Below are 72,089 nucleotides of genomic sequence, written 5' to 3'. Positions count from 1 at the left end.
AGCAAACCTGTTCCTTAGGGGCAGCTCCTCCTGCCTGCTTGTGTCTATACAAGTGTCCTTTATTCTTCTGTCCCTTTCTCTAATAAGCCAGTTCTTTAAATATAACTAACATATCTGTCTGATGGAGAAACTCACCTGAGAAACTCGCTGTGTGTCACTGAAACGGGAGCTCTGGTGAAACCCTTCCCAGAGTGAACCCAAGAACCCTGTAGTAACTCCAAAAACCTCATCAATATTACAAAGGTTTGGGCCTCCCTGGTGGCGCAAGGGGTTAACACGCAACCTATGAAGCTATCCACAGCCACTGAAGCACGAGTTCGATCCCCGGCCAGGAAGCTACCCCATGGCGCAGCAGACCTCTCCTGACTCACCTGGCGCTCCCCTCAGCAGTGTATGTCAGTAGATCTGCTGCCTAAAAAATTTTTTGATATCAAGTTTAATTATATATATTTAAAATAAATACCTCTACAAATGTGCGTTATGCTATACCCACCACCAAAGTACTAATAATCCTTCCCCATAGTACATTGCCCCTTCACTAGCCCCAGGAGGACTCTGAAGTTAAGAGATATGTGATGGGGAGAAGATCAAGGGGATAAGGGATGGTGGTAAGGGAAAAAAATAAAAAAGATTAGATATAAGAAAAACATATAAAATTTATAAATCTTGAATTAGTTTAATTAAAGTTTATTAAACCCATTTGTACTGCATTATTATATTTTTATAATCTGGTTTACTGCCAAAGATGAAATTTTTATCAGCACAAAATAGTATTTCAGAGATAGCCTTTCATCTTTTGCTGGAAAACATAACAATAGATTTAAAAGGCATTGATCTGTTCTCTGTCTTTAAATGAATAGTTCTAAAATTTGAGCATACTGAATGGATTCTAGTACTTTTTCATTGCTGAGAAAAAAAGGACTCCTCACTTTATTTCTGTTGAAAAATGTATTTCAGTATCCTCTATTAATAAGTAGTTCTTTATTCTTTGGGAAATTTGAGCCAATTTGTCAGAAGTAAAAGAGGGGAATTTTTTGGTGTATGGAACTGAAATGTCCAAAGGCAGAGCTGCCTTCAGACACAGCCTGATATACAAGCATAAATGCTTTTTTTAACATCTGTGTTTTCCCACCATTTGGTTTACCTGACTCGTGATGTTACAGGGCAGGGATGAGGCAGCCCAGACCCTGCAAATCTGCCTGCTCTAAATAGGTTCTGCCATCCGCCGCATCAACACAAAACGTATGAGACTTTAATGGGAAGGAACTTTAATACAACTAGGAAACAATACAAGAAAGGCAAAGAATATAGTTTCTAAATCAAGCACCCAAAGTTACCCATCCCCTTGTGGGTAAAACTCCATCCAAATGGGATTAGCCCAGAGCAAGGCCCCAAAGCCTGCCATAGTCTAAAGCATCGTCCAGTGGGGACCCACAGAAAAGAATCAGAAACAACCAGACAAGTCTGAAAGAAAAGAGCAAAATCAAAATCACGACAAAAACTGCCATTGTCACCTCCCCACGGGTCTCTCACCCACATCTCTGTCAACCAATCCACGACCAAAAGGCAAGTGCAGTTTCTTCACGTGTCTCTCAGCCCATGTGCCTCCTCCAGGTCTCCTTCTGGCTCTCCATCCTGCTTCCTTCCTTTCTCAGCCTCCTCTGTAGCTTCTCTCTCCACTCAGCTCCACCCTCCCTTGCGTGGGGCAGGAATCCTGGAAACTCACCCTTTCCTGGGGACCACCCTGTTACACTGATGCTTTGGGTCTGCTCTCTTATAGGCTCAGAATAACTAGCTATAGATCAAGACTTTACATTCTCTTATCTTCATTTTTCTTGGCAAGAAGTAATGTTCTGTCCTATAATCTTTCCAGGGAAATCTCATGTTTCTCATAGGTTTAAAGTAGATACTATATACACATAAACCTATAAACACAAACCTATGGCAGGAGATGAATTGCCAGTTTGGTTTAGGGCCTGATCATAAATCCAACTCTGTCTTAGGTACCCCAGAAGCTGGCCCTGAAACAATGATCTCTGTATAGGTTAACAGGCAGTATCCCTAGGAGAAACTTAAACCATACAAAGACAGGGGCCAAATATCATATTGGTGGGTCCTCACTCTTGGCCAATTAATTTTCTCTCTTCTCTATTCTCCCTCTTCTAACTCCCCCTTGTAAATAAACCAATTTTTTATTTCTATGTGTCTGCTTTTGGGTCTTGTCCCAGGTTAATTTTGTTTTCTTTGTGATTTTTTAATTAATTATTAATTTTAATTGTGATAATATTAGTAAGTCCTAGGGCAAGTTAGGAATAATTAGGCAGCCTCAAGGGCAGTGCAAGGATTTCAGGAGAATTAAGGAAGTCTCCAGGGATAATGGCAACAAATTCCAAAGGGGACTAATTAAGCACCCCAGAACTAAGATCAACAGGACATTCCAAATTGAGGACAATGAAGATAAAAGATAATGGCCAGGACACAGAGACTTAGTTCTGGGCACAGAGACCTTTAGGCAGTGGGTGAGACCACTGAGAACTAACTAATCACAAAAAGACCGGTGGAGCTTTAGACTAATTAGGGTAAGAATGTATATATTCCCCGAGATACGACTCCACTTCAGTTTCCTTGCCCCTCCCTGGCCTGGTTCCACCACTTTATTTCTGTTCTTTTTCTCCTCGATAAACATTTTCTTTCTCTAAGCAAATCTGCCTCTTCTTGCTTGCTTGCCTGAGCATCTCCGAAGTTTCAGCTGCGGCATCATGGGACACCAACCCGTGGTGTTCTAGCGGCTGAGACTCGGCACTGCCACTGCAGCCTGGGATCTGTTCCTGGCTGGGAGAGTAGGCCTGAAAAACTGCAATTTTGGTATCTTTAGGATACCCCCATCATGTATTGGCAATGTAATGCACCTACCAAATCATCCGTAGTCCACCCCATAAGTCCATTGTGCTTCCTTCCCTGTTTTTTCCTATTTTTAAGCCTGTAGGTGAGGAACAAACAGGAGCATCCCCTTTTTTAATCTTGGTGATAACCTGCTACCATTACACTTTTCAGTTATTGGAAATGAATACACATAAACTCCAAACCTCCTTTGTGTGAGGACAGAGTGGGTCTTCTGGCTACTTCTGAAGCAGTATTCAATTCAGGCCACTGGAGTCAAGTGCACCTGGAAGCTGCACTGGGAAACAGAGAAATTGGAATAGGATTAGTGCAAAGTGTTTGCTATAAATCCTAAAGTCAAGGGATAGCTAGGAATTGCCCTTGTGAAAACCAAGACGTAGCTAGCAGAATATCAGGGAAATGACAGCTGTGTAGCACAAGACAAAAGATGTCCAGTACATTCTCCAAATTAAAATTTGCAAATGAATCAAAATACTTTTTTGTAAATTATTGACTAATTGGTCAGTATTAGAATTCTTGATTTTACATTTTAAAGGGCAGTATTAATAAATTAAACAGCTGTGGGGTGGAATGAGCATCCAATTTAGAAAGAATTTCCGGTTTCAGTCTCTCATTTAGTGAAAACTGGACAAATTAATTAATCTTTCTGAGCCTCAATTCCCTTACTGGCAAAGTGAAAATTTAAATAAGAACTCATCACTAATTGCAGTGAAGATCAAAAGAAATAATGAATACAAAAGATGTCTGGTTACTCTTTGGTATGTTAATGGTTCCACCCTGCCCTTTAGTGAGTAAATTTCTAAAGACCTTGTCTTTTGCACCCAGCTCCAGGCTAAAGCCTACAGTTAATTTACAGTCCTCAGAGATTTACAAGGAAACAAACATTTGGCAGGCACAATTTTTGCCTGAGTAGTTATATATTCACAATCATGATAATTTTATGCAAAAAAATTCACCTTGATAAAAAAATCAATGAATTATATCATATATTTTTGAGGTCACCCTATATACCTTGTAATGAGAAAAAAAAAAAGATAATAAGATACACTCTCTTTTTAGTCTTTTCTGTCTTAAAACTTTGTAAATTTTTGTTTTATTGCCTCCCCTGGTGGCGCAGCGCTTGAGTGCTGGGCTGAGAAGCTGCCCGCAGCCTCTGCAGGCTGGTTCGATCCCGGGCCACCAGCTAGGTCCCACATGATGCGCAGACCTCTCCTGCTGCGCTCATTGCTCCCCTCAGCAGTGTATTTCATCAGCCTGCCTGTTCTGTTCCCCGCTCTGGCTCTGGTGAATTATCTCACCCTCCCGTGCTTCTGACTGTACCCAGTGCTTGTATAAATAAACAAATAAATAAATCTTTAAAACTAAATAAATTAATTAAAAATAATTTTAGCCTTAAATCTTATACCCGTGCCTGACACTTAGCACAATAGATACTCAGTTATTATTTGTTGAATTAATGAACAGGTATTATATGCAGAGCTATTCACTCTTCTTTCACTGATTGATTTGCTTGCATATTTAAGATCTTATTCTCTTCTAGGGGTCCAATGGTCACTACTTCACAATTAATAAATAATCATAGTAGCTGATGATGATCTCTAGCTTTCCATGCCTGTGCTGATTTGCCCAATTAATGAAGACAGGCAGATATAGATGTGGTTCCATTCTGCCCCCAGACTAATGAAAATGACTGATTGCATACTGGAAGCATTCCAATACAATGGATGGAATTAGCACTTTGTTCTTTGTTTTAGGTCCATTATCCAAAATAGATAAGTGAGGCCCTAGACCTGAAATGAGCAGCTCCCCATCCCCTCCTCTCTGCCAAGTGTAGAAAGTATGACAAATTTTCTGCATTCAGATTTTGGTTATATCCTCATTTCATCCCTGAACTTGTCAGTAGCTACAGCAAGTGAATGAGCTTCATCAGTCTCTTTATGATTGGGAGAATTCTACCCTAAATGTCTTCAGTGCCCCCATCTGTGCATAAAAACTCTTATGGAGACTGCCACCTCCCTTAGGTAGTTACTAGGCATGAATGAGATCAAAGCTGATTCATTCCGCATCTGGGGACACAACATTCTGGGTGCTTATTCTGCCAGTTTTTCAAATCTGGACCACATTTAAGCTCCTATTCTCATCCTACCTGTGTGATTTGCATACTGACTTGTGACTGTCTGTGGGCTGACATGATCAATTCTCTGTGCAAACATGTTTGCTAGAGTTTTCTTTTCAGTTATCAAAGACTAGAAACTTCAACAGAACTTACCTATTAATTAAAATAGAACTTATGTTAATTAATACATTTATGTCTAGATTTATAAGCATAAAAAAACAGCATTTTCCCCTAATTGGAGTGATTACTATTCCCAGTATATGAAGGAGATAAACCTTTGGAGATTCTTCCCAGGAAAAGTCATTCCAGTAACATAACAAAATGTTTGTACTATACAAAATATGCCAACATTAATATTCCAATTATGTCCTCTTGTTTTTCCTATATATTTATATGAGATTTCAACAGGCCAAAAACTAGTTACATTTTACCCAAGTCAGGTCTGGTGAACTTAATAGCAATTCTTTTGTTCAGAACTGATCATCTGATAAAAGATCCTTACTCTTCAACAGTTATTTGGATGGTTGCAGATACCTGAATTCTTAGCAAATACATATGGTATTTTAGACTAATTCTGAGCCCAGAACTAGAAATTAATCTACTAATGTGTAACAGGGTGGTCCCCAGGAAAGGTCCTATAACAAATGTACAGCAATCTAAATTGTATGCATAAATATATAAATCTTTAAAAAAATAGTACATATAAATAAAAGGCTGAAAGACACCAAAATGTAACTAAATGTTATTTTTAGAAAATGATTTGCATATCATTTATATCTTTCTAAATATTTTGCAAATTGAGCATTTATTATTTAACTGCAAGCTATTTGGGAAGAAAAAATAATAAATTATACATATTTAAATTACTTTAAGGTTAAATAATCATTCATAAACAGATATATTACTAAAAGGAACTTTGAAAATAATTCAATTCTATGAAATATTCAGATCACATTTTAATCTGCTTATTATTTATAATCAATATTGATATCAGAATACCCCATCACTGATTAAAAAATACTTCATTTTCTTAATGGATTCAATGCAAATATTTTCATCTTAAGCTTCATTTATTTATTTATTTATTTATTTAAAACTCATTCCTGATAATAAAGTTGAAGTTTAAAATGGTAACGTTATTTGTCTCAATTAATTCAATCTATAAATGGTAAATCTGGAATCCTAGGGCATAATGACATTTAATATAGATGTCTTGCTTTGTATTATATAGGTTGACTATCTTTTTTTATTTGCAGGATTGAAGGTATCAAAAACAAATAAAAATATCATACCAGTTTTGTTATCTATTCAACAACGATTTATTGAATATAATTTGTATTAGGTTATGTTATAAATACAACATTAAAAAGTAAGTCATAATTCCTTAATCTATGAATTTGAAAGTTATTAGGATGATAAAGATACCAAATATAGAAAATGCCAAGTGGGAAATATTTTTGAAATGTTTAAGAAAAGTTATCTTGGATATGTTTGCCTAATACCATGAAACTACAGTGGAAACACAAGAATGTCAACCTAGGGAGTCAGGAAATGCTTTCAAGTGTAGTGTCAATGAACATGATTTCATCAGATTGAAGAGGAAGTAGAACAAAGTCACAAATTAGGTGGCAGGGACCTCCCTGGTGGAGCAAGGAGTTAATAACAGCACTATAAAGCTATCCGCAGCCTCTGCAGCATGATTTCAATCCCCAGCTGGCCAGAGAGGTGACTCACATGGCACAGCAGACCTATCCTGTCTCACCTGCTGCTCCCTTAACAGTGTATTTCAGCCGGTCTGCCTGTTCTGTTCCCCACTCTGTCTCTGGTGAGTCCTTTCACCCCCTGAACCTCTGGCCCTTATCCCAGTTCTTTTATGCATAAATTAATAAATCTTAAAAAAAAACAAATTAGGTGACATTTTCAAAGAAGAGTAGGTAACCCTATAGTATAGAAACACTGTGCGAAGAGGTGGTAAATGAATCTGAGCACATAAATATGTTCACACTATCTTTATATAGTTATAGGTGATTCAAGAGAAATTAAAATATATGGTCTAGAAGAAAGAGAATTAGCCTGAAAAGGAGGAAAATTAATTTCTGGTTTGATTTTGTTTTATAGGCAGATATTGTGTGTCCTTTATGTGCTAGATACTGTGCAGAGCTCAATGCAATTAGCAAGAACGCCTAAAACCCTGGCCAAATGGAGTGCAAAGTCCAGTGGATTAACATACTTTTAAAAAACATTACTGTATGTGTTAGAATTGCAAACTGGCATGTGACTGTACACAGGGAACTGTTTGGGCAGTATCCATGGAGTATTAGTGGGTTCTGATCTGTAGTTTGTAGGAATTAAGGGGAAGATAGACATGAACATGGAAACATCAGCTCCTACAAAGCTCAGAATGTGCTGAAGTCAGTCTGGCAGAGGAAAGCCCTTGAAAATGAGAGGTGAGAAGAGCTGAAGTTGGAAATTAGAATGGCCAGATCACAGTCACAAGTTTGACAGAAATGAAAGCATATTGCCTTATATTAAGGCAATGGGAAGCGTTAGAAGTTTTATGGTGTGAAGACTGCATTTTTGATGAATACTTATTTATAGATATGGAAAGTGAGTAGTAAAATGCCAATCTAAAGGCCTTGATACTATATAGGTAGGTGTTCTAGTAAATAAGGGAAACGAGAGTGATTGTCTTAAGTTGCTTGGTTATTAGTATAGAGAAGTCATTTTTATTTAACTTCTCTGAGCTTCAGGTTCATCTTCTAGTAAATGAAAATGCTGGGCTTTGTGGACTAAAGTCACCTTTCCAATGGAAAAATTTACCCAGACTGTTTAGCTTATGCACTACAACAAAAGCCGCATCCCATCCCTACCAAGGGAGCAAGGCGCCAATTTGCCTTAATACATAACTATAAGGGACTAGGCTGTGTGAGCCTGAAAGAGGAAGATAAAAAGCAGCCACAAGAGAAAGAAAGGAAAACTAATAAAATGAAATGTCTACTGGGAACTGCTTCCACAGGTTCATTTGTGAAGATTCCTAGGGGAAAAGAACAAGCTAGAACAGTGTGAAATTTTCATTAGAAAACCCCAAACTACATGACAATTGCTTCCTTCTAAAGGTTTAGGCATAAATTTTACCAAAAGAATTTCACTCAGATTTGTGGAATGTTTTCCCTTAGCTCAGGAACCTTACATCAAAGCAAAAGAGGACTTAGGTCTTGTGTAGAGAGAGTGCCTTCCTCGAAGATGATTGTTTAGCTCTTTGCTCAGTATGTTTGCACTTAAAAAGTGGATATAGAAGTGCAGATATTTGGATTTCCTGCATTACTGAATGGAAAATCAGTTCAACAATTTTTTTTTAATAATACCTCAAAATATATTCATGTTCTCTTTTCAGTGATAATGGAGAAAAGGACTGAGTAGAGTCCTCATCCACCTTCTCATTCTTTCATGCCACACCCCTAACTTTGCTGGCCTCTGTCACTTACATTCTTACTTTGCAAGGGGCCAACACATTGTTAGAATTTCTTCAGTCCAGTAATCTGCTGGGCCACCTTTTTGTGTCCTGCTCAGTCTTAATGTAGTGAGGGTTGGATATATAATATAATAAATTTCAAAGATCAACATCTTCATCTTATCCCTAAAGCAACTGAGTTGGAAGTATAAGGCTTCCTATGCTTCCTCCACCCTGTCCCAAACCAGGAATAAATGAATAGGAAATGGATGCTACATACCAATCATCACAGTTTTGAATAAGTTCCTTCCAGTGCATCTGTCCTTCCATTACCATGATGTTGTTATCTTTACCACCATTTTGAATTTAATGTAAGAAAATGCAATGTTCTTTTTGGTTATGAAACTTTCTGGTTTACATGTCAGTACTTCTCCTGATTTTTATAGTATAAAATGTCCTTATTTTTGTGGAATTTTAGTCTGTGTGCCTAAGGTGAAATTATTGATGAAAATTAATTCAGAAAAATAATCATTTTTACAAACATTGTAGATAATATGGATGTCTTCATTCACTGGGCCACACAATGCTTCATTTATTATTTTTTTATGGTGCCTCTAGCATTGACCACTCAGATATCTCATTACACGCCTGTCTTCATTTTATATTCTAAGCATCTTGATGGCAAGACCCATGTAGTCATTTTTGCATTCCAAACCTTTGTATTGAGTAAACAGAAAGGACTGAGAAATATTTGTAGAGTGAATACTTTTTTAAACTGAAGTGCTAGTGTTACCCATATTAAAGAAAGTAAAAAATCATGCAAAGAACCCTGGTGGTGCAAGCAGTTAAGACGCAGCCTATGAAGCAATCTGAAGTCACGAGTTTGACCCCGGGCCCGGGAGCTACCCACATAGAGCAGCAGACCTCTCCTGACTCATCCACTGCTCCCCTCAGCAGTGTATTTCAGTCAGTCTGCCTGTCTCTGAGGAATCCTCTCACCCCCCACCCCAACACCTCTGGCCTGTACCCCATTTCTTGTATGCATAAATAAATAAATCTTTTAAAAAAGAAAGAACATATCTAGCTAAGTAGCTGTAGGGTAAGATAAAAATATCCGGCTCTTCTGCCCTCCCGCCATTAGGTTAGATGAGGGAACCCTGTGGTCCTGAATGCATGCCTGATGGCGGGCACCTGAAGCGGGTACACCTGGACTGAGAGACTGAGTTTATAAGGGTGGTGTCATGGGGATGCCAGCAGAAGCCAAGAAAGAGCAGAAGCTGAGAGAAGAAGAAGAGAAGCAGAGAGAACACCAGAGAGCCCAGAGAGAGTGAGGATTGGCTGGGGGCTGGGAGGACTCCCAGCCTCCCGGCCCCCCAGCACGCCTGCCTGCCATGTGCCTGGTAAATCTAAACAAAAGACCTGCAAAAGCCACTGAGGACTCTGACTCCTCCTTTACCCGGTCTGCTGGATCAGAAAACCTGGTCAGTGGTCCTTCCTGCCCATACAGTAGCTTTCTTTCGAGATGTCTTAACTTTAGAGCTTTCGCAAATAGAAAGCTGGAAGTGTAACCAGATCCCTCCCTTTTACAATGGAAAACACTGCTAGAATAAAAATTAGGAATAAGTGGAATTCAACTGTAACCACCCTTTTGCATTCCCTAAGATTAACTTAACTCACTGAAGAGCACCCTCTCTTCCCACCTATGATTAACTGTTAACTGGTTCTACCTGCATTCTCCTTGAAATTGGAAAAGGGTTTCTTTTATAGTTACTTATCCCTAATAAAATTCCCTGTGTCTCTCTGAGTTCATAGTGACATCAGAAACAACATCTACTGATTGCTGAGAAAACACCCTGCTGGGAAAGTTAAACACCTTTTCACCTAGACTGGCAGACACCTCTGACCTAGAAATGTGAAGGCCTGCACTTCCTTCACATATCCTCACTCCTTAAAAAATCCCAACACCCATTCCCACCATCCAGGGAGCTTGTTGTTTGGAGTGCCTTTCTAGTCCACTCCCTCTATGGCCCTCTTGAATAAAAGTCCTTGTAGGGTCAGGAATGGCCACGGAACAGATTTTCTAATATCCAGCAGACTGGGTAAAGGATGAGTCAGAGTCCTCAGTGGTTTTTGCAGCTCTTTTATTGGGATTTACCCAGTACACAGCAGTCAGGGGTGCTGGGGGGCCGGGAGGCTGGCAGTCCTCTACCCCCAGCAAATCCTCACTCTATCTGGGCTCTCCGGTGATCTCTGCTTCTGCTTCTTTGCTTCTCTCTCAGCTTCTCTTTCACCTTCTGCTGGTGTCCCCATGATGCCGCCCTTAAAAGCCCAGTCTCTTCCAAGGTGAATCCCATCTACCTATGCCCACACCCTACTCCAGGGGCCCGCCATCAGGCATGCATTCAGGACCGCAGATCCGTCATCTATCCTGATGGCAGGAGGGCAGAAAAGCCTGATACTTTTTACCTTACCCTACACTCCTCCATATCAAGATAATTCTCATGATTCAGAGTTTGGCTTTCTGGGTGCATGGTTTGGTCAGTTATAAAAGTTAAAAGAAAGATTTATAAAGCTTTTAACATGTTCCCAATTTATGTAAAATCAGAACATAAGAAAAATAGTGAGAGTCTAGATCACTTAAATTGTTCAATCAGTCACTTATTAAAGGTATTATGCATGTTTAAGAAGTATTGGCTTGAAGTGGTCCCACTTATATGTCTATCTTGCATATGCTAAGATTTCTACTAGTTTTAACTGATAAGACAATAGTGAGCATAGCATTTAGTAATAATTATATTACTAATAATAACTCTGTGTCTACATTTCCATCTATTCTTTATTCATCAAGGATGAAATAAAGTTTTCAACTGCAGAGGTAGATGCACAGTGAATTCAGATCTTAGACATAAAATATATAACATTTGTCATATTATAATTCCAAGTCTTCCTACACTAAAATTTTGTTGTTACTTAAGGAAAGAAAAATTCTTCAGGACTCAGGAGGCTGCAATTTATTTGTCTCCTGGATTTTATGCTAAAAGGGGATTTGAATAAATATGACTATTAAGCCACTCACTGGGACTGACTAACACATATTGAACCATTACCCACAAGCTGTTAACTGGAGGCAGTAAAGAGCCCCATCAGCATACCTGGCTGAAATATCCTTTGGATTATTCCAGAAAAATTTACCCTTGGATAACCCTATATTAAAGGTACAAAGAATCCTTATGTACAGTTTGCACATATGAAAAGAATATGTTCTCTCTAGCTTTGCTCCCTCTGCTTAAGGTACATATTGACAACTTGAGCCCATATTTTTGTAGAAATGATCTAAATGAGCAGTCATCAAAATCTATTTTGTATAATACCAGTTTGATTGGATTTTCTCTTTTCAAAAGGGAAAAGGATCTGGAGATTAAATAGTTTAGGGAAACTGGCTAGACTGTCTACTTTGTTATCAGACTTCCTCAGAATTTATTTTTTTAAAGATTTATTTATTTATGCATACAAGAACTGGGGTACAGGCCAGAAGTGTGGGGGGGGGGACAGTGAGAGTATTCTCCAGAGACAGTGGGAAGCAGAACAGACAGTATGACTGAATACTGCTGAGGGGAGCAGAGGACAAGACAGGAGAAGTCTGTTGTGCCATGTGGGTAGCTCCCAGGCCTGCAGGGATAGAACTCATGCTGCAGAAGCTACAAATAGCTTCACATTGCTGTAGAGGCTACAGATATCTTCACAGTGCTGTGCTCAACCCCTTGCACCACCAGGGAGGCCCATTCTTAGGAGTTTTGAATGCCATTGTGCATTTATTTCTGGAAGGGAGAGAGAACACAATATTTTTCAAGCTTAATAACTAAAATATCTTGATTCAATCATAAATAATCTTGTGGGAAGGGTCTTCTTTAAAAAAAAAAAAAACACTTGTAAAAATGTCATTCCCATTAATGAGCACAGCAGTGAAAAGAACAACTGTCTATTAATTGAGAAAATTGGGATGTTCAAAAGGTAAACATTTTCTTAGAGAAAAAGATAAATGCAAATGTCAAAAAGTTCTGATTTTTTACTAATATTGCTAATGGCAACTAAATACAATACAATGTTGCCTTTTCCCATTCTATATTTATTTGAGTTTTGTCCCATGGAAGAACTTGGCTCCCAACAATATCATTGTGCTAATTCATTTGCTCAGTTCTACATAATCTCTGCTTCTATGTTCTCAAAGAACATAGAAGCAATGACACAACTCACAATGACACACCTCACAACTGTATCTTGTGTTCTTAGTGCTATTCATCATTGAAAGCCAAACAAGGACAATTTAGAAAAGTGACTAATTCCAGGGAAGGTATAAGAAGACTCTAGAATATTCTTATTTTGCTATAAAATTCACAGTCACTATAAAATGAAGGGTCATGTGCAAATGACTAAAGAACCAGCCTGACAAATCAGCTACAGACAAACCTGTGAAAGTACATCTTCAAAACCAATAATAAGTTATGAATTAAAGCACAGTAAATATTTAAAAAAGACTGTTGCAAAGAGCAGAGATGTACAAGAGGATGGGATATATGGGCTGGGGAGAAGCAAGATGATACAGGGAGAGTATTTTTGCGTAAAAATAAAAGTAATTGGGAAAAATTAGATTTATTGAGTTATGATCAGTATGCTAAATATTTTAAGAGCATATGTATCCCACTTCATTATATTTTTCTAAAAGATTATTTTTCTGATACCCAAGGGTGCTGTGAAAATTAATGAGACAAGATCTTGTCAATTAAAAAAAAAACACAAACATAAAAAATGCATGCAACATATCTAAAAACCGAGCAAACAAAAACTCAAGGAGAAAGTAAAGTACTTTCTTTCAGTAAAATCACCAGTAATAATTGTGGAAAGAATGAGTTAGTTAGAAAAATCAGTGTTCATAATCAACATAGTAAGAACAAATTCAGGCAAGAATGATCTTTTATAAAGTGCTTTTCTGTATTACCCTTGGCTTGTCTCTTTTGTAAGTGAAAATATGAGAACAATTGTAATGTGTAACACACACACATATAAAATAATAAGGTTGTAAGGAAAAGTTCCCTTAAATGCTTTTCTTTTCCCACAAAATTATTTTGAATGTAATGGTGTGACTTAGAAATTTAAGCAACATTTTGACCAATTGTCTAAATTGGATGCTTTTTCTCTACTTCTGTCTCTAAACTTCAGAGTCATTAACTTTTTTCTTGATAAATTCTGATGCACCATATGTTCTTTTCCATTTTCATTTTTGTATCATTTCAGCAAACTATAGCTAACACAAAAGCAAAAATTAACATTTTACCTTTATTCTCTATTTTATAGCCTTTTCTATCACTGTTTTGTTTACTCCATTGTCAAATATTGATGTGCAGTACTTTATTTGTATTTTAATTATTTAAAAATAGTTTATTATATGTTATAACACTAGTACCATAACCTGTCAGACCTCATTTTAAAATAACTACCTCATAAGGCGACTGAAGGAATTAAATGTAATAATTGCCATTTATTTTCATGTTGACAGTAAGTTTTCTTGCCTGACATGACTCCATTTCCTACTTTTGCCTTATTTCTTAGGAAATTTTTCAAATAGTATAATTAAAGCATTCAGATAATCATTTGATAAGCTTTTAAGCTGACTGTGAATAAAATGTACTACATCAAATTTTATTGTGGGAAAGATAATTAAAGAGGACTGGTGTATAAACTTAGAATACTTCATGTGGAATTTATTTTTATTAATTGCAAAATAATATTTATGAAAACCCCTTAGTATGTAGTCATTCATTATATTATTTAGTTTGAAAGTTCTTCAGTAATTGTGAAATTACCTGAAAGAAATAATCCATAAAACTTTTTTTCCCAAACTGTTATATTTCAAAATATTAAAAGATATATTTATATATGAAACATTTATTACTATAAGTTCTTGAGCTAGCAATAATATTTTCACTTTTCATGTGTGTGAGGTATCACACAAAATATTCAGCTTGTGTAAACAGAAACTTATTTATGAAATCCTTCTATGAAGCTACATCTCCTGGTCTCTCTGATGTGTTACTGATCACATACCTCTTAGATTATTTTGGAAAAACTTGCAATATGTAACCAGTAATATTTTCTGTCACTCATGGAAGCATGATCACTGAATTTTATTTGCTAGAATTTTCTATAGGAAGGTATTGCCTATAACATTAATGCAACAGGTCTATATTTTTCATAGTTCAGCCTTTTTTTCAGATTTAAAGCAATTTTTTCCTAACTCAAGTCATTCTTTCTCAAATTATTAGAATAGAATAACTTGAGTTAATAACTTGTTAATAACTTGAAATGTTAAATAATTCCTTTTATTTTAATCTGGCAATAGAACCTTTTCTCCTTGATTCACATGGTTGTTGTACTTGATATTTTCATGTCACTCTTGGCTATGCCACATGCCTTGTTATTGCTGTTAATTGTGCAAACTGTTCTAAGATGTCTCAAGTCTTTCTCTGATGTTTAATTTCCTTACATTCCTAACTTTGGCCATTTGAGTTACCTTTCTTTATTATTGTTGCTTCACCACTGATTTTTTATCTTTTTCTTTTGTAATGGTTTGCATATGTTTATTAGTTTAATTCATATCATGTTCATTGATTTATAAGTTTCTGTCTTTATTATTTATCTCCTTTCTAGTTTTTCTTGTGTTTTCTGTATGATTTGATTGGATTTTTATTCTAGCCATTTTCTCTCCTTCTATTTGGAAATAATACCATTAAATATTGCCCACTTACTTGGGTAAATATTCTATACTTTTTTTGAACAATAATTTCTTAAGTTTGTATTGTGATCAAGGTATAATCATGACTATATTTCCCCTTGAACCATTATTTCAATGATTATTTCAAATAATAGTTATTAATTTCCTACTATGTGGTAGTTATTTTGACCCAACTTTTTTAATTTTGCAACATAAAGGAAAATCAATTAATCAATAATTAAAGCCTTTGTGTACATATTTATAGAAGTCCCTGCTTACAATAAATGCTACAGTGATAAATGGGACTCAGGTGAGTCAGATACAAAGGAGAGAGTATAACTGCAGCTGCCCATATTTTAGTAACAGAGGATGACTCCTGCAGATTACAATTAAGTTTAGATCTAAAAGATAAGGAAGAGCCTACAAAGCAATTGTAGGGAAAATAATAGAAAACTACAGTCTTATTTGTAAACACGCTACGGTCTTTGTAATGGCAACAGACAAACATGTAGGCATCGACACGACCACAAATTGTAGGATGTTCTTGGAAATAATTAACCAAATTAAAATGTATTTAAAACAAACAAACATCAAACTGTTTGTGGGAATAAATTGCAGAGAATGAAGACAGAAGGGTAATAACCAGAGTATTGGGCTAATTTAGGAGTTTAGGAGAAAGTGAACACGTTGTTCACAAGATCACAGCAGAGCCACGGAGAAATAAATTATGAAGGTAGAAATAATGCACATGTAGTACCTATGTATGTATTTCCCCAGAATATTGAAATAAATATTAATTTAAATGCCTTACTCAGGACATATACTTTTTAGTTTGCTACCTTGCCTACCAATCCACCAGTCTTGGATCTACCAATCCACTGTTTCAGAAATTTTTCATTTAAACAAACTACTTGGCCTAGAAGACCTTCAAATTATGGACTTAAATTTTTAAACATTTATCCATGAAATGCACCTGTACTCGGAATAATTAGAGGGATGATGTTGTATAAATACACAGGTGATAATTACTATCACTAAGGAATTCTGGGCTCCACTGAAAACAAGCAATCTGTCACTTCACCCACTAGTTCGTGGCTTCCCCAGACAGTGGAAGGGTGGGGGGAAGAGGGTAGTGGACGTGTTGAAAGCAGAAGACAGTGGCATAGGCACAGCAAAAGTTAGTTTGGAGCAAGGCAAACCAAAAAAATGATTTGAAGTGAAAGCAACAAAGCAGCCCAGCAACTGTTGCCAGGAGGGGACACGAATGAGTTGCCATTGGTGGATTCTGGAAGATGCTTTTTTATCATTTGGGGTTTGTTAGGGGGCAGTTTTACATTTTGTTTCTTTAAAAAAAAAAAGATTTATTTATTTATTTAAGCATACAAGAACTGGGGTATAAGTCAGAGGTGCGGGGGGTGAGAGGATTCACCAGAGACAGAGAGGGGAACAGAACAGGCAGACTGACTGAAATACACTGCTGAGGGGAGCAGTGGGGGAGACAGGAGAGGTCTGCTGTGCCATGTGAGTAGCTCCATGGCAGGCTAGGGATCTTGGGTATCGATAGTGCTGTAGAGACTGCAGATAGCTTCACAGTGCTGTGCTTAACTCCTTGCGCCACAAGGAAGGCCCCAGCATTTTGATTCTTTGGGGCTTCTGTCCACTGGAATTGGCCTGTTGCTGCCTGGACATTGGCACCACTCTCTCCTCTGTCCCCACTTTCCTAGCTCCCCCTGCAGCTGTCTTCTGACCTTGGTCATTCCCTTGCTTACCACCAACCACTCAGAGGTCCTTAACATCTAAGGAATAAAATTTGTAGCAGTTACTCTTACTACTTAAAAATAAACTGCATGAAACAACCATGCCAATATGCCCACAGTTTTGTTTAGTTTTTAATTGAGGTAGCATTGATTTACAACATTGTATATGATTTAGAGGTGTAGGATCTCCTTCTTCATGTGTATATGATTAGAGGTGTAGGATCTCCCCACACCATACACACCACGAGGCACCCAGCTTCCATGAATGTCCACTGGAAACTTCTTCCCACTTCTCTCTCTCCCTCATGTGTATCCCAATCTACAATCTGATCTAGGACTTATTACTGGTTTGGCTTTATTTAACCCTTTGTTTTTTTTCTCTATATTCCACATATGAGTAGCACTATCTAGTATTTGCCTTTTTCCTTCTGCCTTATTTCACTTAACATAATTCCCTCCAGTTCCATCTATGTTTTCACAAGAGTTTATCCTTTTTTCTATAACTGAGTAGTGTCCCATTGTGTGTATATGCCACACTTCCCTAAAATAAAGCAAGAAATGCTCACAAATTTTATAGATTAAAAATTCAAATATGATAAAATTGGAATGGCTTTTCTTTATAATCTCTGGGATCTCAACAGAAAACATGAGAAGACTAGAGGTGATCAGCTGAGAGGATGGGGATTTTCTGGGGGCATTTCAATCACATGTAATTAGTTTGATACTGGTTATTAGCTGGAACCTTACCTGGCTTAGTGACTAGAATACTTCCATATTATTTCTCCATCTGGTTTGTCTGTGTAGGCTTTTGTGCGTTTTCTCACTGCATACAAGCATGATAGCGGAACCAAGTTTCCCAAGGATATCGGCAAAAAATGATGTTACTTTTTATTAACTAATTTTGGAGTGCTTGTAACATCACTTCTACTAAAGAGCAAATCAATACAGATTATCAATACAGAATTAATATAAGACCTACCTTTAATTGGAGGAAGGTCAAATTTACATTGTAGGAAGAACACGTGAATTGGGAAATTTTGCAACCATTTCTAGAAAACATAATCTACCATGTAACTCATTCAGTAAATAACAGAGCTCTGAAACTATGACTTGATTATAGATCTTTCAATGAGTTAGTTACATCTTTACTTCCTGAATATATCATTTTAGCTTAAATGTTATCTTAATTTTCATCTTGGTAGTTTAAGGAAAGCAAGTCATGGTTGAAAACTACACCATTTAAAGGCCATTAGGAAACATACATCTTGGATAGTAGAATATGAATTTCAATTTCTTATTAGCTTTTTCTATGATGAATCACAAAATGAATCAGCTTTACACTAGGAAGTCAACATGGCTCAATAAACTAATCAATGAACTAAGACTTGAACATATGGTGTACATACTCTAATCTCCCCAAGATATTTTAAACTCATCAACATAGTATAAGCCAGATGCATGTCCAATATTTTAAATTCAACATTGAAATGGGAAGCAAGAAATGATTTTTTCAAAACCCATTGAAGTTTTATAAAATATTCACGTGCATTCTTGAACGTCTACTTTCCTCACTGTTGAACTAATCAGTTAGACTATATTGGGCACTAGCTCTGTGAAAATTGAAGAAACCTGTAATATAATTGACTCTATAATTATGTATTTATTGGTAAAGGTGTTAGGGGAGTTAGGAGAGGAGGTTAAGAGCTAGAATATATTAAATGATAAGTTATCGGTGGATTGATATCACTGTATTCTTTTCTAGCATACGCTCAGCATCGTGGACTATGAACTAGAAGGATGAACATACAGGTCTGTCAATAATAATTTCCTGCAAACAAGTCACGGTGCTAAGCACTTTCCTCCATTTGCTTCCTTCAATGCTTATAATATGCCTATACAGAGTCTTACAGAAGGGATTTCTATTTTTATCTATAAAGTCAAAGCATCCTGAGATAAGCAGTCTAGGTTTTATAGAACAACTCAGCCTTAGAATGATGATGCATATGCTTTCCACACATCAACTTTTGTATCTTCAGGGCTTGTGTCTGAATTCCAGAGATGAAGAAGGGAAAAGCCAAAAGCTGGCAGGTCTAAGGACTGATACACAAACCAGCCTAGAATTTTTCTCATGAAGGAAAAAAAGTTTTCCAGAGAGAACATTCAGTCATATCATTACATTTAATTAACGAGAATTGGATCACATGGTCACCCTTCAGTTATGAGGAAGTATAGGAAGGCAAATATTTATTTTCTTCTTTTGTTTTCATAGCTTTGAAAGCCTGAGGGATTCGGGATATAGGAGCTGTGAATATTTTTTTAGTGTTCACTTCACAGTGTCTGCTGCACACAATCAATTAAATTATTGGCAGACATGTTTTACAGTTGAAATGAATGTAGTTTGAGCGTTAGTTATTTCCCCATGCCATATACATATAGTCAGTAATTAATGGGACTAGTCTACAAAATGAGCATCTGAATTTAGAGTCATATTTTCAACTTCTATACAATGTTGCCTCTTATTACCTATCCTAAATCCAAGAGTTATCATTTCAAGCATTCACCTTTTCATACCCTTCCCCTTACATAAACTTTGGAGGGGGGGGAGGAGTTATTAACAACAATTTCAGAGCAACTGCAAAATGCCAATTGTTTCCATAAAAGGCATCTTTATTGAATCCCCTTGAGTATGTATTAGGCCAAGTTTTTAGTCCTCATAGAAAAACACAGTTCTTGTTCTACTATAGGTAATTCTGTGCATCACCTGCAATTTCCTGTATTATAGTTCTTTATTAAGGGTAATCACATTAAAATTGCACTACTGTGGACTCATGCTGAATCATGAGAGTGCAATTGTGGACGAGTCAATACTGTCAAAATGTTTATAAGTGTCACCTTCATACTTGATTTATTTATTTTGTGAAATATTCTGGGGAAAAGACTTGGCAAATGCTATTTTGCTCTATCATAGTTATCTAAATCAGAAACTATATAATATTCATTGCAATTCTAGTAAGAAAGGAAGAATTAAAAAGACCCACAGCTTGTCTTTCCTGCAGTATCTCTTTCTTCATTCAAATACCAAGAAAAATATACAATGGAGACAAAAGAGGAAGAGACATTTATATTCATTTGGAGTCTAGCAACAAATGTCAATTCTTTAAATATCTGGTAAGTTTGCTGTGACTTTTAAAACACAAACAGAGAAATTTAATGCAACAATGTGTCAAACATTTTATCTGCCAGGATCAAAGAAAATGGAACTACAGAAACAAAGAAGGAACTTTTTTGATGATGCATCAAGTTTGCCAGGTCATCTTGGCCCAGCCATGACTATAGCCCCTAATTGAGAAGCACTTAGCTCAGAATTACTAGGACTGGTGCTAGTTCTTTTCCAGGTATGAAAAAGTAAATAATGGAACCGCAAAATGCATTAGTTGTAATCAGTTCTTTATTTTTTTTTTAAAGATTTATTTATTTATTTACACAAGCACTGGGTACAGTCAGAAGCGCGGGAGGGTGAGAGAATTCACCAGAGCCAGAGCAGGGAGCAGAACAGGCAGACTGATGAAGTATACTGCTGAGGGGGGCAGTGGGCAGCAGGAGAGGTCTGCCGGCCATGTGGGACCCTCGCCGGGTGGCTGGGGATCACAGCCAGGGATCAAACCTGCGCTGCAGAGGCTGCAGAGGCTGCGGAGACTGAGGGCAGCTTCGCAACCCAGTGCTCAACCGCTGCGCCACCGGGGAGGCCCTGTAATCAGTTTTTTATTTTCAAGTGGTGCCCTCAAACATTGTTTTGGGCAGTTTTCTTTTTCCCTCTAATTCTTCTCCTATGTCAATTGTCTTCTGTGTTGAGACCCAGAAATCTGACCGGTGTGGGTTTTCAAAGGCTTTCTTGACCTTTTCTATCTTTAGGGTTCACCAGTGGGAGTAGTAGCAGAAGACAGGAGGGAACAGGGAAGTGACATCACTGTGGTGTTTATCATCTTAAAGATTCTCTGCTATTTTATTCAGATTGAACACTTTTTAACAAACTACTTTTTGTGACTATTTGAAATGTAACTTTTAATAATTGAAGTGCACATCTTAAAACACAGAGGAAAAGCGCATGAGTAATGTGCAAAATGAATTAAATATTTATCCCAGTGAAATTATTCAGAAAAGGCTGCTTGGATTTTAGTACTGTGAAAAATATTATAAGCAAGATTTTATATTGACACAAACAAATTTTAATGAGGAAATATCCTTTATGCTGTCTCAAGGGGAAAATATTAAAATTATTTTAATGTGTTAATATTTGCATTTATCACTTTTATTTTACTTAAGGCATCTTGTGTCAATGTTGGTGATAAAACAGTAATCTCTCCAGATTAATCTACTCAAAAAATAACATTGAAATAAAGAATCATGTATTTTCAGTAATAAAATAGATTCACAATTTTTTTACTGAGTATAAGAAAGCAAACATAGCTTTGCTTAATGTCTTTTGAGAGAAATTGAGCCTATAAATACAGTGGAGAATAATTAATTGCATTATTTCACATAGAGCTCTCTTCAATCATCATTTTATTTTAAAACTAAAATTAAAAAAAGAAAATATATTCGAAATAATATGTCTTTTTAAATGGTACCATTTAAGTTACTCCAAAACAGGAGTTGGGAAACTTTTTATAGTGTCAGAGTAAATATTTATTCTTTATGAGCCACTTGATTTCTGTTGCACCTACTCAACTCTGCAAAAGCGTCCAAAAATAATAGATAAATGAATGGAGGTAAGTGTGTCCCACTGTTCACTGTTTGCCTCATAGTTTGCTGACCCTTTTCTAAAATGTCAGTAATTTGTATTATGCTTGATTGGATAGCAGAAGTAATTTTTAATCATACTTTAAGTATGCATTTAAAAATGTTTCAGCTGAATTTAAATCCTTATTGGAACAAGCAAGCAAAAAGATAACTAAGATAATTTTCTGGCTGAATAATATGGTGTTTCATGCTTTAAACAGAATTGAACAGGTTTTTTCTTCAAGTCTGAACTTCTCTTTTGTGTAACGAAGCTGTTCTAGTGTTAGACTATGAGCATTTGCTTTACCATCAGCATTGTTTAGTTTAATTAGAAGATAGGCAACTCTATAACTAATTTGTTTACTAAAATTTAAACTTAAGTTCAGTTGAACTAAGAGAATGTATCTAATATACTGAGCCTTGTTTTTCCCATCTGTTACACAAAAGCTTTGCTTGGAAGACTAAATTATTAATAACGTAATACATTTACAGTTCCAGACATGGTAAGTGCTCAAGAAACAATAAATCTTCTCCCATATTCTTCAGCTTTTATTACATCTAAAGGAAGACTCACAAACTTTTTTTTTTTTTTAAATATTGCACTGTGGTGGCAGGGCAGAGAGAACTGGGATGGTGGGGCAGAAGACATCTTCTTTCATGATTCCTGCATATGTTTTTAATTTTTCTTTCTTTTTTTTTAAAGATTGATTGATTGATTCAAGCACTGGGTACAGTCAGAAGTGTGGGAGGGTGAGGGAATTCACCAGAGCCAGAGCGGAGAGTCCAACAGGCAAGAGTGCAGAAGTACACTGCTGAGGGGAGCAGCGGGCGGCAGGAGAGGTCTGCGCTCCATGTGGGACCCTGGCCCGGCAGCTGGGGATCGAACCGGCGCTACAGAGGCTGCAGGCAACTTCGCAGCCCAGGGCTCAAGCACTGCGCCACTGGGGAGGCCCCTAATTTTTCTTTATTAATTGTTTCTTCAAATGAACTAAGACTTTTACATAAAGCAGGATATATGAAATAACCTGAGTATTAATCCTGGTTAGTATATATTGCTCGCTTTACTCAACTGGGGAAGAGCTTCAGGCAGTTCATATTAGGATGAAATGACAGTTATTAGTATAATCCAGAAATTCAGGCTTTGTAGCAAAAAGTATGTATAAACATGAACTAGCTTTACTTAGCATTTTATAATTCAATTCATTTTCATAACTCTGTCAAATAGAAACTCTTAAATTTATTTTTTAATTGGACAACACATTATTTTTTAAATGAAATAATAATGACCACAAATTAACTTCAGTTTTAAAGTCATGATTACATGGTCTAAAAACAAAGGGCAATATCTACATGAAAATTACCAAAAGACACATTTTCAGAGAATGTAACCATTTATTTCATAACAAGTCACTCAGTTTATTTTGTACTTAGACTCTTGAAAGTCACAATACTTTTAAAAATTGAGACAACTTTGTCACACAGTCACAAAATATTCTCCAAATAAGGCAGAAGTAGACAGCATATGACATTACAATCACAGCCATAAAACTTTATTACACAAAGTGACTACATACACTTAATGATGGAAATAACTGTTCTCACAGTAATTTATTGAGGTTCAAGCTATTTTCATTTAGCCATGTCATTTTCATTTACCATGTCTTAAATGTCCCTTACTTAGCCCTTTCTCTTTACCTCTGTTATAGTTATCACAGGCTCACTTTAATTATTCACAAATTCAAAGGACCCAGGTAGATTTTTTTTTTTTTGTCCAACAATAACAATAACTAAAGTATTGTGAGACAAATAGTTCAGAATTTCTTTAAGAATCAAAAATCAACTTCCTGGACTTGTCTGGTTCTGACCAGCTATTTCAATTCACAATTCTCCATTCTTCTCTCTATTCACTCAAATATACTCTATTTTTTTTCCTCAGAGAGAAAACTATTTGAAGAGAAAGCCCTTTTAATGAAGAGCTGATTTTTTTTAAAAAAAATGATAATCTGGACAGATATGCCTTATGATTTGTACTTTATAGGATTATTCCTTTTCTTCATCGCGAATATGAAAAAATAGATCAACAGGAAAAGGAAACCATTTCATTAAAATGTTCATTCTAAGAGCAAATAAGATCGTAATACATTCCTAATCTCTTTAGAGTGTTTTAGGATCTATTTATACACAAATACAAACGGTTCAATACTGTACTTCCTCCTTATACACACTCAGTCATTCAGGTAACTTTGCCTATAAATCACAGCTCAAAGTCTGCCACTTTTTGTTATTCAGGGATTATTTTCCCCCATACTCCATTGAAGTATTTTCAGAGTTAATTCTCTCTTACCTCATGTGTTATAGTAGCTTTTTTTAAAGGATTTATTTATTTATACAAGAACTGGGGTATAGACCAGAGGTGCAGGAGCGTGAGAGAATTCACCAAAGACAGAGCAGGGAGCAGAACAGGCAGACAGACCAGAGACACTGCTGAGGGGAGCAGTGGGTGAGCAGGAGAGGTCTGCCACACCATGTGGGTTTCTCCCTGGTCAGCCGGGAATCAAACCAGCACTGCAGAGGCTGCGGACAGCTTCGCAGCGTAGCGCTCAACCCGCTGTGCCACTGGGGAGGTTCCTGTTATAGTAGCTTTCTAATTGACTTTTCTTATTCCAAACATCACACACCAATAAGATGAAAACTCTGCATTCTAATAATGACTCTCTTGTACTCAAGTATCTCTGTGAACTTCCCAAGAATTTATAACATGACCCAGTCTCCTGAAATTCGATTTCCTGCTTCTCCACCACAGGGATTGACTAATCTTTCAAGTTTCATCTTTGATTGTCTCTTTATGAATCTTAACTTTCAATTAAAATGGATTTCTTATTTGTGCTTAAGCTTCTGTTTCTTTATTTAAGCTGTTTACTCAACAAGAAAGGGTGATATCTGTTAACCCTACCTATTGACATATCGAATTCTCAGGCTCCCATCTCTAAACACATAACCTGCTCCAAGAAACCTTCCCAGTGTTAATCTCCTTCCATTAAACTGTACAATCTTCTGATTATATTACATGTCCTTGACAGTTTGCTTTTATATATTCCCAATTGTATTTAAATCTGTCCTTTATACATGGAAGTGGTGCATAAATATTTGTATTACATTATGTCACGTCCAAAATTCAAACACAAAAAAAGGCAGAGCAATGTTGTCAACAGCATTTAGGAACTCCATTTTGGAACATCTTTGATACAAACTTGGTAATGATTTCTGTGTCTTTACAATGGCCTCTCTGAGGCTTCTGAACAGTGAAAAGCAACAATGATCAATAGAAACATAATACCAAGCATGCCTGGTCTTTATAAGGTACAGCATTGAGGGGTTAAATACAACGATGTAAGAAACACAGCTTGTTCAGAAATTATCTTCAAGATGCACTTAGTAGGACAACACAAAATCATTAAGTGTTTATTGAATAACTGCACAGCCAGTACTAAGATCAATGAAATAAATGCAGTGTGCTATCTTAGCAGAGGAAATTTTTTCAGAGTGAAAATAGGCACTGGTATAGTAATTTGATAATTTTATATATTCATTTATTCATTTTATGTGTTTATTCAATAATTAGTTATTAACTTATTTCAGTTTTACTCAAATAAGTCATCCTATCTAAAGCTCATCTCTTGCATAACTAAAACACAAGGTTCACTTAATCACAGCATATTGACTTGGAATACAATTTTGTATTTTATAATCATGGTTTCCTTGATTTGAAAGAACAATTAGTTTTTATTTTTCATGTGAATCTTTTTATTTTAAAGATTTTACTTATTTATGCATACAAGAACTGGGGTGTAGGCCAGAGGTGTGGGGGGTGAGAGGATTCACCCGAGACAGAGTGGGGAGCAGAACAGGCAGATTGACTGAAATACACTGCTGAGGGTAGTAGCGGGTGAGACAGGAAATGTCTACAGAGCCATATGGGTAAGCCCCCTGGCCAGGGATCAAACTCATACCGTAGTGGCTGGCAATGGCTTAATAGTGCTGAGACTTAACCCCTGTGCCACCAGAGAGGCCCTTTCATGCTAAATTTTTGTGGAGAATGCATTCCTCTATTTTGTCATTGTTGTTAAGTAAAAGTAAAGTATATTTCATGATTAAGTGTTGATGTCACAATCGAGAAACACAATGAAGATAAAATCCCTGGTTATTGTATATTACACATATTTACTGTGGTTAACCTAAAATAGTTTTAGGAACTCCTTTATGAAATAGCTTTAATTTAAATAAAATGTATTCAGTGAATTATCTTGTTCCTATTTACACTGAAACTTTAGTTAGATTTACAAAGGAATTTTATCCTTTCCTATTGAATTCTCAGCTAAGTTTTTTTTTTTTTCAGAAATTACTTGGGATTTAAGAATTAATTTCAAGTAAATCTACATTTATTTGTATAATTTCAGAATAAAAATGTGCCGGTAACATTTCCCCTCATTGGAACTTTTAGGTTCTGGTCACATATATAGAAGATTGGTCTATATGAATTAACAATTTCCCCAAATAGCTCTAATCCTCTAATTGGATGATTCTAATTCTCCAATTATCCTTTCGATCCTCTCTATCAACTTATGTGTTTTATGTGACTGTTAAAAACATTTAAAACCATCAAAAAAACACAAGTTCCAGTGAATTCGATAAATCAAGATAAAACTCACCTGGAGAAAGGGAATAATTATTTTAAAAACAATTTCTAAAGATGACAAAACTAATAAAAAGGAAGAGGAATCATACCGCATTTCCTTTAAGTATCAATTCTATTTGATTTCTTGTAAAAAGAGTATAACTGTCTTTCCATCTTTTCATATGCATTTTTAAAATAAGATTTGTATACCTCTCTTTCTAGTATTATATTTTAGTACAACTACTCAAAATACCACTGGCTTTGAAAACAAGCTATTATTTTGATGGTATATATAATGAACATATGTAAAAAAGCATCATTCATATTTTATTAAATTTATTTCTACTTGTAAATATTGTCAACACTTAATGTCAATTTAATGAAAAAACAATAAAAAACCAAAAATATTTGTATTAAGCTTTTTTAAGTATTTCAGAATATAGCACACTCAGATTGACTTGAACGAATCACAGAATTTAAATTGCCCTTGTGGTAACAAGCAGAGTATAGCTTAAAACATGGAAATAGTCCTAACACATTTTAGTGAAGTGTTTCACTCTTCATAGGTACTTCATTTTCCATTTACCCATCAATGAATGTTCACCTTACTTATTCCCATCAATATTCATTCTTAAAAAAGTAAATACATGAATAATTTTAAGTGAATATATACATGCCAAATTCAATTTGGCTCACCATTCAAAAAAAGCAGTGTCGGTGGATATTAGGGAATTATCTCTTAAATTCATACTTAATTTTTTCAGAGGTTTGTAAGCAAAGTGAAAAAAAAAAAACAGATTTTGTGAGGGAACATATCCTGAAACATCTTTTAAATTAAAAAATATCTGAAAAACATGAGTATAGCTACACCAGATTATTTGGGACACATTCAAATAACTCATATATTCACTACTCACAAGGGGAAATTAATGTATTAAAAACAAAAGTTCAAATGCACAGTAGATCGTTTTGTTCACATTCCTTAAGATAGATCTAGATCAAAGTATTAGGTATAGTTGCTCTTGACAATGGAAATGGTTTTTAAAGTTTATCTCCAAGTTCATTCTGATAATTTTTCAGAAAATTAGATGATGATGAATTACATGGAATTGTTATAAACAATTGATATACCAAAATAGAGCTTAAATTTAACTCTCTTCTTAGCAGGAGAGACATTTTAGAAACTGTTAGCCAAGAGATTCATATTAGCAGTACCTCTAACAAAGCTCCATCTTTAACAAGATTTTTGAACCTGTTCCACATCCTAGAAAGAGAATATCATAATGTATCAATGAGGTTGTAAAACTGACCAGGTCCAAACCTAGGAGCTAAAAATGTAATGTACAACAAAAATGTAAAAACAAACTGTTTTTCCAGAATGTTTTCTGATCTGAAAAATGTTAACAGTACATATTTAAGAAGATCTCCTCAATAAAAACTTTAATATACTAAATAATAATTCTTTAGCTACAATGCACAAATACAAGCACTGTTCTTCAATAAATATGTAACTCAGGGAATATAATACTTTTGTAAAGCATCAAGGAAAAATCAGTTCTTTTTATATTTAATGTCAGTGTTGGTATAGTCAAGCATTTCAGTGTCATCAGTCTTATCATACTTCCAAATATTATGAGGTGAAGAATAAAATGTTAGCATTATTCTATTTACTGTTGAGTGAAGAATTGAACTGGATAAAAACAGGTAAAGTTGGCCTCTTCTTCTTTAATTAATAAAGAATTTAAAATTTAATTCCTTCTTGGGAGTAAAATCTCTAGGAAGTAAGTCCAAGGAAATCATGGCTTTATGTTTTTATCTTGCTCTGGTTCAAATAGAGCAGAGAAATAAAAACCAAGAACAAAAATCAGATTAAAATATCAGCTATGCAAAATATTACTACATAAGTATTATGCTTCCATTAAAAATAATATATAATATTTAAATAAAATATGTATTAGTCTATCTAAGAATATGAATCACAGAAATGATAAATTTAAAACCCTAACAGCATATAAGAAAATAAAGAAAAATTAAATTAAAAATATATAATTGTATTTTAATATACTGAATTTTGCAACTAGTCTGTTTTACATAAATTTAGGTAAATTAATCTAAAAGCTGTTTACCTATGAAACTCTTAAAATAATTAAAATACTATTCACATTTTATCCATTTGTTCTTTTACATTTTAAATTTAAACTTCATGTACTTAAGTACAGAAGATTATTTTGGATTTAGTCAGGCTTCTTATGATTTTTGGCTAGTAAATAGAATTTATAAGTAAAGATAACCAACCCAATAAACCAGATTGAACAGAGCAAAAGCTGTTGGGAAAAATATTCTAGAATAGGAATCAATTTTGGCAATGCGTATGTGTATCCTTCCTTCCCTCCAAGATCCTGTTCTGCAGTCCTCAAAGCAACAGAAGAAACTGGCACAATCTTTGCCCTCCAAACACTGATATCCATAATCATCTTCTCCCTGCGGCATAGAAATGCTGTTCATTGGAATCAGAGTAGATCCAGGTTGGACTCCAGGGGATACCTGAGTAAAATAATAAATGAGTTTTTCAGCAAAAAATAGTATAAAGATTGATCAATTTGTCCTCCCAAGGCAAACTAAGAGACTGCTCTGCAACAAAAATAATGTTGCTTCCCATAAACCAAATAGGCATTTTATTCTAACATGTTTTTAGATCAATTTATAATAAGTAACATATTATTTTACATTCCATAAGTTATGCTGAAAATCACCCCTCAAAAATGAAATATACCTTATGCCTTTAGAAAACTGAAGTTCACTTACCAAACTATTGTTAACCATGAATCCAATTCTGGTAAGAATAAACCTTGTACTTGTATGTTATTTTACTTAAAGAAAATGCACAATGCTATAAATATGTTTGCTACTATGTTATATAATTTGTTTATTCTAATAGTGAGAACAAATAGAGATGACATTTTGATGATACAGGCATTTGGGGAGCTGTGAATGAATATAAAAGATGTTGGGTTTGTAGCAATGGATAAGCACAAGGTATCATACATATTTGGAAGAGACAATGTACAGGAATTAAAAACTCAGGTCTGGGATCTGGTGTTCAAAATTCTGCTTACTCTACCAATGCAGTTATCTTTATAAGTAAATTTATATTAGCATTCAAACTTTGTGATAGCTACAATGAGTAGATTTCATCATTTTTATGAAGCTAGTATTTTATTTTGCTCAGTAATAATAGCTGTTGTTATATCAGGATTATTTGGGAAACACTTTTTATGGTATTGATTCTGAATAAACTTAAATACTGAAAACAGTTTTGAAAAATATAAAATATCAAGCAAGTCCATGATATTACAAAACATTAAAGCAAACATTTTGAGTCAGACATGCTTGAACTGAAACTCCAGCTCTGCCCAGTGGATTTGTGCAAATTTGAACAAGAAACTCAACTACCATTTGTCTCTATGTCTTCGATAGTACAAAAGTCACAATAACAACACAGACCTCTATTTGATGACTAAATGAGAGGTTCACATAAACATCAAGCAAAATTTTTGAAAAATAAGTGTGTGTTCAACTGCCAAGAGGTAATATTATTGTTATTGTCATTGCTAGTATTGATTTCTGAAGAGAATAAATCATAATTAGCTCTAGTATGTACTAAAGCAAGCATAAGCAACAGCAAAAACTTGGGCCTCATCACAATATATTACCTGAAAAAGATCCATGAATGACCCCCTTGAATAAAATGGCAAGTAAAGTATGAATGGAAAGTGCAGTTCTGGTAATTCTTCATCCTTCTGAATGTTTGCATATGAATCATACAAGTATTATAATATCAGTTTATTATCTAAACACTAAAAAGGATGCTGGGATTATAAAAATTGTTTTAACCTATTCTTAATTACAAACAAAAGTGTTTATAAATGATTTTACTCTTAAATGTTTAAAATACATCTCAAAGTCATAAAATTAAATATTGTATGAAAAATATTTTAAAATTAAACACATAAATGAAAATTTCTTAAAACAGACATGTTCAACTCATTTTCTTAAAAGAAACAGAATGTGATCTACCAAATATTAAAAATTCAGTAGATGCAGAGCAAAACAAATAATCACATTTAGTGATATTTTTAAGAGATAAATGCATCACACAAATCATAATAACCATACTAGAAACAAAATGTGCAGCCTAAAGATAAGGAGCAATGCCCTAAGTACAAATAAATTCATGACTCTGCTTGCCTTGATGTATTATAAAAAGCAGAGGCAGTATATTATTATAAATGTTAATGACAGATCTTTTGAGGTTGACACTTGGAGAAACTTGTCTAGACTCCTAAATTTTAGTGGATCAATAAAATTATGTAAAAAAATGGGACAAGTTGTATTCATTTCCTTGTCACATAATATTTAAATAGCATATGCTCAAATGCTATTGAGTAAAAAAGTGATTAAAGTACAAGTTTGTTATTTGGCAATTTCAAGGTTACCTGGAATAAAATACATTCCATTTATCACTCAGCATTTTCATAAATAGAAAAATGGTATGTATGTTGGCAGACATCAAATGTGTATTAGAGGGTTGATTAAATATAAAATTGCTCAAACATGGAGAACTGTAGTGTTTCATTAAAAAATGTCCAAATTTCTGGTGGTCAAAATCATGGAGAACGTCTATTGGACACTCTAAATTGACAATTTGCCAGTTTCCTGCTGCCCCCATGAAACATTATAATTCATAAATTGAAAGAAACTACACTTCAATGAATGAGGGATGTGAAAAGAAAGACTTTATATGTGCTGATAAACATATTGAAAGAATGGACACCATATCAATAAATAACATATTTTGACACATGGATTTGTGACCTGAAAACCACTGAAAGATTAAATGGAATGATATACACAACCCCAGCCTTTTATATGTGAAATGCAATCACTTAACTCACAATTTCTCAAGTAAAGGTCCTGATGCTCCCTAAATAGTAATCACTGGGGGGAAAATCAGCTTAAGTTATATAAAAAGAAAACATAATTGAATAAAATTTATTTTTACTTTAAATGACACAGTTTTGAGAATATGCCATTTTTTTATTTTAAAAATTCACTAAGAATAGAGCTGAACTTAACATTTTGAGAAATGAAATCTATTCATTATTAAAGATATATATGTGCCTGGTTAAATGTTAAGTATTACATTCCCTACATATTAATAATATAGTTAACTATACAGCATATATTTTCAGTATAAAATATACTAATATCAAATATTAAGAAAAAATAATATTTTGGCACAGATTGTATTTTGAATATTTAATTTATAATTATTATTTATAATTGTATATGTATTACCAATGCTATTAAATACTAGCAAAATGAATAATTAATATTATTAGGTGATTAGACAGACTGTTAAGAGACAGTCACATTAAGGTAGGTGGAATGGCAGTGATAAACAGTATGGAAACACTGCATTAGATAAATGTCCATCTCCAGAATAGCTGCACCAGTTTGAGCTACAGCTTATGTACTGTGTACACAGAGAGTCAGAGCAGCTAACAGGCTGGAGTTCGCTCATAGTTAGAACTCTATAATTCCTGAAATATGAATAACCTTGTGCTTCCAGAGGGAGGATTAGGACTGCTGAAATGAGTATTGAATTTCATTATTAGCTCTCATCATCATGTAGAGTGTAAATGTGGAAGCTATCAGATGCCATGCTACACACACACACACACACATACACACACACAGAGGAAAGTGAAATATAGCAATTACAAACACAACACCTAAAAGCTAAGCTTACAAGGTCAATTAGAAAGAAATTGCCATGAACTCTTGAGATGTACCAACAATAGAGAGGAAGAAAGTGAAGAAGAACAGCTTGAATTACTAACTAGAATAATTCTGGAAACAGGAGAATATTAAACCTTCTAGTTTGTTAACTCAGAAATTCTTGAAGAGATATTGTGTCAATATAGCATCCATGTAAGGGAAAAAGGATGAATAGTGAAAAAGAGCTCTCAGATATTCAAGAAGTTATTGTAAATTTAAAAAAATTAAACGATATCACACAAAATCTTGAGGAAGCAAACATAGGAAATATGTCAGAAAGAAAATCTGGAATACATGAATAGTTTACCTAACACATCTAGAATCACTTTAGTAGTTATAGAGTAGAAAAATAAATCAATTAGAATAAGGAATCAAGAAAATTTCCAGGAATATAACTTGGGAATATTAACTAACTTGGGAATATTAACTAATGAGAAAATAAGTGAGGTTAAGAATTAGAATGTCGGGCCTTCTTGGTGGTGCAGAGGTTAAGTCTCAGCACTATCAAGCTGGCAGTAGCCACAGGGGCATGAATTCAATCCCTGGCCAGGGAGCTGACCCACATGGGGCAGCAGACCTCTCCTGTCTCTCCCACTGCTCCACTAGCAGTGTATTTCAGTAGATTTGCCTGCTCTGCTCCCCACTCTGTTTCTGGTGAATCCTCTCAACCTCTGCACCATTAGCCTATACCCCAGTTCTTGAATGCATAAATAAATAAATTAAACTTTAAAAAAAAGAAACAGAATGTGTATTTATCCTTAAGAAATTTTTTTTTTTTAAGATTTATTTACTTTTATACAAGAGCTGGGTGGGGTACAGGCCAGAGGCACAGGAGGGTGAGAGGATTCACCAGAGACAGAGCGGGGAGCAGAACAGGCAGCTGACCAAAATACACTGCTAAGGGGAGCAGCGGGCACAACATGAGAGGTCTGCTGCACCATGTGGGACTCTCCCTAGCTGGCCTGGAATCTGATGCTGCAGAGGCTGTGGCACAGCGCTGGGCTCAACCCACTATGCCACCGGGGAGGACCAAGAAATATGTTTTTATATCATGGGAAAATGATGAAAATTTTCAAGCAAGAAAAAAATGCTTTACTGAAAAAATACTAACTAGATGGACATTAAAATGAGCCACAGTGATGAATTAGAAATAGGGATTTAAGTGTATAATTTACCTTTTTAGAATTAACCTATAATAATTATTTGTGGTAAGATAAAATATAAAAGAAAGGAAAAGGAAAGTAAAAAAGAATAGGTTGGAGAGCTAGTTACTTTTTTTATTCAAAAGAATTATAACTAGAAACTATAGTCAATCATCCATGTTTAATTATCTCAGAAGTAAAAGAAATAAATCAACTTGATTTGATATGCTATGTAGATATGACTGGGAAGTGGGAGTAAGAGTACAGCTGTACAAAAACCAAAAAAAAAAAAAAAGAATTTTAGAGCTATAATTTTCAAACACAGATGAAAATTAACAGTAAAGATCTTTACCTCCAAAAAAGACGTTAATTTTGTAGCTCACCCATTGTTAGAAGTGCAAATCGTCACATAAAAATAGAATCAGTGAAAGATGTACTTACAACTGTTTTTTAAGTAATATTAAGAATCTTAGGTACAAAGAATTTACCACTTGTTGGAAATTTCACAGCATAATAAAACCCCTCTTCACAAAGATGATCCATGTGAGTTTTCTAAGAAGAGCTATGAATACACTTTGCTTGGTGGGCAATGTAAGAATTTTATTATAGTATCTTTTCTGGTGGTTTCTGAAACATCCATGTTAGTGTAAACAAATATAAATGAATATTCAAAAACAACACCACTAATAATAAGTTACTGCTTATAAAATGCAGATTTTTAACATACCGAGGCCTTGTTTTTTAGCTTTTTTTCTCTAGGAGCATTTTCTTTTTTGTTGCTGGTAAAATAATGCAATGCACCATATTCCATCAAGGCTGCAAATACAAAAATGAAACAAACAGAAACAAACAGATCCATTGCAGTCACGTAAGAAACCTTAGGTAAGGACTTCCTGGCAATTGTACTCAGAGTCGTCATGGTGAGAACAGTGGTAATACCTACAGAGAAAAGGAAAAATCAGAAAATGAAATGTAGCAGACTATTTTTATTCTTCCATGTGATTTGGTAATTTTTTGAGTGGAAATAAACAATGGAAACCAAAGGATATGATTACTTGTGAGTTACTAAAAGATTACTGGTAACCATAGCTACTTTATATTCAATGCGTTCTTGGTGACTGTGCAAGTTCTAATCATCTAATATGTGTGCCCCAGGATCCCACAGCACTTCCTGCATTTATAAGCTATCCTTGGTGGTGTCAGAGTTAAGTCTCAGCACTATCACCCCAACAGTCTGAGTTCCATACTGGCCAGGGAGCTAACCCACATATGGCACAACAGATTTCTCCTGTCTCACCTGCTGCTCCCCTTAGCAGTGTATTTCAGTAGATCGATCTGTTCTGCTCCCCAATTTTTCTCTGGTGAATCCTCTCACCCCACAATCTCTGGCTTGCACCCCATTTCTTCTATGCATAAATAATTTTGTTTAAAGGACAACATTCTTTGCCACTTTATCACAGCTATGTGAGGACATAGACTGAAATATAACTCAGGAGAACTAAGACAAGAATGCAAGCAATGTCCAAAAGTTAGCATGACAGAGACAAGAAATGTCTTCATTTTTCCTCATAGCTCTCTGCTGGAAGACAACAGCCAGATTGTCAGCTGCCATCTTGGACTATTACATAATCCTGTGAATTAAAATCTCACACAATACAGAAAAAAGTTAGGAGCTGAGTTTCTGGTATTGCAATGCAACATATCACCCTTTGACACCTACCTCTGGACTTTTACGTGAAAAACAAATACACTCTTATCTAATTTAAATCACTATGACTTGTTAAACTAGAACAGTGTTTTCATATATCCACCAGGCTAGCTGTCATACTCCTTTGGATCTTTGTTACCTCCTCAGAAAAGTTTGCACTCATTCTATGAGATAAAATACCAAACATCATATGTACCGACCTCCCCTACCATCATCTAAACATTTATTTTGCCTTCTCTTTGTAGCTTTTATTACTCCATAATATTATATGATGTTTCATATTTGTATATTACCTGCATCTTACTAAAACATAAATGCCACAAACATGAAGATTTTATAAGATTTATATAAATGCAGATGTATATATATGAATATATATTTATGAAAAAAACATAATATACTGTCTCAGAGCAAATACATATAATGTCATCATAGAGAAGATAGAGAAATTTGTTTTTATAACCTAAGAATTTAAAAGAATGGTATGAAAACTCAGGAATAGTGTGTCTTGCCCATTAGCTATGAGCATGCCTGCTCTGACCTACAAGGGAACTGCCTTTCCGGGTGTAGTTAGGTGACGTGGATTTAGCATCCCACTTTATGTGATATGCATTTTACTCTATTAAATAGAGTTATTCACCAGCTATTATAAAAGCCACATACAAATCTCTTAATTATTGAAAACAGAAACTGTCCCAACTTTTCTTATGATTTAAGGCCCAATTATTAGCAATGTGATTCATGCCTTATAAAGATCTTGAGAATGAATAAATCGATCAACAAGATTTCTTTGCATTATCCATACATGAATATAGGTTGTCATTTTCTTTTAAGCAGATGTAGAGCAATTAGACACTTTTTTATATGATTTTAGTTACTGCAATAAATTGCTAAGGAAATGTTAAAGTCTATTTTCTGAAGTATGAAATACAAATTACCCTTTTAATCAACATTATTGTACAGGCAACTCTCAAAATATCCACAGACTAATTTCACATTTTTTAGATATCAGAAGCCTGGAAGCTCCTTGTCTTCTTCAGCGACCTGCTCTTTGGGATGGTTGACTGTTCATTAGCACCATTGTAAGAGTAGGGAATTTCAAAGTTTTCTAAACACATACCAATCAATACATGCTGGCTGTTAGTAATTCAGCCAAAAAATAAAACCTTGATGAAGAGTGAATAGGCCAAAGTAAGATTCAGGGATTATGTATGATTTTCCTGTATTAATTATTGCTGTGTATTTATCCTTCCTTTGATCTCTATTAATAGAAAAAAATTAACTATCAGGAACTTTCAAATACTTTGTAATACTATTTCTTACGTGTTTTCATATTATTTCCACACCATATTGCATGAGAATATCCATCAATTTCTGCCTAGTTTTAATGTAGATAAATATTTTTAAATACTAGAATACCAACTTTTATTACAACATTTTTTTAATGTCTTATGACACTATAGCATAATGTTACCCAGTGATGGCATACCAAGTGATGTTCTTGCAGGTACTGCATCTTTATTGATCCAAAAAGATACCCAAGAAAGGACAACCGTAAGAATGCATGGAATGTAGGTCTGAATAGTGAAATATCCCATTCTTCTGCTCAGGTCAAAAAAAATTGTCATGATAACGTAATCCCCTGGAATGACAAGTAAGTTTTATTTTGAGTATAAAATACAGAAATATAGAATCCAATCCATACATTTCAAGAGAAATGCCATTTTATGCTAACAGCAATCATTGACTTGTGTTTCTTTCTTACCAGAGATGGTGTGAGAGATCTCAGTTGAGTTCCGTAAACCTACAAATGCAAACTGATATAATCTCCAGTATTTAGGATCAGCCACTTCTACAGAAGGCTTTTTCCACTTATACTGAATTTCATTTTTAGGGTATCCATCTAGATAAAGAATAAAATACATATGTGCGCATTATAGCAACTCAAATCTGTTCCTCCTGCAATACCAACTTTATCCAAAGACAATTTTTTTAACTCTTCTTCACTTTTTATTACAACAAATATAGAACATAATGCATAAGCTATATGTATGTAGCTTAAAGAAAAAGTATACAATGATCAAATAATGATAAACCATGTAGCTACACTTAAACGTAGAAATCAAACCTTGCTAAAATACAAGAAAACCCATATGCACACCCAAATATAGTATTCTACAACTAGAGGGAACCACTAACATGATTTCTGTGATAATTCTTCCCTTGTCTGTTTGTCACAGATTCTTTGACATGCATTTTTTAAAATGTAGTTTATTTTGGTCCGTTTAAACTCTATTTGATTTTTGTTCTATGTCATTTTCTAATTTATTTTAATATCATTATTTGTAATAGTGTCTCATGTTGCTATATGTAACTCTAGTGACTTTGTTCCACTATAAAGATGTATCAAACTTTATTCATCCTTTTTTCTGTTTTTCTAATGTATAGACATTTATAGTGTATTCTGTTGGCTGTTAACATCATTGTACATGCCTCAAAAACCTATATATGCAAAGGTTTCTCTGGGATATAGATCTAGATCTTGAAAATGTGTCATAGGTTATATTCAATTTGCACTTTATGAAATAGTGCCAATCTTTTTTCCATAAATAGTATTCCACTCTATTTTCTAACCAGCTAGAGTGTGACAGTACATGTGGATCCATATTGTCATTAAATTTGATGTAGACAGTCTACTTACTTCCTTTTTTACCAATGAATAGAGTGTATTTTATTTCACATTCTTCTGAATTATGAATGACAGCATTTTTTTCATATGTTTATTAGAATATTGGGTTTTCTTTGGTGACTGCATTAAATTTCCAATTATTTATTTGGTATTCTTTTTTCTTTATTTCTGTCTGAATATTTATATATTCTAAATACTAGCACTTATTAGTTATTTGTATTGAAAATGTCTTTGCCTTCTCTCTAGCTTTCTAGAACTGAGGTGCATTCTTTCAAAGAGGATTTTTTATGTTTCTGCTATGTATAGGGAAACCCACAAGGGCTTTTTGGACCAATTAAGTGAAGGAACTTTGGACTGCAGATCCAAATGGGAGGCAGATTATGATTACCTCTTGTCAAGGAATTATATCACTTTGTTATGCTGATTGCAGTAGCAACTTTCCTTTTAGCTCTTAGTTGTGTGATTGTGTGCGGAACACTTCTTCATGTTACTTTAAATGTCTAGTCATTAACACTCAGATGCAAGTTGAGATTATTTTCTATTAGATTTCTAGTCCATAAGACTGTCAAAATCAAAGCTCAAACTTACCTCATTTGGTAAATGTTCTCTGGTCAAAATTGTGTACAAAACTTGTTATCTTTCTCACTTCAAATTTTATGTCTATTTTTGCGGATGACAATTCCTTCCCAGTGATCTATCTTTTTTTGAGAAGATTTTAGTAAAATAAAGTTTTTAATTCTCTTCAACAGAAGGGTTTATTTGTCATTATACAAGAATATAATTTACTCTCAACTTTAAAGACTTGCTCAACATTACATCATTAGCACCAGGATCTCATCAGCCTTGCAATGAAATAGCTGCCATCACTGATTTGTTTTCTTTCCTTTCTTCTACTTCTCTCTCTTCTTCTCTAGATCTTTAGCCATGTTTCATCTCCATATTTTCTATTCTTTGTTATTATTCTTATAGAGGCAACAGAGTACAGTCATAGTTTATAAGAGTGTGGGCACTAATAACAACAGTGAGTTCATTGTTTAACCACTCTAAATATCATAATTTTGACTTGAATGGGAACTGCAGTGAAATCTTCTAAGATATTTGTTGTGAAATAATAGATGTACACTCTTGATTTTAATTCTCTACAGGACCCAGTGAGAGTGTGAAAAAGTTAGCTATGATTTTTATTCTTATGTCAATGATACCAAAATACTTTCACTGGGCTAGATTATTAATTACCAATAGTGACATTCAAAGTCCAAGAGATATTGCTTTAAGAATTTAAGGCATAGTAGCTAGAGAAGAGTACAATAATTGATACATCTTCATATTTTTAAATATCAACTATTCCATGAATGTGTCTATTAATCAAATCTTTGTTGTGATTTGATAGTCTTATTCATTGAAAAATCAAGGTTAGAAAAACAAGGCAGTGAGATATGAGGCTATAAATTAAAAAAAGTCATATTAATGGAAAATAATCACTAAGAAGAATCAAGAAAATAACTAATAAAAAGGCAACAAGAGATATTTGAGGATTTTGTAAGTGAAGAAGCATGGTAATTGTTATGATTACATATAATGTACTTTAAATAGATTTTAGAATATGATATATAACAATATTAAATCTGAAATGGAGGAAAGTAGCATTCGACAATTTGTGGATATAAGCAATATCATTTTTAAGTCGTTTTATATGTTTTCAAGACTTGCTCAACTGTGAGTTAACTAGAAAAATATCTTTATACATTATATGTGAGTATAAATGTTAGAAAATATGAAATAAAATTAATATTGATATGGAAATATAATTATTACCTTGTAACAAAATATTAGGTTTTTATATTCAAATTATCTAGTCCTAATAATTTCTATTTCAGATAAACAATACTATCTTTGTTTTTCAAACTCTATAAAGCTTTTTAAAATATTTGATATTCAGGTAATAATAATTTTCATGAAACCAATCCTTAAAAACATATTTTAAAGTCCAATGTAATAAAGTTAAATCTTGTCTCCAAGAAGAGGAATAAAATTTAAATTCACATGTTATTCTTGGTAGTATAAAAACATTTGAAGAGAAACCTATCTTCAATATTCCTCTAATAATTAAAATAGGAAAAGGACACTTGAATAAAATGTAAATTTTGTAAAGAATGATGTAATAAAATATATAGATCATTATTCAGTTTAGTCACTTTTTAATTCAAAAGCAAGAAACAAATAGATTATTTGTAATTATTTTATATAAGGTAACTGAATATTATCCATACTCTAAAAATTGTATAAACTGTATTTTATCTCATTTTATTTTTCATTGTAATCTAAACAGAGTATTATACAAAAATTCTATGAAATTATTAAATATTTCATCACTTACAGCTTGAAAATTCCAATGGACAGGAATGTTCATCCATAGGAAAGTTATGAAGTTGAAGGTAACATTCTGCATTAATTGTCAATCTATTTAAATAGAAAAAATAAATACAAAATACTGAGTAATAACTTGATACACTAAGATCTTTTGTTTAACTTTCAAACATGATTTTGACTTACAAAGACTTTTTATGCCCTAGGAAATAATAATAATTCTACAGTCTAAAACCCTTAAATAACAATATTATAACATTTATAAGAAAATTTAACATTTCCTTCTCTACCATCTCAGCCATCTTTGTATACATTTCAGTATGAATTCTCTTTACATTATTTTTTTTTACTGCAGTATAACAATAAACACACATGCACACACACAATTATTAGAGTGCAAAAGGTTGAGGTTAAGTACAGTGACTATGTTTCTCTTAGTTGATTATACATATTTTTCCAGTAAGAATGATTCTGAATATGCAAATATTTTGAAGACAATGAGTTTTAAAACCTCTCAATTTTATATGATAATATTCATTTAATCTTTTCTTAGGGATGTTTTCCTACATCACTGAAAAATCACAGTATGTTAAAGTTTTATAGGAGGATAGACAGACTTCTAGAGAAAATTGCAGTCAATCATCTGCAATATAAACTAAAAAACATTTCCATGCCACAGCCTCTTCTTCAAAGGGAAAGAAATCAAAGGGTTTTTCCTCTTCGTTTTTAGTCCTTTTCACATCCTGGTTACTCTGAGCTTAAGTACATATTTCCAAAACATTCCACCGTTTTAGAATATAATTTGTGAAATAAGTTCTCTATAATTTACTTTTCAATTTTGAAAAAGGAAATGTTTAGATTTGATCAAATGTTAGTATGGGAAATAAATTGCAACTACCTTTTCAAATATATATGTTTAAATGTATATGTATATTACCTTAGAGTATATAGAACTCGTCCATCATTCCAGATTCGAAGCAGGCGATTAGGCGTTGTTATCCAATGAGCATCAGATTTTCTTGAGTTTCTGAAGAAAGTGTCAGGAATCCAAATTTTTCCAACCATATTACTATTAAGCATCAGCACTTTCATGGTACTATTGAATTTTAAACGACTATCAAACCAGGTTTGAGCAAAAATTATGTCTATTGTATATTCCTAAAAGACAAGGAAGAATAACAATTTACAATATGTAATAATATATAATAAGAAAGCATATTTATTATGTACATGCTTAATCATCTATTGAGTTAGAATAACAGAGTGATATATAATGTGGACATAAATTTAAGAGAACCGATAGACCCTTATATACAATATTGCTGGTGTCCCTCTTTCTTAAACTATGTGGAAAATTCTTAGACACTACTACTACTACTACTGTTATCTTTGTTCCTTATTCTGGCCTTCTGCTTATTAGATCAAATATCTTATTTTTTTAATAAATTGGGATATATTTTCAGTTTTCTCTTCAACTGAAACAAATAACCATTTAGAACTTAATAGTATAAATTGTATAAATTACATGGTTTTGATCATAATAGTAAATGGAAGCAGAATGAATCAGACTTACGTTAATTAAAGAGATATTCAATCTTGAAAAGATACTTAACCAACATTATGTACCAAACTTCACACTTTTGTATAGTAACAAACAGCATAATGAGCATAAGGTAAAGGATAAACTGCTTACATTATCCTCCAGGATTATTGTTTCCCAATGTCCAACATTGGTTAGTAGAGAAAACCTCATCCTACTTGGCAAGCATACTGGGTTGCAGTTTTCCTAACAGGGCACTAAAGATGACACTAGAGAATTAACTTGTCTAGGGGAAGGATTTAGCAAGCAGCTGTGAATTCTGCTTAGCAGCTGACAGGATCTTCTTTAGAATACCTGTTTATAGCAAAGCTAATCACTATTGGAAGAGTTATGATTTTCAAAAGGTCAAATTCTACCAAGCCAAGAGTCTTGGGGAAAGATGAATTTTTTTCTTCCCACAATTATTTCTTCAATCTAGGGGCAAGGAGAGAAAGACAACAGCATGTACATCTTGATAATTTATCCTTCCAAAACCCTTGGCAGAGGCTAATATTTCCAAGCTTTTAAAATTGCAAATCCTTAACAAGTGTCTCACTGAGATAAGAAGGTCATTAAAGCATGTGGCATTTTATTTTATTTTGTTAAAGATTTATTTATTTATGCATACAAGAACTGGGGTATAGGCCAGAGGTGCAGGTGGGGTGGTGGTGGTGAGAGGATTCACCAGAGACAGAGTGGGAAGCAGAACAGGCAGATTGATTGAAATACACCGCTGAGGGGAGCAGCGGGCGAGCCAGGAGGTCTGCTGTGCCATGTGGGCAGCTCCCTGGATGGTGATCAAACTCGTGCTGCAGTGGCTGTGGTTAGCTTCATATATTGTGTCTTAACCCCTTGTGCCACCAGGGAGGCCCGTGTGCCATTTTATATGTAATCAAAAAATCCAATTTCATTTATTCATTTGTATTAGAGCAATTTCCAGAAAATGATCAAACTGTGTTCTTATACTTCATGTTCCTATTTAGAGGTTATAATTATTTTCATAACAAATAGGCAAGAGAAACATGAAAAAGGAACTTCCATTCATTCATAACAACTACAATAGCTCCTAGGATAAATATTTTGAAAGAAGGAACAGTGAGTTATTTGAAATACAAAGTAAATTATGAGATTCACTTTGTCTCCTTCCAAGTTAACTGACAAAATAGCAGTGAATAAAGGTGAAGAAGTAAACCAACTTGATTTGTCACTGAATTAGAATCCAAACAAAGGGGGAGATGCAGAAATTGTTAGTTGGTCCTTAATATACCAAATACATCCCAGAAAATATAGATCACCACTTTTACCATGCAGATATTTATTAAGAAGTTCTCATATTCAATTTTGATATTGCATAAAGGCAGTGTAATTTGGAATTACATTTTTTAGCTGGAGAACTCCCCAAATATAACACATGATTATTTACAAAGTAATTTTTAAAATGCCAAAGCCACTTTAAGATTATTGCATGTAATCAAATATACAATAATGTATCACTTGCGGTAAAGAGATGATCTTGTTTTTCTCCTATCTCAGTGGCAAATTCTCAGTCTCCCTTGCCAGTTCCTCTGTGATGTTTTATTTCTAAGCACTTAAGTGAATCCTGTGTTTATTAACACTTAATTCCCTTTCATTTCACTTCCAAAATAATCTTAATGACCTTGAGTATCACCTAGTTAGCCTAACAATGCAAAAGCTATATTTCAAACTCAAAACCCTACTGAAAGCCCAACACATATGTCTACTTGTCTTCTTAATGTTGCCATTTGTTTATTTAATAGACACTTCATCCTCAATATTCCAAATTGGAAATTTTGATTTTCATCAAGCTCAGAAAATTCTTTTCTAACTTCTCTATATCATTGAATGACAAACCCAACCTCTTAAATTTTCAAGTCAAGAGATCTTAAACTATTTTTTCTAATTAGTAGTAGCAGTAGTACTTTTTATTGAAAGACACTGCATTGCAACATTATACAAGTTTTAGGTACTCATAATAATTGAGAATCAACATGTGCATATACTACATTAAAGTCACCACTAAAAGTCCAAATCTATCTTTCATTTTCTCTAATACTCCACATCTGGTGTTTTGGACCATCCTGACATCACCACTTTCAAAACATTTCCAGAATATGATAAATTCTTACCAGTTTCACTGTCATCAACTTTTCCATGATTATTGAAGTATACTCATAACTTGCCCCTACAATTTCACAATTGACCTCCTGTAGTTTGTTCTTCACTCAGAAGGATAGTGTTCTGATTGAAAATATGTTACAGACCATCACTTCTTCAGTCAATGTTTTTCTACCACATTCCCATATTCACGCAAAGAAAATTGTTATTCTTTAAATTGGGACCACAGATATCTGGATCCTAATTATACCACCTTCAACTATCTCTTTTAATTCTTGTTAATTTTATGGAAAATCCCACTAGTCCCCCTGCTGTTTAGTGTATATTTTTTTATGTCAAAATCTTTTCTTTTGATATTTCTAACAGCTAAATCACTCTTTGTCCAGATATCAACCTGAAGTGTTCTTTCACTACATCAGATTTCTGCTTCAATTTCACTTAACAAGTAACAATTTCCTTGACTACTATATAATGAAAACCTAACTAAATCCTGATCCTCCCTACTAGCACTCTGCTCCCCTTCTCCATTGCATTGATTACTGCCACTAATTTTACAGTCTCCTTACTAGAATGTAAGCTCCAAGAGAGTAAAGGGTATTTGATTATTTGTACTGCAATCCTGACTCTTAAAAACAGTTTCTGATATAAAACAGACACTTAAAAAGTAGATGTTAATGTAGAGAATAGAGAAGTTGTTGTCAGTTATTTCCTGGAGTCTATAATAAATATGAACTAATCTGTAAGAATTAGGACATAATCTCATAAATTCAGGTTAAGTTTATATTGCAGGTCTATGACAAATTAAAGAGTTATACAGCTTTATGTCAAATATTGTTACTTGTGTAATTTTTAAGAAAGTTACATTCTAAATGGAGAACTTATAAATACACAGCATGACTTCTAGAAGATGTAACCTGCAGCAAGGACATAAGAGTTATTAAGAGGAGCTCAGAAAAATACAGAATACTAAAAACCCTTAGGGTACTAGTTTTGGATATGCAATGAGTCATTAAAAAGAATTAAGATGTAAGTGTGGTCATCTTATATTTTAAATGCATTCTAAAACTTATTTTAAACTTATTATGTCTTTTCTAGAAATCAATATTTTCTTGAACCAAAGATGTTATTAGTAAAAGATACTAATATTTGGCAGAGTATAGATATAAAAGACATGCATAACTATTTTAATATCCAGTAGTTAGGCAAAATAATAATCATTTTAAGAAATAAGTTTATGACAATAGTTTTCATATACCCATGAAATAATTTTAGAATTCATTATTTAAAAGCATATGGAATTTATTTTCAGCACATTATTTTTAGTAAAATAGAAATATTTTCACAAACCTTTATTTAATTCAAATCAAAAACACAAAGTCTCCCTTTAAGTAGAGAAAGCTAAATACAATTCCATCGCAGTACTCTTTTTTTTCAAAGCTCATCTTATTTCTCCCTTGTAATTGAAATACAAGGAGGTAATTTTCTAACACTCCACAGCATACAAGGAATTCTGACTCCAAATGCCACAATTTTAACTTCATTATATCCCAAGTTATCCATATTAGACACACAAATATATGCTAGAGATGAAATTCATTATTTTTACAATTACTAGTTTTTGTCACTGGTTTCACGCTTGTCTTTTGCTATCATTTTTTAAATGTTGATGCCATTTGTATTCTTGTTATTACTATAGGATACATGGATGAATGAATGAGTGCATGTATGAAAGAAAATGGAAAAGTATCACCTGCGTAGAGTGTGCTTTCCAAATATAACATACAGTATGAGAGCAAGCACAAACATGCATCAAACTATACTTCCCACCACAATTTATCTGTATAAAAAAGCATGGGAGGGTGGCGGAGATTTTCTGAAGTAGGTGTTTGAGATTCAGATGAGGGTTCTGCCTTCTAGAGAAGCCCCATCAGCAATAAACTACTGTGTTCTCCATGCCTATGTGCAGTATTTGCCATAGATCAGCTCAGAACTCCATATAAATTATTTGCTCTATAATCTGAGGTGGTGGCAATAATTTCTGCAACCATAAATGTGCTGTATTAAAAATATATAACTTATATATTATACTTGAATTTTGCTAAGAGGATAGCTGCTAAGTGTCAATAAAGAAAACGGAAACATGAGGTGATAGATATATTAATCATTTTTATTACAAGTCCATTTCACAAGATGTCTACATATCAAAACATCAAGATGTATACTTTAATTATATTCAATTTCTATTTGTTTATTGTATCTCAATAAAGCTGAAAACATGTTTCATGCTGTCTGAATTAAACTGCCTATCTAAGCAAGACAGAATATTATATTTCGAAATGATAAATTAAGAAAGAGCCTGTATGCCTCATATTTTAGATTATTTATATTATTGAGACACTATAGATTCTTACCATTGTCTATATTCTTAAAGCCAAAAACAAAGAATTTTCTAAGATTGTCAGTATGCTGCCAGGAGAGCACTGCTTCCACTGCTGTTGGAAGAACTGACTTTTGTTTCAGTTGTCTGGACTTCACTGTGTACCACAAAACTGAGTGCTCTTACCACATAATTTAAGGTTTATCACACAATTTATACAATTTCCATGATAGAAATTTGTCACCATTTCTATCATAGCAAAATGCCAAAAGTCAAGAGAAAAAACACTTTTTTTCTTGCATTGTAATTAAACTGCAAAGCCACTGATGTTCAAATTCATTTCCAATTTAAGATCTAAATATTTAGTATATTATTTTAAATCTCTTCATTGAAACAAATAAAAATATATCAAATAATGGGTAGGGCCTTGTGTTTTGAATACATGCTTATTTTAAAACATTTTTCAGATAAGCAACATGATGAATGCTGATACATCAAAAGTGTGTTATAGAGAGAATTATGATAAAATATGAAGAAAGCTGGTTCGACAGTCAGGTAATACCTGACTATACAGAAGAACACTGACCACTTACTCTTACTCCTTGGGGAAACAGGTCACTAGGCAACTTTGTAGCCTCAAAACTGGGCAAACATGAGAATGTTATTGATCATGATAATGTTAAGTGTTAGAAATTTTTGACTTGATTCAGAGAATTGCTGTAACCCTTGCATATTATACGAGTCAGTCAGAAAGTAAACTGCTATCACATTAATATTTTGAGATATTTACTTAAAAGAGTAAAAATAGAACATCTCCCCAAAGTCTGAAAAATTATGTTATATAATTCTTTAGTCCCCATCTAATAGCATCTATTGATTCTTTTTTTTAAAAAAAGAAATTTTTTTTGCATACAAGAACAGAACTGGAGTATAGGCCAAAGGTGTGGAGGGTGAGGGAATTCAAAAGAGACAGAGTGGGGAATAGAACAGGCAGATTGACTGACATACACTGCTGAGGGTAGCAGCGGGTGAGTCAGGAGAGGTCTGCTGCGCCATGTGGGTAGCTCCCTGGCTGGGGATGGAACTAGTGCTGCAGTGGCTGCAGAGAGCTTCACAGGTTGCGTCTTAACCATTTGCACCACCAGGGAGGCCCCTACTGATTCTTTTTGCCTTAGTTTTAATTGTCTATTTTTGTTCAGTTTATATTTCTAATAGTTTTATTAGTACATTCCTAGTTGAACAGCCTCTCCCCAGTTTCCTTATTTTTTTCAATCTGGCATTAGTGCATTTTATTCACTTTGACTTAAATTCTAAAAATAAAAGCTATAGAAGCAATCTATTATTTATTAACTATTGTATTCATTCATTTAACATCCAATTATTGAGTTTTCAATTTTGGAATACTAGAAATTATTAATCTAACCCTGGGGAAAAAAAGAAATTTATTGTATTGTAGAATGATACTATTTTATTGGTAAGTTGCAGAAAAACCTTTTCATATAACCAAGCTTAAAAGGAAACAACTATTTTGAAGCAAACCAAATTCTGTCTGTTTGAAAGACTTAAAACAGATCAACACTCTAATTTTTCTTCTTGCCAGTAACTTAAATTTTATGAATAATTACGGGAGGAAAAAACCCTACCCTGTTGCTTGTTTAATTACACTCAAGTCTGCTTACTTGATTACACTCACATTCAAAACATTGTTGCTCTTTTCATGAAAACAATTCTAATTTTCCTGCATTGTTTACTTAAAACAGCCTTCTATATAAATTGTTTTTAGTAATTCCTAAAATTACAATGGTTTTCTTTTAATAACCCCATCAAGTATTCCAAATTTTTCTTGTATGTGTTTTAGTATCACTAGTTTTAATAGCAATATCATTTCATTAACTTTTTAAAAAACTAACACTATCTAAGGTTACTAGTATGTAGTTTGTCTCTCTGGGAAAACTAAATCTTTAATACAAGAAACTTTCATAGACAAAGATCTTCATGAATGCTTCTTGGTAGTCATTCTTGTCAAAATATTTCTAGAATGCCAATTCAGTCTTGAGTCCTATTTTTCTCTATTCTAATGATCACATTTTTTTCTTTAATGAATTCATTAAATTTGAAAACAAGTCCAAAACAAAAACATATAAATCAGGAATATGTGGGGCTTTCATGTATTTAAACAGACTTATCTTCTCCAAGCACTGGTTAATTAGCACCTGAACATTGTAAGATTCTAAAGAGAAAATTAGCAGTTTAGTTGTGCATTACTTTATGAAATCTCATATTTGCTCAACATTAAATAATATACACAAGTATGATGTGCTGAGTCCTAACCACTAGATCACCAGGGAGTGTCAACGCACAAGTATATGGTATGTTTTATCTTACCAAATCAAGCAGTTCTAAAGGAATTCATTTGTGATAGGACTAATACTAAAAATCTGAAATTTTCTCTTTCCTTGATTTCTTTGCTAATGCTTTATCTTCCTTTTCTTGCCAAGCTTGTTATTTTATTTACTATCTCAGCTTCATCTTTCAGGTCCTGAAATGTATCCTTAAAGTCAAATATTATTTCCTTCTACTTTCATTACTTTAAAACTATTTTTTCCCCACAATGCTCTAGCTAATTGTTGGCAAATATTTGCTCCAGCCCCAACTTTCTCCTGAGAGTGAGCTCCTAATTTTAGATTCTCAAATTCTGTTTTCCCAGTCAATTCATATTCATTTGCATTCAGGAGGCAAAGATGTTGGTTATGATGTGAGCAAAATGCAGTCAGTATAGTAGTCAATGAAGACAGCTGTGAAAGTTAATGACAATCACCTGAGTAAGAGTGAAACCGAGCCTGACTATGTAACACCTTAGAAATGAGCATTTATGGCCAATGGTTAGACATGATGGTTAGCCAGGTATAAAGCGACTAAGGCATACAATAAAGGAACAATTTGACTATTGCAATATTAAATAGAGTGAGAACATGAACACAGTGTTAGAAAAATATCTTTGGATGGGGCTCCGGCTAGAGAGTGCACCTCAAAATTTCCCCCTCAAATTTATGTTATAAATGTATAGCTTTTCCTCCCTAGTACATCAGAATGCCACGGTATTTAAAGAAGTGAGATTAAGTTAAAATGAGGTCCTTAGGGTGGGCCCTAATCCATCTGACTGGTATTATTAGAAGAAATAATCCCAGTGGACACAGAGTGCACAGGGGTGGGGGGACAGAGTGAGGGGCAGTATGCACTGCATGAGGGAGGGCACGCAGAGTAAGGAGGCAGCCATATATAGACCAGCAGAGAGTCCTAAGAAGAAACCAAACTTGCTAACACCTGATCTTAGAATTCTAGTCTTCAGAATTGGAGAAATAAATTTCTGTTTTTTGAGTCACCTATTCTGTGGATTTTGTGATAGCAGCCCAACCAGACTGACACAAATAACAAAACTAATTTGAAAAGACGGAGGCACATTATTGGCTCATTGAATGGAACCCCATAGTTGAGTCTCATAAATAGGATTATTATGGTTTGGAAAAGAACACTGACAATTTACAATTAATAATGTCTTTAGATATATTAAAGGTGTTAATTATGTTTTTCAAATAGTAATAAAATCTAATTTGTTGTATGTATAAAAATAAAGCTTGTTACCATATTTTACCATTTACCATTTACCATCTTGAATAGCCCTTTCAACATTTTTTTTTCATATTCTCTTCCTCCTGTATTTCTCTTATTCTCTCTCTCCCCTCTTTAGCACCATACTCATATTATTCCTTTCTAAGTTGAGTTTCTCCAAACAGTAGTTCAAAAATTAACCTGAATTCCCATTTACTTCCCATCATCTTGTAACCAGTACATGATTGCATAATAACTCCTAATCAATTCTGGACAGCTCCTATTGAATTTGCTATTAGTATCTGGGGACCATATGGTTATATTCCCTATCACAAATATAAACTCTACCATCTGCAAAATCTTTTCATTACTATACCAATACACAACCAATGAATAACTAAATCCTAAAAAAAATCCCTACTTAATATTTCTTAAATTATATTATTGTCTTTCTAGCTCAATATATAATAACGAAGACAAAAACAAGCTCTTAGATATGGACTATTTTAGTTCCATTACCTATATCACACAATATTAAATAATTGCACACAGTAGTTACACATGTTGCCATAAACTTATTCAGAATTAGTTATTACTCATAGACCCATTCTATTATTGACATATATACTCAAGAATTCTCTGACAGATAGTTATTTTTATATTTTTTACTCACCATATTAATGGGGTCAACTGGTCCAATGCTGTTTACATAAACATCAGTTTCAATGACTGTAGGTCTCACTGAAAAATATCAAGACAAAGAATGGTCAAAGATAGGATCAGAGGTTGTGTTTACACCAATTTTAGTTTTAAGGAAATCTTAATAGCTAATAATACTTATACTATTTCTATAATAAATATTTTATATTATGATATGAAGAATCATGCCCCATTATAAAAATACAAAAATCTTTTCCAATTACATAATGAAAAATTACACTTTTGAATAAAATTTCCAGTATACAATACAAAAAGGTTAAAGCTATCTAAGTCATCCATTAAAACTAAGGAAATTAATTCAACCAAAAAATTGCTGGATAATTTGTTGTGTGATAGTCATAGAATTTTAGGATTGGAATGGATTTTAGAGTCTAAATATGATGTAATCCTACTTAATGCAAATCAATGGTGTGTTGGTAAATATTTGAAAACCTTGCTCTCAGAAGGGGGCAAAAGCCCTAGGTTGAAGCTTTTGCTGATTTCCATGCTGTAAATACTCTCACAATGACTCATTTATAGGTGATTGATTATAATGTGAAGTCATGAATACAGAGATAATACAATGTATAACAAATAGCTGTTGTGAGCCAGTATAAACCCTCAGACGCTAGAACATGAAGCATAGTTATGATGATTAAACAAGATATTTTTATTCTTGAGGCTTTAAGCTGTGTCATACATTGTTTGTCCTTCTTCCTTTATCAGTTACATTTTATGATTCCTACCTACTTCCCTGAGCAGCAGCCTCCATCTAAAGCAAATATTTCCAGATCGGATTCTTATGAGAACTTAATAAATATTTGTATACCTCCTTCTTTTCTTGTTAAAAACATTCATTTACATTATTTAACATTGACTCCAGCGTAAGGTGTGTTTTTAATCTAATTCTCAAAGAATATACTGTTTAGGCATCATAATGGGATTCATCTGTTGTATTTTGTACATATTCATTGTTTTTTCCCAGTTAGCCTTAAGAGGTATATACATTATTCTTATATTCTATAAAAAATAAATGTATCTGGACCTCCCTGGTGGTGCAGGGGTTAAAGTATCAATGTTATCAAGCTATTGCCAGCCACTGCAGCATGAGTTCAATCCCCAGCCAGGGAGGTAACCCACATGGCACAGCAGACTTCTCTCCCATCTTGCCTGCTGCTCCCCTCAGCAGTAAATGTCAGTAGATCTGCTTCTTCTGCTCCCCACTCTGTCTCTGGTGAATCCTCTCACCCCCACACCTCTGGTCTACACCCCAGTTCTTGTATGCATAAATAAAAATAAAACTTAAAAAAAATTTAAAAGCAATCATAGCATATGCTCCTAAAATTACTTTCCTGAGTATTTACTCTGAGTTTAATATGTGTGTCCATAAAAATACCCACTTATGAATGTTTACAGCAGTTTTATCTATAATTCCCCAAACAGGAAGTATAAAGATATCTTCAGTAAATGGATAGATAAACTGTAGTACACCATTAAAAGAAATATCTTTGAAACATAAAATGATATGGGCTACAAGACCCCTCTGGCCCATACCCCAGTTCTTGTATGCATAAATAACTAAAAATAAATCTTTAAAAATACATGTATAGAGGTATCAAATGATATAATCAACAAATATCACAATAGTTTATTGAGTGACATGACTAATGAATATCCACAGTAGTGACATTTTTGATTGCTATTTAACCTTCCAGCTTTTGCTAGGTAATTTTGGTTTTTCATGATGAAAGATTTACTATAATAATGATAATTTATATTTATAACATTTTTGTTTGCTATGAAAAACATTTTCATAGTTTTTGGTGTTTTTGCCCACTTTTCCCAACAAATAAGACATAAAGGCTCCATTTATTGATTCAAGCAAGTATTTATTGAGGAATGCTTGTAATGTGTTCAGAAACTAGACAAGAAAGTTAAAACCATTTGAGACAAAAATCTGTCATAGACCTCATGGAAGTTTATACAGAGATAAGACAATGAAATCAAGCATAAAATCCCACTAGAAACATTGAAAGTTTCCATACTTAAGTAGCTTATTTTTAAAAATATTTATTCTTTTCTCCTTTCCAAATTTTTTCCTGACTTTCTTTTCTGACCTATTATTTATAATTCTGACAATTTAGACATTAAACTTGACCTGAAAAAACTCACCTCCTTCTCTAATAAATAGCTCACTGTCTGTCTGAGTCTCCATCCAGTCGTAAGACTCCCTGTGTTGGTACCCTCCATTCTGGAAGAGACCCCAGGGTAGCCAGCTTCATTGGAAACTTAGGAATTTTAAAAAACATGTCTACATAATTTTAAAACAATATAGTTTTGTATTTTACAGTTTAAAAAACCCTATGTCTATGAAAATATAATAATCTTTACAAAGTTTACTGTCCTCAAGTAAAGGTTTTAAATACATGGTTTCTTAACTAGACCACAGGGAGATTCATTTGTAGTAATTTTAGTATACTAAACAACAGATTTCGTATACTAAACAACAGATTTCTCACACAATTGATAAAAACATAACTTGATCAGACAGACAACAATTGCATTCTTAAGCAAAAATAAATTATAAGAAAGGCCTTATAATTTATCTTACACTGATGACTTCTGAGAGTTGCTTTAACTGTTTATTTTTGACTACCCACATTAAGCTTATTATAGCTAGATTTACAGAATACTTTTCATGTAAGTCAATTAATAAGAGAATAGTTTTATTGGTTTGATTTATAATTATTTTTATTACCAGTTATAAGAAGTTAAGTGAAAGTTACCAGTCTTATTTAATTAGACCTTTAGTTTTTTCAGTTCATCTAATTAACCAGCAAAGACTGCTTGATCTCTATTACATCATACTCAAGACTGAAGACTCCCTACACTCAGAAGTCAATAATACCTGAAGACATCTTTATTTACAGAACATACTTTTCACATTTACAACGTAATAGTTGTAAAATAATTACAAGTGATAACTCCTGGTTTCCTGATACCAACATTTTCTTAGACAATTATAACAGAGATATACACATTTAGAAAAGCACTAACTCTGCCAGGATGGCATGAACCAAACCATTTTATAATGAATATAAATCAAGTTTATCCGGGACCAAACAAAAGAAGAATCACATCAATAAGTCCAATGTAGAAATTGCTATTGATGAAACCATTTGATAAAAATTATAAACACATATTTGCAAACTATGTGGGTTTTTGTTATTTTGTACCCTATTTTACAATTTGAAACTGAACTAAAATATGTCATATTAATTTTGAAACTATAGCTATAATTAGATGCTTCAAAAAACACAATAAAGAAAACCAAAAAATTCTGTATTTGTTCCTTAATGAATCACTACACCTTTTATTGATTCATATTATGAACAATACTTGCAGGTAAAATTAATTTTAATTTAAGACTAGAAAAATGAAACTAAAAAGGAATTGACTTTCCAGGGTCATTAAATTTTTCAGAATGTGGGCACATTTCAGAATGTTTCTTCACCAACACCCACAGAGATCAAAGATCTGTTTTTGTGATGTTATAACAATGACTGAGAAAACTATGCACTGCCACAGCAAATTACGGTTTTGATGGATGGAAGGCATGTATAGATAACACTGGATTTTTTTTGTGAGGCCTCTTTCTGAGTTGTGATGTTAAATACTCTGCTTTAAGTATTTAATCCGAATTTACCAAAGTAAATTCCTAGTGGAAGTAAGTACCAAAGTAAATTCCTAGTGGAAGTGAATATATAGAACTAATAGATATTCTAAGCAAATCAATAAAGGCCAGAAAATAGGAGGAAATCAATGGAGTTTTTCCATTCAGTTTCCACATAGCTAAGGCACAACTGAAGTCCATAGTAGCTTTTTTTTTTAAGAATTATTTATTTATGCATACAAGAATTACGGTACAAGCCAGAGGTTGAGAGGATTCCCAGAGACATGGTAGGGAACAGAATAGGCAGATTGACTGAGGTACACTGCTGAGGAGAATAGCTGGCAAGACAGAAGAGGTCTGCTGTGCCATGTGGATTAGCTCCCTGGCCTGGTATCATACTTGTGTTGCAGTGGCTGCGGATAGCTGCATAGTGCTGAGACTTGACCCCTGCCATCAAGGTAGTTCCATAGTAGCTTTTAATCATGTTTTTTTGATGCTCTATTCCCATCATATTGAGATATACTTAGCAGACTATGCAGGGTTTTTTCTCAAACTCTGCAGTCTGACATACACCAGACATTCAAGGAGTAATAGATAACATGACTAAAATAATGTCAGTAAAAACAGTTTCAGAGTCACCAAAATCCCAGAAGGATAGCTTATACTTACCTCCTATATCTGGGCGAAGTTTATTGTCATAGCCTTGAAGCAGTGAATTAAGAATTTGTGTGATATCTCCTTCATGAATCTTTGGCGCCAACACCCAAGTTTTGTTCACTGTTAAATCCTCATCATCTTCATCATCTGCTTTATCAACACTAATTAATTTAAAGAAAAAATGTGAAAGAAAGTTCACCTAAATTGTGTACTTAAAAGTTTGGTTTAAGGTTATTATCATAGTGTAAATAGTAGTAAGGAGGGGGTAAGCATTAGAAACATTTTATATTCAGTGACATAATACCTCCATCTTATAAACTGTTCTGATATATAACTTATCAAGAATTAAAATTCAATACAAATATAACATACAATATTGAAATAATGAAATTAATCTTGACCATTCCACAACTTTTATTAAAGGGTCACAGTGATTATGCACTGAAAATGGGAATGGCAGCCCTAATCCCTGCAGTACACACTCCAAATAAACTTATATGGTGACTGTAAACCACCACACCCATAAACAAAAATCAGAAGGTAAATAAATACAGGAAAAGTCACAATAATTAGTCTGGTGAAAATGTGTCAAAATTCTTATGCAGAAAATAACTCTGGAAATATAAGTAAATAAAGGGTTAGGAAGAAAAGGAAAAATACTGAATGCATCTATGCTTCTTTCTTTTAAGTCAGAAGAACCCATATCTTCCCTGTCCTTCCAGAAGACCAGTCACACTAAGATATATGCTACAGCGTTGCTGCATCCCAAAGTGAAGGCAAAAAGGATAGAGCCACAGTTGACCTCCAGTGGACATATAGCCTGAATGAGAAATTAGCATTTAATATTATATACTACTGAAATTTGGGGGTAGTTTACTTTTATTCTATACAATATTTCCTCCAATGTGAAATCTTATGGCTCATTCAGTTAACAAACCTGCTGTGTTCATTTGTAGTAATTGTTTTGTTATGTTTTGTTATGTTTTGTTATATCCAAAAGTTAAATTACTACTAAAATAATGTTATATGACTTCCTGCAAGCTATAATTTGTTTAATTTTATTTCAAAATATAAACATACATATTTACATACAATAATTCATAAACTAACACTTTCAAAATACTTAAGCATTAAGAATCCCTGCCGATGTGTTCTCCAGGAAACTTTTCTTACTTAATGAGAATTGCTGAGACATTTGAAAACAACACAAATTTTAGAGCATCTATTTTTTTTAAATCCTAGTTTTATAAACTAAAACATTTATGGATAGAGGCAAGCTATTGCACACAGAGGTAGATTTCTTTGAAATATGATTGTAGTCAAATAGAAGTTCCCAGAAAAAAATAATAGAATTGTTTAGAATTAGAATAATAGAATTTTTTATAGTAGCTACATTCTGGTAATCCAAATGAGCACATGTTTATGGTGATTTATAGCCTCCTTTTTCTGTTCATTTCAGAGGTAATATGTAAATTGACCTTAGTGATACTGCAAAGTTATCTTTTTTCATTTTGGGCAAGATTTATAAATTACCTTCAGAATACTTGAATATCATAATAGTATTATTTTGGTGATTAAAAATAATGTTTTAACTTAAAAATGGGTAGTATAACATAATTGATGTCTCAATATTTTTATAGAGTGGAAGATTTCTATAAAGTTTATAAGTGATTAGTGATGATTTATTTGGGGGTAACGAATTATGATTTTCTTAGATAATACTCTGAGAATTTCTACACACATGCTCAAACACTTGCCTCAAATAATTCAAATATATATATATAATTTTATCATTAAAATGAATACATTTAGACATCTGAGTATACAGTTTTTCTAATTGTTTATTTAAACAATTGATGTTCTTTTTATTGTCTTCCACTGAGTGTCTATAGTGCAGCATTGAGTATCTACCATATTTCTGAAGCTATGTACTAGGTTTCTTCCACATGCTATTTCATTGTATTTTTAACTTTTTAGTTTTTATTTTAATTTTGGGATTACATTTTTGCTCTTCTATTTTTACACATGTTCCACTGACCTTCCACCAAACTGCCTGTGCCAATATACCCTGTCTCCCTCTGCCATGCTCTCCTCCATCCTGCCTGTTCCTTCTGTAACCATGAAATTATTTCGCGGAGTTCAAGATTTAATATGTTCTTTAATAGGAAATAAGTCCATGAAATAAAAATTAGTTTTCCTATTTTATAGTCAAGTAATATAAGTTTATAGAATTTCCAGGTCACATGCTATTAAATAATACAGCCTGTATTTAAAATAAGATTGATTTTAATACTCATTTTCTATTTTCCTTAAACTTCCTATGGTGTCATCACATTTTATCATTACTTATGATTTATCTTCAGTAAACATTTTATTTTTATTTAACAATTCAGAGTATTTGGATTTTTTTAATACATAGGAACACAATATTTATGATCATTAATTAATTAGGAACTGCACCTGGATTGTGCATGTCACTGTGTTTAGTCTCTGCCATTGAGTTCTAGGAAGTTATAATAACTTTAAGGAGAGAGCCTGGCAAAATGGTGGCAGAGTGAAGAAGCTGGACTTGCCTACACCAAACATGCACTGAACTGATGTAAAACAAAGCCCGAAAACCCAAAGGAAAAACGGACACACATTAAGAGCATCAGCCACATGAATACAGGTAGCAAATATTTTAAGCAAACTCTGTTGAGGGTGATAATGGGGCAGTACACCCCACAAGATGGCAAGAGGGAGAACCAGCTGTGAGGCAGAGTTCCCTACAGATACTGACTCACAGGCACTCCATATTTGGGTTTCCTAAGACCTGGCACTGTACTGGATAAGGGGCAGGAAGGAGTAGTTATCCAGGGACAGAGGGTGTATTGCTGGAGAGCTGCAGATATGAGGAAACAGAACAAGGACTTCTGGCTTTAATGTGTTACAGCTGTAGCCTGAATAGGGTCAGCGTATCTGAAATTCTCTATACAAGAGGCTACTAATGAAGCCTAACTGAGCGATCCAAAATTGCTGTACCTCTGGCTGAAATATCCACAACACTTGTCACTGACCACACAAAGAAATGTTTCACAACAGTAGTACAAATACCTGAGATTACTGGAGGTATTGCTTTGATGCCTACTGCCACAGTCCTCTTTCATACCTGCTACCCCTCAGCAGAGTCAGTTCTCTGACTATTCCAATAGGTGCAAAAACAATTGAAAATTTAACCCCACAAAAACTTATACAAGATCAAAAATGAGGAGACTGAAGAACACAATGCAAATGCCAGAACAAAAAAATCACACTGCAAAGAGCCCAAATTCAGTGGCGTTGTAGAGCATGACATAAGGAGACTTCAGGGCAACACTCTTGGAAATATTGATGGAACTTAAAGAAAAAAAAATAGAAAATATGACATAACAATGGAATAAAGATGACAATCGAGGCAGCTACATTCAGAAATAATAGTTAAGAAACACTCGCTGATTTAAAAAATAAAATTGAGGACCTTAATAGCAGACAACTAGAAACAACGGAGAGAATTAATGAGCTCAAAACACAAGGCTGGATAAATCAAGAATAGAATAAGGTAGAGAAAAAAGAATATAAACAAGCAAACAGTATAAGAGTTCTCTGGGACAACATAAAGAGAAATAATATGGGATTATGGGGATTCCGGAAGAAGAAAAGGAGAAAGGCATAGAAATCCTGTTTAAAGAAGTAATCTGAAAACCAGCTCACTATGGGAAATGGACCAGAAGTTATGATCCAAGAGGCCCAAAGAGTTGCAAGAAAATAGTACCAGACAGACTTACACGAAGACACATAGTAATAAAGTTGTCAAGAACTTTAAACAAGAAAATAATATTAAAAATATGAAGAGATAAAGGATAGCCAACAGAAGAACAGCAATCACACTGTCAACAGACTTTTCAGCAGAAACATAAGCATGAAGGGACTGGAAAGAGGTATTTAAATTATTAAGAAAAAGACTAGCCTAGGGCCTCCCCGGTGGTGCGGCAGGTTGAGGCCGCACTGTGAAGCTGTCCGCAACCTCTGCAGGTTAGATTCCTAGAGGGCCAGGGAGAAACCCACATGACGCAGCAGACCTCTCATGCCTCGCCTGCTGCTCCCCTCAGCAGTGTCTTCGGTCCGTCTGCATGTTCTGCTCCCAACTCTGTCTCTGGTGAATTCTCTCACCCTCCAGTGCCTCTGACCTGTACCCAGTGCTTGTATAAATAAATAAATCTTTGAAAAAAAGAAAAGAAAAGAAAAAGACTAGCCTAGAATCCTTTACCCAGCAAGATTAGCAATCAAGATAGAAGGAAGAGTAAGGAGTTTCACTGAAAAGCAAAAACTAAAAGAATTTATCAACACCAAGCTACACATTAAAAATATACTAGAGGGGTTATTCTAAAGCAACAGAACAATGAATGTTGATGCCACCACCACCTAGTTAACAAGGAGGAGGAAGAGAAAAGTAACAGTGTGGTCTAGAACCAGAGACGAGATATGTCATACAACCAACCCATCATACACTATCATGTACAAACTAACTACTAAGCTCAGGAGAATCCTCGATCAAAAAATAATGGGAGTTACATAGAAGATAACAGAAATGGAACTCAAACAAAACATAATAAAAACCCATCACCTTTTTCTTTTTCTTTCAGTATTGTATTATTTTATGGTTGCGGTAACATCGTTTCAACACTGGAGATGATTCAGGGGTGTAGGTTCACATGTCCTCACATATATGTTACCACCCCACACCCTGCGGCAGCCTCTGCCGCTGAACGCCAGTGAACTTACTGGAAAGAGGGAGGCTTTCACTCAGACACATCAGAGTGAGTAAGACCCCCTTCCCCTGTGCGCTGGACTGGACAGTCAATGACGGGTAAGATCGGGGGCAGACTAAAGAAGGCACTGGCCAGCCTCATGTCTGTGACTCCTGACGACCTAAGACAGGCGCAGTCCCCGAGGGGCTTCATGATGATAAACTTTGGCGTTCAGATCAAACAAGGTCCACATGCCTATAAGCCTAATTTAGGCAACAAGCCCGCAGTAATTAACCCCTCCTTTGATGGAAACAAGGCTGCTAAGAGCGTCACCTGCAAACAAGCCTGGTGGAATTACCTACAAAGCAGTTTTACCATTAGTCAGATAGCCATTGTTTCAGAATAAGTAGCAACCTAGCAACCTGTCTATAATCATACTACTTTTTCACTTACTTTGCTTTTTCCTTATATGTGTACAATCAGTTTCAGGAAATGCATGATAAAGAAAATAGTGTGTGGCAATGGTAGTTTTATAATAATCATAATACTTCTCACATGAGACAACACCATAAAAATCAAAATGCTTACGTAGAGAATATATTGCTCGTGATTACTAAAAGTAGGAGGTGCCAGTAGGTAAATATTAATGCTTTTTGATCATTGCGGTTTTGGGATACGAATCAAGAAAAGCTAGCTTAAAGAATGCTGTTCAGTGTAGGCAAAAATGATTGTGTAGATTCAGTACCTGGAGATTGTTTACTGTGCCATGTCATGGAACAGCGATCACATGCACGTGAATAATAAAGTAGATGTCTTATGCCTTACAAAGTATTTTATGCTGAGAAAGAATTAAATTGTATGAAATCATCCATTGTTAAAATAGGTATAAAAGTGTATGATGATTTTGAGCAAATTACATTCAGATCTTCACTCTTGAAGTGTGTCTGTCTGTCATTTATGCGCCGATTCCTTGAGCATCCTCACAGTTTCTCAAATCCTGAGACAGTCCTGCAAGTCTACCGCTGCGTTAGTCCGCGGCAACACCCACCACCAAAGTCTTCATGATCCTCCACCATAGTTCTTTTGTCCTTCGCTCCTTTTCCCCTCACCTCATTTTCCCCTTCTATAGCCTTGATTCCACAGACAAATTTCCAGGGTTTGTTTGGTTTAGTTTTGTCTGTTCCTTTCTTTTGTTTTTCTCTATTACACTAAATATCACTAAGCAATAGAATAAATAAAGGCAATACATACTATGTATTGTCATATAATTATGAAGAATATTCATTTTCCAGCATGAGAAAAGAATAAATTTCCATATCAAATCAATAAATTAACATAAACTAATTTTTATACATAAGGTAAACATTCATTGAGGTTTGCCTGGGTTGGCCTTGGTTTACAACTGTTGTCCTGGAATAATTATTCACAGCATCCTCTTTCATTCACATAATGACCTAATTTGGATGATAAATTATACAATCACCCTGTATATAGTTCATATAAATGTGACTGTGAGTGTCCTGATTCTGACACCTGGGAAGTATCTTTCATTAATCTGTTAAGACAGTGCAAATGAAACTTGGAAGCCTCATCTGTGATCTATTGCTTATGACAAATTAAATAGATTTTATTTATAAACATTATATATGTTTCTATAAGCACTGTAGTCAAGTGGAAATTTACAGGAAAGAAACATGCAGCACCTAATGTTTCTAAGTAGAATACAGTCTAACATGAAAACTTACAAGTGCTAGCTTTTTAGATCTGAAAGTCAAGAAAACAGAAGTCAATTTTTTTAAAAAAAGATTGTATTCTTTTTTGTTTACATAGTCAAGCTACTAAATTCTTCTGCACAAAATCTCCTTTGTAGGGTTGTACTTCTAAATCATGTGTATAGCTCATAAAAGTTTGTAGGGAAACAAAATAGTAACAGTGGTAGATAGCAGAGTTAAAGATTTGAACTTTCAGAATTTAGAGAGGTGGAATGGCAATCCATTCAATTCTGTGACCTGGCACCTAACACGTATAGAGAGGAATGTTTTGGAAATCTGAGGAGGGAGAAGTGGAAGCTAACTGAACATAGAATATTAGGTAAGCATTTTGCACTTGCACTGTCTGCTTCTAATTTGTCCAGTGCTTAACTCTATCAGGAAATTGATCCCATTGTATCTTAATGGACTATTTTTTTAGTTATAATAATACAGATTTATTGTTTGTGATGGATTAGAGAATTTAAGCCATTTTATTTATTTATGACTCTAAGCTCCCCTTGAAACAAAAGGTTAATTTATTCAATATATTATCACTGGTATCTATTCCAATGCCTAACACATATTAGGTCTCCAATAAAAATTATTCAGTAATTAAATAAATAATGAAAAACATATTGTAGCTCATCTTGCTGGTACAATGAATCAAGAAAACAAACAATTAAAAACTAATACTGTTGGCCTTAATAAAAGAACTTATCACAGATAACCTAATACAAAATTAACATTGGAAAGTCAGTAGATTTCTGCTAATAGTACTGATCCATCACAAACAAAAATAGGAAAAAGAACTGATTTCCTTTACTGGGACAACACAACCTATAAAATGATTAAGAAGAAATTTAACTGAAAAAGTTTTACTCTTATGTGAAGAAAATTAAAAATTAATTGAAGATAAAAGAATAGAAAAGCACAAAAGGCAGCTTTTCATTATAAAACACTGTCGTTAATATATCATTCCCAAATTAGTTTATAAATTAGTGAAGTTTTAATGAAAATTCCATGGTCCATATGTAACAGGCTTAATTATTATAGGTAAGAAGAATAATCAATAAAAGAGTTTATAAGAAATTACTGAAAAAGGGCCTCCCCGGTGGCGCAGCGGTTGAGTGCTGGGTTGCGAAGCTGCCCGCAGCCTCTGCAGCGCCGGTTTGATCCCTGGCTGCTCCCCGGCCACTGGAGGAGGATCCCGCATGGCGCGCAGACCTCTCCTGCCGCCCGCTGCTCCCCTCAGCAGTGTACTTTGGTCCTTCTGCCTGCTCTGGCTCTGGTGAATTCTCTCACCCTCCTGCGCTTCGGGCTGTACCCAGTGCTTATATAAATAAATAAAAACAAATAAATCTAAAAAAAAAAAAAGGTTTCTTTCAAAAAAAAAAAAAAGAAAGAAATTACTGCAAAAGAATTACTAGCTGCAATTTGTTCTGCCAGAATAAGAAGAAAACCAAATAAAGTGACTAAAATCAAAGCCATATTATAACAACATACAGCTAAATTAATGAGAAAAAATTGATCATTCAAAATCAAATCTTTAAAGAAATGTTAAATATGATAAAAGCAATTACTCAATTTAGAAGAGATGAATAATTCAGTAAATTATATTGAAATGCTCATTTAGAAAAAAATAAGATTCCTACATATATAATTAATTGCAGATATTAAATAAATGTCTATATACAATAAATAAAATTTAAAATTATTAAAGAACATATTGAAGATGTTCCTTCACTTTTAAGGTAAGGAAATTTTTCTTAACAACATGCAATTAACCTGGGAATGAAAATAACTTATGGATGACATAGAATACTTTTGACTATAATGAGAAACAAAGGGTAGATCTAGACGGATAATATAAATGGTATATAAGAAATCAGAGGAGGAAAAGTCAATAAATAGCTAACATGCTAATACTGTCAGAAAAAAAATTTAAATGTGATGAGTATTTGCCATCACATTGACAAAATATTACAAGATGAATGGTGACTAGTGCTGAATATAATAATGACAGAGAACAGTTTTATAAAAGTAAATTCCTTTATGATAATTTAGCAATCATGATGAAATACTGACACTAAAGGTATGTCCACATTAATGTATGTATATAAAAATCATACTTTAAAATGAAAAAGAGAAGAATCGCTTGTGGAATAATTTGATAAATGAGACTTCTTCTATAATTGAGAATAGAACATCATCATTAAAGTACACTAATCTAGAAAGATATCTCTGACATAAAAAAGCTAGATTTCTCTTGTATGAAAAATATACACATAAATATCAGTCTAACTTATGAAAAATCTGAAAGAATAAGCTCCAAATTGTTCCAGTGATATCTATGAAACTTAACAGAACATAAATTAAATTTAGAAACAATGTAACTCTTCATGACATTCACATTTTCTAAGCGTTTGATGCTCCTATATATTAGATAAATTCTACAAGATAGCTAAAAAATTTAAAAAGTGGAGACATAATATTGAGACTTATTAAATTATGAAATATATTTAAAGTTTTTAAAAATAAAATGGAAGGAAAAAAGGGAATGAGTTCTTCTGAATGCAGAAAGATATACCATTTTTCCTGCTGTGGGAACATAAAGTAAGAGATAACATTTTCTTTGAAGGGGCAGGAAAAAAAACTGAGAATAGAAAAAAAAATTCCTTCCCCCAATTCCAGTTATTACAATCTGAAAGTTTTTGAAATGAATCACAAGAAAATAACTGAAACAAACACTCAAATCATTTGCACGAAGTGGCAACTTAGCTGGTGGAACAGGAAATATTCTTAGTTACACTTAAACTTATCTATTCAATGTGACTATTCTGTGCTAATTAATGTGGATATTTTGTGGACAAGATACTCTACTACATGTGTTGGAAAATTATTCTAATAAGCCATTTCTAAAATGGCTAAGAAGTGTATTCACACATCATGCATTCATAAGTAAACTAGAAATCTAAACCAAAATTATCTTATTGGCCAGGAGTTGTAATTCTAGCACCTTTAAAGCTATGTGGAGGACAAAAATCACATCTTGCTCAACATTAAAATATCTATATTAAACCCACTATATTCTAAACAGATTTTCTGACTTGCCCTTCCAGCTACATGTTGGAGAATAGGGTCCTACTTTAGTTTACTACTATATTCCTACTACTTAGTATGGTTGTTAATTAATATTTTATTTAAAAATAAGAGAAATGTTAAATCTCTGAATACACTGCATGTATGAAGAAAAGATTGCGACATTTATAAGTTCACTATTAAAATTACTTGTATAGCTTATAATAGAACGTTGCATTTTAATGGTACCTATTAGATGAATAGAGTAAAGGATCTCCCAGAAGACATAGTAATATACTTTTCAAAAGGCCTACCCACCTGTGAGACCTTGTTGCTGATGACGGAATACTAAATTCCTCAATTCTTTTCTCTCTCTGTCTCTCTCCCTTTCTCTCTCTCTTTCCACCCCTCCTTCCCTTTGCTCCTTCTCTCTTTTTCACTAACATACTAACATTGCCCCAAATTGACATCCATGACTGCTGAGAATATTCAGTCTTTTGCCAGAATTAATGCTGGATTCCTTAGTGTCTCCGCTACAGTTCATCTAGAATTCTGAGTAGCAATTAGGTCATTTTATTATCCTTACTTTTTTAGAATCTAGAAACAATCTAACAGAAAGTACTAAAGTCTAAGTTCACTGGAAGCAGGGAATATACCTTCATTGTCCTGTGAATCTAGCAAACATACCATCACATACATGCCCTGCAAGTCTTAAGGCAAAAAGATTGTCTTGTCTACCACTGCATCTCTAGTCCCCAGACTTCTTTTTAGCACAGGTAAGCACTGAGTAAATGTTTGTGGAATGAATGCTGGTGCTCAATAAATGTTTATTGAAAGAATTAATGGCTAAGACTATTTCCTAAAATATGGGGGTTCAGTTGCTTAAACTATTCTAATACTGATTGAATTAGATTCTGAGATTTTAAAAAAGCAAAGAAACGTAAATTTCATCTGTCTCCCACAGACTTTAAGAACTCTAACAGGTTTCTGCTTGAATAAACTTAGTGATAAGACATCATTATTTTGTTAGAGAGCTTTTGTATTGGGAAGAAAATGTGCCTTCACATACCTTTCACTACTTGGTTATAATTTACCTTTTACGTGCATCTGTAATAAATTCATGATTTTATATATCTTCTTTTTTCAAATAGTAATAATTTGATTCTTCAACAAAATTTGCCTAAATTCCAAATTTTTGCTTTTAATTTTATTCTAGATCAAGTACTCTAATATGGCAAAGTTCTCCCTAGAATAATCTAACACGGAACATATTGTTTCAAGAATTCTGTGAGATTTTTCCACATACTGTGCTTTTATTGACAAACTTATAATGGCAGTGCTTTTCTTTTCTTTTCCTGTCCTGTCCTTACTCCCTTCCCTTTTCTCTCCCCTTCATTCATACTCATATTAATTGCTTTGATATATACTGTATTTGCAATCTGAGAGACATGGTAGTTAAGAATGCAGACTCTGAGCACAAAACATGAATTTGAGTCTAGGGTAGAATATTCATTTATTTTATAATTTAATATAATGTAATTATATTTTGTAATTTAACAAACTAATATTTAGCAAATTTGTAAATATTACTGTACTCCAGTTTTCCCGATCTATAAAATGAGAATAATAATAATAAGTAGGCTTTATTCTCCCATTATGTTTGATTGGTAATTTGGCTAAGTATATCCTTCTTGGTTTAAAGTTTGTCTTTAGAATTTGGTACACATTTTCCCCATATATTAGTACTACTGATGAGAAATTTCATAGTTCTCTAATTCTTTTTTTAATTATCATCTGTTCCATCAGAACCCTCTGTCCTTAAAATTTTACTCTACTGTTTATCTTTGAAGTTCTGAAGGTATATGTCCTTATTTTGACTACAAGATGTGGTTCTTTGATTAGTAACATAACTAAGTTTTAGCTGTGTTATGAATTCTGTAAGGATAATAGTCATGTCTATCCTTTTCACCTCTTTATACACCCAGCATATTGTACTATGGATAGCACATGTCAAGTATATTTTTTTTTAGATATTTTTACATCATTTTTCATTTTTGCACAATGTATGCATTTTCCTCTTGGTTATAGTCCCCATATAATTCCCACCACCCTTGTTTTGATCCTACTCCCTTCTCCCCCCTTGTAGTGTGTCTCTGGTTTATAGTTGCCTATTGATTTTGATTTTTACTTTATTATAATTAGTCTTTTTCCTGATCCCTTTATTTAGGTTTTCAGATTTGTTGAATCAAAAATGAATGACCTCTCCCAAATTCAAAAGATACTTGATAACACTTAAGCATTGAAAAATTTCACTCTACCGAACTTAAATCAAGTTAATTAGGGTAAATAACACTAGGATCACTTTGACTCACAGAATATGTGTTATTCTGTCTTTCCAGTTAAAATTTTAAGTGTCATGGTGTTTGTACCATTTTTCTATCTTGGTCTTGAAGCAATTTTGAAAGGCAGATGTCATTTCTGCTTTTCACAAATGAGGATACACTACCTCAAAGATTTACCTGAAATCAATCCAATGAGAAATGGTAAAGCTGAAACTATAATTTATATCTGATGGTAAAGTTCAGGGTTCTCATTTGGAAGACAACCATATATGAATTACCCTGCTGAGGTCTATACATTATATGCCTTCTCTTCTTCTCCATGGCAGTTATATATCATATATCATATATTTTGAAGTTTTTTTGAATTTTCCACCATGTCTTATATCTTCTCTTTGGAACCCCACCTTCATTATTGTACTCTTAGATAAATTTTAATTACCCTTGTGTAGATATAACATATTAGTCTAATGTTTAAATGAAATATGAAACATTTCCTTATGCTGTTTAGTCAAAATCTAATATTATATACTAAAACAAAATGGAAGAGGGGTATTAGAATAAAATGGTGGAAGGTAATCCTACTAGACTTGATTTTAAAAGGATTTATTCATTATTGCATTTGTGTTGAGCTTCAAAATAATTTGGCCTCTCAATTCAACTTTGCATATTTAATTATCAGGGAACATCAATAGTTATTTATTTTGTCCTTAAGTTTCCATGGTTTTCTTAGCATTTTATTAAAATGTCAATTAGAAAGTCTAGATATCAAAAGAAAAATCATCCATTCACTATCACCTCCATAAAATATATTATTGAAATTACTAGAAAGCAGTATATTTTTTGAAGTAAGTATATTTAAAATTTTCATTTGGGCAAGTGCCTAGATGAATATTGAGTCCTGAAATTGTTATTAAAAATAACACGTTTCTTGAGTTTTCTAAGCTACTAGTTCTTAGTAAAAGTTTATTGTAAATTGTTTTAGCACAGCTAAAATTTCAAGGCATTTTTAAAACTTTAAAAATTTGATTATAGTCATATTTTTTTCAACAGTATAATAAGTTAAATCAAGCTCAAGAAATTTCAACAAACTTGGAAAGATACCATAGGACCTTTTGGAGAATGAAAAACAGGAACAATTGCTATAGCTTTTAGTGACAAGAATAGAATAGGTTTTCATATTTCAGCAATATATAAATCAATGTAGTATCTCTCCTTTATGCTTAGTGGAAACTAATGATGAAACAAGGCATTGTTTCTGAGTAGATATAGAAATAATAATTTCCAAATTGATATACCCTCAAAGAGATGACTTTTAAGATTTATTTTAGAAACCAGCTATAACACATATCAAAATTCTTATAAACAGAACCATCTGTGGCTAGTTTGGGAATGGTCCCTCAAGAGGCATGCATAAGGCATTAAGAATGTGAAGTGTTTATCATGCTGACATCAATTAATTCCAACTATGACAAAAAGGATGAAAAGTTCATCACATCTGTAGTTACTTTAAAAAGTGAACACAAACTCTCATAATTGAAGCTCTAAGAGCTAATAATAACAGCAACATATAGCTTTTTAAAAAGATTTACTAGCTGGAATAATTCAGGTTTTCTATAGTACTATGATGAAATGATCTATTTTTAACTGCATAATTATTTTCACATTCTCTTATTCACTCACACATGTTTTTTGAAAAAGTATATGGCATTCCCAATTAGAATTTCCTTCTTGAAAACTACCAAGAAAAGTCAGTGAAGCAATCATTGAGTTATTTTGTTTCAGTTCAAGTCATAGAAGCATGTCTTGAGTCTACCAAAGTCTATCTCTGTCCACTATATACCACTCAGGTCTTTAACTCTGAGTAGCTTGAAGACAGTTCTGGATCCAGTTACAATGATCATAAGATATGTCTTCAAACAAAAGATTATGCAAAACAAAATATTTCTTTACATAAATGATAGGCCTTACATTAAACAGCTTGCCCATTTGTTGTTTAAATGGGAAACTTGTACTTGTGATGATAGGAAAGCATACAGGTTGTTATTTCACAAAAACACTGGGTCAAACAGTTTTCACTTATGAAAACACAGATTCATTTGTAATATTATGAAGATGAAAGAGAACACTGATATATGTTGTACCAACATATTTTCTATGCTTTTATAATACATTCAAAGAAATAAGTCATTATGACTCTATATGATATATACATATTTTATTTACATATGAAATAATAAATCAAGCTTCTGCATAAGCAGAAAATTTAAGTTTCTAAGGCAAAATGGTAAATAAATTAAAAGTATTCTTTAAAATGCATCAAATGTCAAACATTTTCTGCTATAAGTCTAATATTACTTAGCATACTTTCATTTGTTCCACCAGAATTAAAAGCAAAATATTCATAGTAACTATATACTAAAATAATCACCCTCATAATTCATTTTAGCAATAATGCAAATAGTTATAAAGGCATGTTTCTATTCATATAATGATTGCATTTCACTCTTGAGTGTTAAGCAGTATAACAAAACACAATAATATAATCTTAAATGCACAATTATATAAAGCCCAGTTATACGATATAAAGTAGTACATCCAAGACCTAATCAGTGTGTATGTCACATCAATATATTTTAACTCTATTCACACCCACTACTCCTATATCCAGATGCAATACCTGAGCATTTTATTTTTCTACCAGGATAATTTCTAAGTTTAATTAAAAGATATTACAGCTCAAGTCTTGTTCCTGCTAAATTGTAGGCTTGGGGGTAGAAATTGCTCTCTCTCTCTCTCTCTCTCTCTCTCTCTCTCTCTCTCTCTCACACACACACACACACACACACAGAGTTAGGATATATTCATATCACCACACAATTTTTATTTACTTGTATACAGCCAATTAAAAGAAAAATCATTCAGACTAGACTCAATAAAATATATACAATTATTTCTGTCTTTAAATATAACATATTTTCACAGATGTTTTAGCCATATTCATAATCATTCCTATTGAAAAGTTTGCTTTTTTCCAGAAAAGCAAAAAGGTAAGATGTGGGAGTAGGCAATATTAGTATACAAAACAACATTATACATATCAGGCTGTGTAACAAGTTTCTAAATTAACTTTGTCTTTAAAATGCAGAATCATTTGGAAATTCATCAGTGGCAATTCATTTACCAGATTTAGTGATGGTTAAAATCAATTCTACCCTTTCCCAAACCCAGTAACTGAATCTTTACTAGTTAGTTACTAATGTGTTTCAAGTCAAAAACAATTGAACTCTCCTTTCTGCTTCACAGATAAGACTGATTTCATTCTATCTGAAAATGAGTACATCTAATTAGAAAATAAAATGATGATAAATATTGCACATGTGCCCCAGAAAATGCAAATCACTTAATTTAGGTTTTTAAAAGAAAGGGAAATTATTGGGAAGGGGGTAGATGCCAAAGAATAGTTTTAAGTCTTTGAATTTACTCACCAGTTGCCCAAATGCAGGGTCAGTAGCAAGAACATCAGCCTCACCCCTCTACTTTGACTCCACAGAAGAAAAGGGGAGGAGAGAAAAGCTTTCCAAAAGCCCATCGGGATTGTTTTTCTGCTCAGTTCTCTAAGCAAGTCTGTCTCCCACCTAAGCTGCAGCCCGGTGAGTACGAGAGAAAAAGGAGTGTAGCAAAGCAAAGCACCTCCCAACCAGGTAGGATGCGACTCCCAGCAGAATTGAGCAGGGGAGCCAATCACAGCTAGAGGGTGCCGGCATAAATTATCTAAAAAAGGACTGGGCCAATCAAAGAGCCAACGAGGCGGGGCTGTCCCCTACTAGCAATCTAGCCCAGTAGGGAAAAGGGCTCCGTCTTTCTGAAAGAAAAACAAACCTCTTCTTCCAGCGAGGGGAAATGGTTGAGTGGCCTTGACATAGTCCTTCCCTACGAATGACAGGCGGACTCCCTCCTCTCTGAGCTCCCCTCCCAGGGGTAACTCTAGGGAGCCGCTACTTCTTTCCTCTCGCGCCTTGGATACTGAATCTGTCTTCTAAGAGAGACCGCGGGAAGCTGGCATGTGTAATTGATTGGCCCAGACACGTGAAGGTTCTCCTAATTTTTGTTAATTATCGTTCATTTTGAGTGTGGGACGGTGTGTCATTTCTCAATGCCCGGCACGAACGAGTTCTCAAGAGACACGGAATCGAATGAATGAATGAGCTGGTTCGGTGCATTCCTGGTAATCACGTTCCCTAACCCACTTCTGCTGCCTTTATGAGTGAGAGAATTTGCAGTCTCTTTCCGGGCACCAGAAGACGACACTGATGAATAATGCCAGGGAAAGAACTATCTCATTCCGCAACAACATAAACAAAAACCCGATTTTAAAAAGGTTCTCTTAGCCAGAGGAGCTGTAAATCTATTACAAAGGTGATCCTTTACGTTTTTTCCCCACCCTAGTTGCCTTTACATTTTCTTTTCTTTTTTTTTTCCCTACTCCAGTGTTTGGTCCCTAACTTCAGAGGCTCTGCTCTGAGTTTGCAACACAGCCCAACAGTTACTATGGCAACCAGAAAGCCTCTGGCAGCTTGAACAACTGTACAGGGGAAGGCAGTGGTGCTGGTGGAAGCCGGCTGGCTCTGCCCAGCCATCTTCTGCCTTTATGCCTTCCTAAATCCTTGCTTCCCACCGAAGTCACCTGGGGTTGGGGTCTTTGGCTGTCACATTAATCAACACACAATCACCTGAAATTGACCAGATTCAAGAGAGAACTGCAATTTACCTCCTAGTTACTTGAGAGTCTTTCTCCAGGCGAACAGTTCAAAGCAGAAGTAACTGTTTCTGCATAACAATAAGGTAACTGTTGCTACCCTACCTTCTGAAATCACTTAAGGAAACTGAATGGGGGTAACAAGGTTACTGATATTTTCTTGCCCAGAATAACAGATGGTGCAGTGCTGGGTTTTTCTTTCCTCTTTGATTCTCCATCTTTTTAGTCTCCTCTGCAAATACGCATTTACGTCCCTGTTTTTATTTTCCTACTACAGTTTAACTAGACAGCAGTATTCTCTTCCACTAAGCATATTAGTCCAAGTAGCTCATATCAAATAATTTATATAACAATACAATTTCATTATAATAATTTTGGTGAATATATTTAGAAATTGATATCAATATAAATCTGGGTAGTTTTTTCTCTGTTTCAATTAAAAATGTACTTTGGATAGCAATTTAAGTGTTT

At 33.9% G+C, this 72,089-nt stretch overlaps 1 protein-coding gene across 2 annotated transcripts; it reads right to left on the bottom strand.

Moving 5' to 3' along the window:
- Window positions 1–28,722: 28,722 nt before the first annotated feature.
- GABRG1 (gamma-aminobutyric acid type A receptor subunit gamma1) lies at window positions 28,723–70,451 on the bottom strand (the record flags this gene model as incomplete). Of its 2 annotated transcripts, none has more annotated exons than XM_084233494.1 (9): window positions 28,723–28,992; window positions 34,159–34,370; window positions 36,629–36,781; window positions 36,905–37,042; window positions 40,206–40,288; window positions 41,133–41,353; window positions 50,570–50,637; window positions 54,938–55,086; window positions 70,348–70,451. In XM_084233494.1, the coding sequence occupies 9 exons, from the start codon at window positions 70,449–70,451 to the stop codon at window positions 28,723–28,725; spliced, it is 1,398 nt and encodes a 465-aa protein (XP_084089620.1). The 2 variants fall into 2 exon arrangements, with proteins under 2 accessions (XP_084089620.1, XP_084089621.1); XM_084233495.1 differs by having other exon boundaries at window positions 34,159–34,247.
- Between the last annotated feature and the right edge of the window lie 1,638 nt (window positions 70,452–72,089).

Source organism: Talpa europaea (assembly GCF_964194135.1).
Source record: "Talpa europaea genome assembly, chromosome: 5".
Taxonomy (NCBI): domain Eukaryota; kingdom Metazoa; phylum Chordata; class Mammalia; order Eulipotyphla; family Talpidae; genus Talpa; species Talpa europaea.
The sequence above is the reverse complement of the archived record's forward strand: the minus strand, read 5'-3'. Positions and strand labels throughout refer to the sequence as shown.